This window comes from Magallana gigas, chromosome 1 (assembly GCF_963853765.1).
Source record: "Magallana gigas chromosome 1, xbMagGiga1.1, whole genome shotgun sequence".
NCBI lineage: Eukaryota > Metazoa > Mollusca > Bivalvia > Ostreida > Ostreidae > Magallana > Magallana gigas.
The window spans coordinates 59,272,699-59,344,787 of NC_088853.1; the positions used below are offsets into that span (position 1 = coordinate 59,272,699).

Below are 72,089 nucleotides of genomic sequence, written 5' to 3' on the forward strand. Positions count from 1 at the left end.
CCACAGGGAGCGTCGGTAACTTCGATCGACATCGATCTCAGCAAGGGGGAAAGTTTCTTCAAAGTGTTTAACGGTTAAAGACTGAACTTATCATTGAGATATATTGAAACTGGGATTATAAATCGGTAATAAATGCGTATATAGAGGGGCAATTACTACTTGTTTTAATATAATGTGCCTTCTTCGACACCTCCGCCATTATCGAATGTTAGGGATTTTCCAAGATCTAAAAATAGCACAATGTTCCCTCGATGGAGTTATACCTTGGTTGTGCTATGATTGAACTGTTTATTTGTCGTAAAATATTGGAAACTTGAGACCAAATGTACTCAAATAAGAAAACAATATACAGTTAAGCTTGATTGCAAGTCATATACGGAAGCGATGTCATATTACTATAACATAGAGACATCGTATAGTATGCCTCTGAAAATGACTGTGTACACATGTAATGTGAAGAGAGATTGACTGCAAAGTTATAGTGCAGTAATGAATTTTAATTAAATTTGGTGTCAAAACAAGTTTGCTGTAATTGAATAGTTCTGCCTGTTTCTTGCCCCCCCCCCCCCCCCCCCCCCCCCAGAGAGTTTATCTCTGTACAAAGGGGAAAAAAATAAAACAGAAGGTGTTAGAACTGCCTTGTGAATCTATATTTCTTATAAAAGCTTGTGAAGGTCAGCCTCTTAAAAAAGTAGAAAAAACCCAGAAAAATATGAATAAATATACATTTATGAAATACAAATAAAATTGAATAATACTTGTTGGTGTAGATTTCATGAGAATTCATTTATTATAGTACATAACATGCAGTACTTTTCATCATTTGGTTATATTATTTTTACGCGCAGTGATTTCGCGCTGGCTGTGGCGCTGTTACATCGCACCTTGCACCAACTCTCGCGCAAGTTCTTAGTGCGTAGGAATACAAGGTATACTTATATTTGAGAGCATGTTGGTTTTAAGTGTTTTTTGTGTCCTATATCGTTGTATGAATTTACAGGTAATGTACTTCAGTCGTTGGATAAAATCAAAGAAAGAAGCAAATTGTCTCATATTGGAGTTTGAGTCTGACATCATCATAATTATTTCATGCAGTCTATGATTTTCCTAAAAGCAATGGTGGTTTCAACTAATTGATAAAAGAGGTGTCTAGATTTCAATCCTGTCTTTTTCGGTCACTAAGGTTCGACCAATCAACAAATGGGGCATGTTGATATCGGTCCTGTTAGTTTCTATAGATCTATGAATTACATGTAGCTAGTTACTTTCTATAGAGCTATAAATAAACTAAAGTTTCTGTAAGAAATAGAGGGAATCATACTCAATCCATGTAAATATAGTCATATCAAACCCGTAAGCCATTATGGCCCTTCAGGCCTTTGATTATTAAAGCTTTAATTTACGATTTATCTCAATGATTTCTTGTGTATGTATGGATCTCTTTCTCCCTGTAAAAACTTCATTAGCCCAAACACGTTGTTTTGTCTTGCCATACTGTTGTTTATGAAATGAAGCTTAACGCTCTGTGTGTCCATTATTTATATTCTCGAGGCATGTACACAGTCAAAGGGTTAAAAAGTTGACTTCTTAATCTCTATTCATCTTGAGTTTGTGGCCTTAAATAAACTAATAGATATCCATCCGTGAAGAATACTAGTAGACATTAAATGAGGTTAATGTAATTGTCGACTCTAACACCGTCACTTGAGATTTATTAATAATGAGCATTGAGACTAATAGTACGATGTTGATTTGCTCGATCAAATACATTTTGAGTAATGTTAATTACACTGGTATTCCTATGATGAGCTTTGTGAGTAAACCAATCGACAACAGACTCGGTGGCATTGCCCCCCATCATATCGTCAAAAATTAACAAGTGACAAATACTGAAATCAGCCACTAATTTCTCGTCGTTTTCTGGAATATTGAGTATAAACTTGACTTAATCTTGTAAAGATTCGTAAGCGGGTTGCCATTCTCGGTAACACCATATGATTTTTTCGGGGGGAGGGGAAATCCAATGTGTATTTTCTACTAGCTTTTTAACAAAATGTGTTTTCCCCGATTTTGAAGGACCCGCCACCACCATGGTAAATTCATATTTCAATTTAAAAGGGTCTAGTGTTTCGTAAGAATACATCTTCACTTATGAAATAAAAACCTTAACCTTTTCTTTTTAAGTGTGTGTATGTAAGTGACCACTGGTGTTTTTGTTGTTGTTGATGTTGTACACACTTTTATTATCTATTTGCACGTAATAGAGATATCATTTCAAAAAATGTGGGGATGGCCCTGAAAAGGGCCGTTTGTTGGCAATCGCCACTACTGCTCTCCCAAGGACCGGCACAGGCGGCAGGGGTTGATATGCCGGTACACCCCGGGAATGCACTTGCAGCACACCTTCTGCTGGCTGCAGCTGCGGCATTTGATCTGGAAAAATGAAAAGCAAAACCATAAATACCTATCTTTTTCTTAAGTATTTTGTAATTATAAAGCATTTTATTATGAAATTATAACAAAAAAATTCATGTTTTATTTACCTGCAGGTGGGCTTCTTCTCGGAAGAAGATCACACACTCCCCCCGGCTCTCCTCTCCTCAGCCACCTTCACCACCCAGCTGGGGACGATGGTATCGTGGCGCCTTGGATCCTCTGGCGTCCTCGTATGGAAGTACAGGGGAAGGGTGGCCGCTCTCAAGATGGTCCTCAGCTGTGTCGAGGCGTCCCGGGTGGCCACTGTGTCCTGGCAAATCCCGAGGGCAGCTGAGGGGCAGGACGGTTAGGTGGGGCCGGTTGGCTGGGATATCTCCCCAAGGCCGCTGCTGGTGGTGGTGGCGCAGGCATCAGGGGACTCCCTGGCGGCGATGGTGCCGGTCTGTAGCCTGGGCCCACCGGAGAGTAACCACCCGGACTGGCAGGTGGGGAGGGGTCGGGACTCTACGATGAGTCCGGAATCACGATAGGCTCCCTGGTGGTCTAAAAAAACAAATAAAATATTATACAAAAAATCAATCATACTATCACTATAAATGTAAAATATATAAACAAATTACTGACGGTAATACCAGGTCCTGGAGGCCGCATGGCCGAAACTCTCCTAGGGGGGGGGCTCACAAAAGGCGATGGCGCCGCAGACCCGGGGGGCAAAGAAAACCGCACCCTCGGGCCACCCCACCGGTAGGGCATGGCCCTCCTAGCAACACTCCGGACCCGCCGGAAGAGTGCAACCGGTCGCCTGCTGACTCTAGGTGCTGGTGGTGGGGGAGGTGACGGCGTCGAGGGGGCTGACTGCTGCTGCCGCTGCTTCCTCTCCATCATGGCAACAACGTCCTCCAGTGAAGGAACGGGTCCTGGGGGAGGAGGCGGCGGTGGAGGCAAGTTGAAAACCCTCCCTTAATCCTCCTCTCCCTATACTATCTAGGGGATCCAAGGGGGCATCCCGGGCCTGAAAATTAGCCACCGGCTCCGAACATATCCTAAATACCTTCCCTGGTCTTCATCCCACCGGTATGTAACGACTTCAATGACTCTTCTGAGGTTGGGAATATCTGTAAAGAAATTCCTCAACCCATGGAATAATCCATTAGTATTCATCTTGGAGCGATTTACAAGAAATCAAGCAGACGAATGAGAGCTGGGCGGAAGTGCGCTGCTATTTATCACTAGATATGACGTCATTTTCATTTATGACGTCAGAATCTTGTACTTGAATCCGCGCCAAGTCTAAAGCAAGGCTCTACTAGCCATGCTACCATGACAACCGGGTTTAAAGCAATGCAAACTCCCTATAGAGTCTTATAGAGTGCAAAACATTTATTTTAAATGGTAGAAATAAGAAAAACTATGAAACAAAATGTGAAATTTTTATTATTTTTTAGCAAACAAATTAACATTTGAACAAACATTTATTCGTTATTTGAAATGGTAGAAATTAAAAAAAAACTATATGAAATAAAATGTGAAATTTTTATTTTTTTTTAGCAAACAAATTAAAAATTTGAACAAACATTTATTCGTTATTTTAAATGGTAGAAATTTAAAAAAACTATATGAAATAAAATTATTTTTATTATTTTCAAACAAACAAATTAAACATTGGAATAATTGTCTTTTTTTAAACACAAATTAATTATTTAACTTAACTTTATTTAATTATTTAATTTAACTTTATTAAACTATATTCTGTTGAATTCCCCTTTGAAAACGAAATCGGTCATTTGCCAAAGTCATCCATTCACTTGTCCTATCTTCGTATGGTATTTCCAACACTTGAATGTCCATATTAAAATTTACACTCTGTTTTCTTCGTCTATGGCTTGAGTTTTCAATTTCAGGTATAGAAATTCCAAAGTCACCATCTTCATATTGTCTATTTGTGAAATCACTCGACGACAAGCTCTCCCCTATTGGGTGAACATGCATCTCAGATACCCGAAGTTTTGATAATCCTTGTAAGAGACGCCTGTTAATTTCTCGAGTAATTGAATCTTGGCCCCCTCGCAAATCCAATAAATTGTGGCTAGTCTTCCGGGGAAAGGATTTTCTACTGCTAATATCAACAGTATGTTGGCAAGAAAATTCAAACTGGTATTGTTCCGAGCCAAAGCTAACATCCACAATATTTTTCTCTGTTTTTCCTCGTTCATATCTGCATTCCATTTTGTTACTAATTGATAAACTCAAAGGTAAGACTCAATAGTTAGCTCATCATCATTTTTTTTTGGCTTGATAGAATTATAAAAAATATTTAAAAAAGCAGTTTATTATATACCAATATTTCTCGCCCCATCGATACCTTCTGGGGCACGTGAGAAACTAAAAAAAACCAGTTTTCATCAAAAACCAAGGTCAAACTTAGCGCGTGACATTGTTTTTTTCCCCTCGCGTGAAAATTAAACTGGAAAAAAACAGCTAAGGGGGGGGGGGGGTGTTTCTACACCTGGAAATCACCGCCCGAGGTCTATAAAACAGGGCCTTGTGTACATTGCAAATCATGACTTCTAAAAACTTCCTCGATAGCCAAGATCCTATGTCAAGTGGAATTGGCTATTACGATCCATCACTAGTGACAGAGACCCAGGACCCAGTCAACTTAGAGATGGCTGCTTACAATTCAGTGATCAGTAAGGACGACTTTGGGATCATTACCACGACCCAAGAAGGGATTCTCAACAGTCTCCATTTGATGAGTGACGAAATAGGAAAACATACTAGCTTGATCTTAAACAAACTGGACGAAATGAACAAAATTACGCAGCCAAAAACAACGCAGGGGAAAAAACCCGGCTCATGCTACACCTGTGGAGAACCAGGTCACTATTCGCCGGATTGCCCTACAAAGGAAAACAACTGGGGCTCGACTTCCCAGCAGAGTTCTAACTACAGTAAACCTTCAAACAACAATTGTTTCATTTACAATAAGGAAGGCCACATATCCGTAGCTTTAAATATGCACACAAATGCGAAAACATGTCGTTCTTGTAGCCCAAGCGTCCGTAGCTGTCTTTCCAATCAGATGTATTCAAAAACAGTTTGACTAGTTTTATTGTCTTCGCAGGGTAAAATATTTTATTTATATAAATTTCATTTAGCGGAAATTTTAACACGATCAAACGGACGTCAATTCAAAAAAAAAATGAGCGCCCATGACGAAAATTCTGCACTCTTTGTTCATATTTTACTAGGTTAGGATATCTTTACTCTTTGTTCATATTTTACTTAAAGAGTATCAATGATAAAAATATTTATCATTTGAGTAAATATATCTTTGAATAAATATTTTATTTTTTTAAAATACGCTACAAGTACCTTTAGTGTATGATGAAAATTACCCCCTCCTCAACAAGAAAAAGACAGAGATTAATGTAGAGGACTCCATACTTACTACACTTCGGTAAATTATACATAAAAAGGATATACTCATGCTTTTACTTTCGTATATTCCCGCTTTGGGAAAGATAGATGTACCCAACGACAAATCGTTTGAGAGTACTGGAGAATTACTTACAATAAGTTTGCTGGTTTAATAATACAATAAATTTCGAAAAGGGCTTTGTGGTATTTTGTTAGTTTTGTGTCTCTGTTTGAGAGAATTTTGAAAAACTGATATGGAACCGCCTTATATCGATCTGTACAATATTGTTGACGCATATTCGCGCGTAAATCTTGTTGGACAGCGGGTATTTGTCCAAATGTAGACAGGTTATAGGGCGTCCCACTCCATAAATCACTGATACTGGCTTGTTGACTCACGAAAAGGGCAAATACAAAAGCTGAAAAATGTGACTGCTTGCGGTTTGTTGGTGTTTCTTTTCTTTAATCGTCTTAATTGAATTTGTTTCATCTCCCATATCCCTGAATCCTACTAGTAAGAGATTGTCACGTGATCTCACAATGTCAATGCTTTGTTGAATTGACATTTCATCAAGAGTTACGCCTTTTCAGCCCTCCTGTGGTATTTGTAGTGTGTCTGCCTCTACATACATCCAGTTAAAAACTGAAATCCTGGGTTTTGGTCGATTAAACTCTTGAACAAAATAAGCAGCTGTTGAAAAGGTAGAATGACCATACCTGAATTTGCCTTGAGGTGTTCTTGTGTACAGGTTAAGACAAGATAATGCATCCTTCCTATTGACGATTCGTTAGATATTACGTGTAATATTTGTTTGGTCAGTGAGAAATTTCTGTTTTGTTTCTGTAATTTACATGTAGTTAATACTCTTTATTGTCTGCATCAACATATTGAAATGCACTTATTTGACCAATTTACGATTTTGTTAGTTTAAATTCAGTGTTTAGGTTCAGTTCTGTTTGTTGCAGGTGTACATGTAGTAATATAGTTGGCACACTTTTCTTTGGTTTCGTTTCTTTAGAGGAAGTAAAGGGTAAGAAAAGTGAAACTACACAATCATTTCCTAGATTACAAATGAAGTGAGTCCACTGAATCAAGATTATTAGTTTGCAAGAATTATTGGCACGACTATTTACCTAACAATGCAAGACGATGTGTGCAGGGAACAAGATAGTGTGCACAACACTGAATTTGTTACCGAATCCATGTTCAAAAAATTCATGGTTGATCAAAATTCGGCTATGATGGCCATAAAGAAATCCTTTGACGCAATAAATAACTTGATTTAGGTGCAAGCAGAATCGGCAGATGACAGTGATTCTAAATTGGTTGGAAAACAAAAAACAACACGAAAGGCCGACAACGTTTCTAATAACGCGGCAAACAGGCCAAGATAAGACATGGGCGGACATGACGTAGAAGTAAACAAAATTGGCGGCTCGGATAAACATGAAGATTAACATTGTTAAGAAGAAAAACTTCCGATACCGTGACAATTAAATTGGAAGACTCAGTAAATAAGCAGTTTGTCAACAAAATAGAGGATTCGGAGTAAAATGACTTGTTTTATTGCCTGATGTTATGACGTCAGGCATATCTAAAGTTTAAAAGTTACCATCTCCTAAACAGTGCCGGCAACAAGATCAAGCAATATCAAGATTTTTCATTAAAAAATCGATGCAAGTTTAATGTGTCATTATTTACAGTACCGATCAGACCCAACTTAAGAGAAAGTTAACCCCAACGAAACCCTGGGTTTACCTCGGGTCTGCTACAGTGGACCCAGAGTAAACTCAGAGTGGACACAGAGAGTAAACCTAGTTAAAATTATACCCCTTAAAACAGATGCTAACTGTGTATTCGGAATACACAAGGCGCAAACAATACAGGCAGTAGAATGGTAAAATAAAAGACGGGTCTGCTTCACAATTCAGTGCATACTGTTGACCTCAAAAGCAATATCCAAGTAAACCCGGAGTAGACCAAAATTTTCTAAAAGTAAACGCAAAGTAAGCCAAAAAAGTAAACCTGGGGTTTACTCTGGTGTTCGGTTGGATCTGATCGGTACTGTACATTTACAATTGATTGAAATGTAACATGCGTTAAAATGAGCAATAGTGATCAAGTGTTTTCGGTAAAAGGGAGATTCCCTATGCAGGTGTGTAACCCTGATTTATTTAAAAGTAGACTGCCATATTTCAACTGTGGAAAGAAAGTGTGTGTGTGGGGGGGGGGGGGGGGGGGGGGGGTCATCGCAACAAGTTGTTACATATCGTTTTTTAAGGTACAATGTAAGTAATAATTGATGATGGATTATCATTATTAAAAACGAATCATCAGTATTGATCAGAACAGATATAGATTCACATTGATGGAATATTTACTGGAGGAACTAAATCGCCAAAGCGGGATGTGCCCCGTTTTTTTTTTATCAATTCGGCGATTTTAACCATCTTGTAAAGGGTACATAAATCCCATGTCGTACCGATTGAAAGAAAATAATGACAAAATAAAAAATGGAGATACTTTTGTTTCCCTCTATGAGAATGACTTGACTGATATTATTTCATCTCAGGCCTTGTCATCGCTTCATGAGAAGAAAAGTAACAAACCAATGCTTATACCACTTGCTGAGTATGTCAAAAAACTGAACATTTATTTGGACACAGAAGCAAAAAGGGTGTGCTTGGAAGTCAAAGACAATCCCCATCTCTATGCAGAGTTAGCCCAAATTTGCCTTGCTCAAGTAATACTGTTTAACAGAAGAAGAAGTGGGGAAGCAGAACGTATGACATTGTCAGCATTCTCAGAAGCTATCAAAACTGGCAGTGGGAAACCGGATAATGTTGTGTTAAGTACACTCAATGCATTTGAAAAGACTCTATGCCATTCACACCTCAGAGTGGAAAGAAAGGGTAAACGAGGGAGGACCGTGTCAATTAAACCGAAATGGCCTGGTCACAATGAAGTACATTACAGAGGCTATTTTTTATTATTTTGACATACAGACGAATATGAGAGAGAGCGTTAAAACTTTAATTGCACTTCATAATAAAAACGATAATAAATGATGTTAACAAATAAACAAAAACACAAAAAAATAATTCCACACGTTTAGGGTAACAGATAGCGACAAGGTCGAAACTAATGGAGTCATAGTTGAAATCTCTAACAAAGGAAAGGTTGACTAAGAATGTGATATGTATTGTGTAATTTAAATGGGCATGGTCACGATTTTGGTCAAATTTTATTTTTCTGGTTTTATTATTCGCAATACTTTTGGAATGCATTTCTAATGATAAAATGAAATTTGGGTGCCAGTCGTTGAGTTTTAAGCTAGATACAGGGCTCACAATTCTTCGTCATGTAAACAAGGCTCGTGTCCTGTTTTTGTTTACATAGGTTCAATATACCAGTACAATCTTTTTCAAGCTGGTTTGTCAATATTGTTATTCATTTAAAACATAATTGAACAGTTCCTAACAATTAATACATTCATTTTAGGTCTAAAACTGGAATTTTCATTTCAACATTCATAATGTAAACAATAGCTTTGTTTACATTGCAAAGAATTGTAAGCTCTGTAACTCGCTTATAACTCATCAACCGACACTCAAATTTTAGTTGCCTATTAATAATGCCTTACTGAAGCATTGTAAACATTAAAATAAAAAAAATAACTTTTGACAAAAAATCGTGACCATGCCCCTTAAAAAAATAAATACGACGGAGTAATGATATTCACCAAAAAACATCAGTAGCTCTGCAAACCACCTGCCCATTTAGTATATTTCGTAGCGTGCTTGATTCTGATAAAATCTTGCACAAAAAGTACAAAAGACATTATCAGTATTGCGTGTCAGGCAGGTGATATTCAGATCAAATAACCCAGAGCCGTGTATACGTAACCAAATAAAGTATGTGATCATTGTGTAATTGGTTGATTGTTAACGACCCCCCCCCCCCCCCCCCCCCCCGAAAAAAAGAACCGTACTAAATTAGAAAATGTTATTAATTGTAGTGTTTTGAGGTGTTCTTTTGTTGTCTTTGTTTTTTTTAATGTCGAAACAAACGATAATCTATTTTAAACATTATTTATTTGTAAAATAAACACCTGAGGAATCAAAAGTTTTCCCGTTTCGTGACCATGCCCCTTTAACATAACACTTGGCAACATTTTCCACTCGAATGTTTTCATCGATCAAGTGAGTAAGGTTATAAAACATCACAGACGTTCACACCAGGTAAACAATTTTTTAAGGAAAGGCCAATTAAGTTTTTGACATTGACTGAAGGTGTAGCGACTTCTACACTGCATACTGGCTATCAGACTAGCGATTTTCTGTCCGTCAATCCTTGTTTAGTTTCGCATATGAGATAAGAGCTGTGAAAATGAAAAGCATCTTAAACAAACACAAAAATTATATTTACTTAGCTGTGGAAAATGAAAATAACACTTATTTAAGATTGATTTTTGTCATAACTACTAAAACAATAAACAACAAAAATATTCCAGGTGAATGGTAACCACCTTTTCTAGTATTTTCATCATATATTTACATTCTACTGTGTTTTTCCATTAAATTCCGTGATGTTTAAATGCCTCTAAATGCAACACCTATTCACTGCGTATGAATTTACGAGTAATTTACATAAGTAGTTCTCAAACAGTGATTTCTATGTTATCGGTTAAAAATGCATTTCATGAATGTTGTCAAAACATCATGTTTTATAATTATTCAACAAAAAAGTTGACTTTATTATTAAAAGCAACATTTCAAAAGTTATTTATCATGGATTATATTTTCATGCTCGTCGATCTCATCTCAACAGTCTATATGAAAACCTGTTTAAACCGGTTTTACAAAACAGCTGTTTTTGCTGTTACTTATTCACTCCCTCTGTGATCTGCACTTTATATCGATTTATTTAAGTAAACAATTGATTTCTTCAGTAAGGGAATGTAAATATAAGCATTTAAGAGACAATGTCAGTAATCATTGAGCTTCGTCCATATTATAAGTGGAAAGTGTAAAAATTTATTTTTCCTTGATATTGTGGTGTTGATTAATATAGGTAAGCGGTATTTTAGAAGTGTGGTATTTTTGACCACATGGTCAGTGTTTCCATGGCAACAACCAAACATAGGACAAAAACACTAAAATACGAACAAATCATCAAATATGTAGAAATAACAATGCATATCAACACAAAATTTGTTTAAGTTTGAAAAAATTGATAACACTAAATTTTGCATTTATTTGGCAATCAGAATGTCAAAGTATTATTTTCCAAATTGCTTTATTAACATTATTCATTGTAAAATTTGAAGTATTTTTAAAAATTAATTTCTCTAAAAAGCAACCTGAATTTGTTTAGATTTTATATCAAATAAAAAATTCTTATATTGGTTTATAAGATTCATCAGTAAAATACGGTAGTCAATGTGTACAAAAGAAATAACATTAAAATCAAAGTAACAAAACTTTGATTTTGAATATGTCATATTACCCCCCTTTTGTGGAACTCTTCTGCGTCGGAGGTTCAATTAAACTAACAGGAAGTCGAAACCAAACATGTAGTCTGCTCAGTTGGTTGTAGTCTGCTTGAATTTGCAGAGGAATTACAGCAACTTGTAATGGTAGGTGATATTTTATAAATATATCTGATCAATGCCCAAAATATCTAATGTAAAGCATCCATAATGCTTCATAAATGGATTAAAAAAGTTGACTGTTTGATTGAATTTACAGGTTGCATGATGTTTGTTTGAAATTGCAGAGGATTGACATCTGATTCAACTTGTAAATGTAGGTTTTGTTCCGTCAACATATGCGATAAGTTTAAAATAATTTCAATTAAATTGTTAATTTGTAAAATAAAAATAGACTCTTTACCAATTTTCAACAGATTTTTTAGAAAGAATTGGAATTAGCCTTGCCAGAAATGACTCTGAAATTTGTCTTATTTTTGTCATCCGCTTGAAGTTGCAGAAAAATGACAGCATCTTTAGAAAGTAAGTGTTTTTTTGTCAGCATATTGGATGAATTTCAAAAAAGTTACCAGTGATAAAAAAGTAAAGCATTCATAAATTAATGCATATTTATAAGAAAAATACATAACACCCCCCCCCCCCCCAACTAAATATTCAAAAAGACAGAATGTTTATTATACAATTTATTTCAATGTAAAATTTCAATTTTCAATTTTTAATTCCAAATCAGGCCTTCATAATAAGATCAAAGGTTACAATATCATAGTTAACCTCTCAGATGTAGTACACATATGTTTGGTTTGGAGATACATGTATGCTCAATATCAGTTCATTAACAAGCTTTTATATTTATAAAATATCTTGATCTCTTTTAGGTGAAAATCAGTTTGTCTGTAGCTTTTTCACACCGAATGATACCTGTGGACATATTATATACAAAAAGACCTGGCCAAGACAGATTATTCCTCTGACGTGTTGTAATCTTTCCATAGATGCACACCTCCGACAGTTTTCAATAGGTCGGAATATAAAATCAGAATCAGAATTATTGAAAATAAGGGGAGGTTTCTTCAGTGAAGATGATGAAATACTTACCATCTGTCCAAAACACAGGTATGTGACAATGTTTTACAAATATATCATGTTTCACAATATGGTTATGAATATCAGACAATTAAATTAAATTCAAAGACTTGCAGAATTTAAATTAAACACCTTTATCAATAAGAACATGTGATTATTTTTGGAAGAGTTGTTTGTAAATCTTTGAATTAATAGAGAAAATGAACCATACTATAGAAATTACCTTTGCTTAACAGTGAATTCGATTTTTCTCTCTATTAATTTTCTCTCTCTATCTTAAAACATGTAATTTAATTGTACTGTAATTGTGCCTTTAGTTGACAGTTCAATGACATAAACTAGCTGGCAAATGACAAAGTCTTATGTTGATTGCTTTGTTTTTTTTTTTAATGTTTTGAATCAGGAAAAATAAGTATAAAAGGACTGAAGTGTACATTAATTAGGCCTAAAAAAAAGTTGTGTGTTTAGGGTAACCCGACCTAACCTACAAAAATGCCCCGATCCTACCATTTTTAGATGTCTGTTTTTATCTGATTATGAATTTTGTATTATTTCTATTGAAAAATCTGTTTTTAATTATGACACAAACAAACATTATTAGGATTCATGCAGAAAAAAATATGATAAAATCAAAAAAAAATCCCTTCCTACCTAACCTAATTTTTTCATCAGTGTTACCCTAAACACACAGATTTTTTTTATAGGCCTTATTACTTGTACTTGTGAATTTAACTATGGGCATGTCCTTATGTAATTGTCTTTCTGTCTTTCCTCATCTATCTTTTTCTACTTTATATTGATTTTGCAAGATATATCTGTATGTTACTGTGAATCAATCAATTAATACAATGCAGATGGAGGTAGATTCTTTTAGATCATCAAAAAGTTTGGCATTCACAAGAAACTTAATCTACCAGCTTTTGGTCTACAGATTGATACTAAGTCACAGAATGTGAAATGAGAAATTGCAAAGTTAATTTTAATATTTAACAATATTCTTTTTATATTGTGTGACAATTGTAAAACTGCCAGTGAAACAAAAATTAAGCATAAGTAGACATAACCCGGAATGTAGAATTGAAAAATATGCCTGCCAGATTGATTACTATTATATCAAAAGTATGTGTAAAAACTTTGGATTGCATCATAACTTGACCATGCAGTGGGCATTTGTGAGAAAAGTTGTTAAGTAATGATACACACATTTATAAATGAGTTTTAACATATTATTTAGATATGTTCTTGGTGTTGGATGGAGGTCAAGTAGGATGTGTTCCCTTGGATGGACATGTAATCATCAAAGCAAGAGCAATTCAAAAGGAACCATAACAAAAGAGCAGTCATTCTTCCTGAAGAAGTATTATGATTGTCTTATTAGAATTGGCTCAGGTTTGTCAAATATTTTGGTTATTATGGCATTGAGATAAAAAACACAGAATCTTTACTCCTATTTTCTATCTGTCCAATCAGTCTATCTTTTATCTATCTAATAACACCTCTCTCTCTCTCTCTCTCTCTCTCTCTCTCTCTCTCTCTCTCTGTTGATAAATAAAAATTTGGTACAATAAAATATACTTAAATTTATAAAAAAAATCCAGAATGTGACAGTCTTCAGGAAAACTTTTCAAACTAACTGGCCATAGGACCTGTTAAGTCTGTCAAAATATACTGGCTGGCAAAAAAATTTACTTGCCCCTATATATCCATATGTAACATTAAAAATTGATTACAAATTGTTTTAGACGTTTGACTTTTAAAATATTTACAAGTCCATCATACTTGTCAATTTTTTAATTTCACTGACATGACTAAAAAATTCTCTGGCTGCAGTCTTCGGACCACTGAGTTTTCATAATGACTGATGTGACAGTCCAAATTAAATGAATTCTTTAGTGTGAGCTCTTTCAGCCACATTAGCTCTTCAAACAGATATCATAAAATTAAACGTATTGATAATTTATTTGATTTTTATTATCTCACCTGAGCTGAAAGCTCAAGTGAGCGTATCTGATCTTATTACTTTTTGATTACATCCATCTGTCTGTCTTTTGTCTTTCCATCCATCTGAGTGTAAACTTTTTGCATTTTTGACTTCTTCCCCAGAACCACTGGGTCAGTTTAAACCAAGGATATTAAGGTAGAGAAAATCTTTTGAAAAGTCTTTTAAAAAAGGGATTGATGATTAACATAAGAATTTGTGCAGAAAATTTTAAAGATCTTCTTAAACAAGATATACTCTTAATTGTTATTTTAGATATTTTGTTCTGATACCATGAAGTTAATTTGATGAGCGATTGTTGTTCAGATTAGTGATGTGGCTTCTGGGCCTTTTGTTTGAATTTGTTGATATCTCCATTTACTGTAATAGTTTTTCAACTTTTACAGGAGTGTGTTCCAATTGTAGAAAAGATCTTGTAAAAAGGATGGAATCAGATAAGGAGAATACGCAAGGGGAAAATCATATGTCAATACCCTTACAGGTTGTTATAAATTTTGAATATTTGAAATAGACAGATAGTATGCGTTGTCATGCACCTTACATATCATTGATTGCATACAATGTCAATGACATCTTTAATATAGAAATTACAACTAAAACAGGAAAACTCTTATACTGTTGAATCATTAGATTTCGTGGTGGCTCAATTTTCGTTGAATTCGTGGCTTACCTCTCATCCACAAATATCAATGGTGTATCAAATGGTATGTAGGTCATGGGCCCTTGGGGTAGTCCTGACCCTCCTTGAACCCGAAGTGCCCAAATATCTTGAAAACGGTTGAGATCCCCACCCCTAACCCATATATGTTCTTGATCCTTGTGTTAAGGGGCATCAAATGGTATGTAAGTCATGGGCCTGAGGGCTGAATCCTGACCCCCCTCGAACAGGAAGTGCCCAAATATCTTGAAAACGGTTGAAATCCCCATCCTTAAACCATGTATATTCTTGTTCCTTAGGTTATGTCAGTTCACCAGCTGATATACAGTAAATTACCCCCAGGAACCTCATAAAATTTCACAAATAGAAATATTCAAGTACATGTATTAACTTTTTGTCTGTAAAGTTTTTACCCATGTTGGTCATCCCTATCCCCCAATGATGGCCTCGTTCGTTTGGGCAACTTTAGGAACGCCCCGATTATAATTGCATCTTGTTTTAAAAATTTCTGTATAATAATTGAATTTGAGCATTTTACATTTGCATTTTGGAATTTCATGCATTTTCAGTGAAATTTGTAATGGAAAATATTTGTTATATATTATGATAAAACAGGTTAAAATTTTGCCAGCGAGGGTCTTAGAATTACTTTTGTTATAGCCATCAATTTGTTATAGCAGTGTTCATTATATGCAGCAATGTTCCATATGTTTATATAAGAAATTTGCCGAGGCATGAATAAGAATTTGTTAAAGTCGTAAATTCACTATATTTATGTTTGTTATATTCGAGTTTTGCTGTATACATTATTATTGAACAGAAAGTCTCGGATCTAATTATAATAATTCTGTATGAAAATGTTTCAGAAGAAAGTGATTGAAGAATTGAAAGATGAATCTTTCGATGGAAGTGAAGAGCATTTTTCGAATAACCAGGGACAACTGATGGTAGGTTTCACAAAAGAAGATATATTAATTTATCAGAAACTAGAATAAAATTCAAAACTGATGACAAAATGATAACTGAAAAGAATTGGCCCTTATGCTACTTTCTGTGTCTATTCAAGTCTAAAAGATAGATGAAATGCCTTTTTGGGAGTTGATTTAAATCAACTCTCATATGCAGTTACTCTAACAAACAAAAAGTGAAACGGTGTTTGGACCTAAGTGCAAATCATCACCCCTGACAAGACTAAGTTCTTGAAAATAATAGAAAAAATTGGATGTAATGTTTGCTGAAGCATTGTTTTTCAAGGAAACTTTTCTATAACACTTTGAAAATAGTCAAATTTTATATACTACGAACAATTTAGATATTTTGTAGTCTCATGTATTCCTACGCCAGAGTTTAATATAGTCTCGTCCAACCAGACGCTCGGCTGTCTCCGTAAATCTTCGACAAGCAGAGAGGGGGCTCTCTTGCTTGTCTGATATTAACAGAAAGACAGCCGTAAGCGTCTAGTTAAACGAGACGAGAGTTCGATATCAAAAGTGCTTGGATCCATACAATTTTTAGAATTGTTTTGATAACTAATACATACTAGTAGTTGAAAACTATCTTTAAATATTACTCAACATGATTCATATGGGGTTTCTCGAAATTCTTGTCAGAAAAGTCTAAAAATTCATGTAAAAAAAGTGCGTAATTCAAATACAAACTAGAAACTAATTGCCATGCAAGATAAATTGATTTTACAATACATTTTATGATAATCGATAAAATCAACTCCTGTCAGTACTTCAGTACTTTGATTAACTCACTGTACCTGTACAAAATACATGTATACAAAATTTGCCTTATCATATGAAAATGATTTTTGAAAAGACTTTTATATTTAAGATTTACAGGCTTTTAAAAATATTTTTCAGGAAAAAGATATGAAACTTGAAGGATGTACAAGTGAAACTGAACCAGAATTTTTCAGCAAGGAGCAACTTTTGGTATGTATTAAATTGTATGTACTGGTACATTGTATTATCATCAACTGCAAAATAGAAGAATGAAGTGAACAATCATTATGTATTATTATATAGTTAATTTTGTTCCATTAGGAGATTTTCTTTCAGAAACAGATTGATTTAGAAAATTCAAACGATAATAGACCTTGATTTATAGATGTGCAGTATTGGTTGTAAAATGTCATCTGTGACTTTCTGTTATATGTTAAAGATTTAAAATGTTTAAATGGACTTAAAATGACTTCATATTGATTTCAAGCACTATATATATATTTGTTATGAGTTTGGAATTTTGTACTACATGTATATGTCAGATTCAATACTAATTTATTTATTCCTTTATTTCATTCGTTTATTTTCCCTTTCAGTCGTCACCGTATCAGTCCACTTCTGTGAGTGAAATAACAGAGGATTCATATACCAACTCACAGTCAAGCATTTGGACTCCCAGTTCTAGCCAGGATGAGTCAACAAAGAAAAGGAAGTATTTAGATAGCTTTGTTGAAGCATGTGGCCTGAGTCCTATCAAGAAGACACTTAGGTGTAACTGGGAGAATGCATCAGAAAGGACTAAGAGTGACTACATTGTAAAGGCTGAAAAAATATTCCATGATGTTCTTAGGGTGTTAGCCCCTGGCCAAGAAAATGAGGTTTTTCAGTCATTTCTTGAAAGAAAAACAGAATCGGTTGATATAGTTGATGTTGTTGCTTCAGCTTATAAGCATGCCAATGACTGGGGTACTCAGCGCCAGCTTCTTTCAATTATTGCTGATAAGTTTTCATTAGCTGACATCAGACAACACATTCCTGGGTTATCAAAATATAAATTTACAGCAGCTAGAAAGCATGCTCTTCGAATTGGACATGGGAAACAAACCGCAACTAACACTCAACGGAGGGAAAAGCTGTGCGAACAACAAATATCTCATTTTCTTGACTTTATAATGTCACCAGCTATTATGACTGATGCACCATATGGCATCAAGAATCTTAAGTTGTCTTGTGGAGAAAAGATTGAAGTCCCCAAAATAATCTTAAACAGTGTCAGGAGCCGTGTGGTAGATCAATATTTACAATATTGTTCTGAAGGTGGATTTTCAGAAAAAGCAAGCCATCGTTCCTACATGCGAATTTTAGAGTCAGTAGATCCAAATATACGTAAATGCATGAAGGGATTGGATAATTATGCAGCTGATGGAGCACAAGGATTTGAAGATCTTCAAACAGTCCTTGATGTTCTGTTTTCAAGGGGGATGGATAAAGAATGGGTGGAGGAAAAAAGGAAATCTTTAACCATTGCAAAGCAGTATCTTAAGCTAGAATACAAGGTAATTTGGACTATGAATCCCTCTTTAATTTTTTTTATAGCTTAATGACAATTTGCATTATTTCTGCAGCAGAAAATTGATTTCTGAATTTTTTTTATCTACATGTATTTATACTAGCTATTACAAAAATTAACATCCTAAAAACACACACACACATATATATATATATATATATGATAAAACATAGCATTTTCTTTCTCTGATTAGTTGCACTTGACCCAGTCATCAGAAGTTGCTGATCATTGTTGTAAGCATGCATTGAGTGCAGGTGATGTGGACTTTGCTTTTGAATGTGATCATCCCCATAATCAGGTTTGCCAAGCTTGTGAAAATGTAAAGGAGACGCTTTCATCCATAGAACATGCTGCAACTGTAACTGATTATGAATCCAAGGATCAGGAAGATGAAATCCTTTATACTGTGTCACAGGTATATTGCTATAATTTAGTCTTGCTTTTTTACTGCAGAAAGGTTCTAAATATTTTAGTCTGAGTTTTTTCACTGCAGATAACACCATAATACCAGTATTTTAAGGTGGTATGGGACATCTGTTGATATAAAGGTGGATTAAAGTACATCATAATTGAAATACTTCCACTGATTTAAAATTCTTTAAAATTTTACAAAATCCCCAGAGGGATTCAATCTCACGACTTACAGATTCGTTTTGAACCCTCTAACTTACTGCGCTACAATGTTAGGTGGCAATTTTGGGGAAGAAACTATTTATGAATTTACACTTGATTTTATTTTTTATTTCAATAAATAGTATGTCACAACATGGAGGTGCTCCAAAGTTTCCATTTCTAAATTACATTTTTTTTAGAGTAAAAAAGCAATAGAGGAGTGGAAGATGCATGTTTTGAGAACATATAATCAGGATTTAGCACGCTCCACTAAACTAGAGGATTTGCAGAGCCATGAAGTCTTTATTGAAAGAGACTGGGCAATGAAGTTCATTCCATTGGTGTACAGGTAAATGTGATTACATGCAAACACCTGATGGTATATGGGCATCCAACCTTTTCATGTAGATATAAACAAATACTATAGTAAAAAGAATAAGTTTGAAAAAAAAAATTAGGCTACAAATTTGCATTTTTATATGGATTATAAACAGTTATAACTCTTTGTATTTTAGAGAGTCACAATCGAAATGGTATGGAAAGAGAGGTTTGAATTGGCACATCACTGTTGCATCTTACAGAGCAACTGCTGTTGACACTGAAGTGGAAACTGCTATAGTATTTGACACTATCATCCATCTTTTTGATAATGCATCTCAAGATGCAAGGATTTCTAATGCCATCTTGGAGGATTCCTTAATGTTAATCAAGAAAAAGAACCCACAGATTACGGAAGCGTTCATACGATCAGACAATGCTGGGTGTTTCCATGGGCATCTCAGCATATCAGCAATAGCAGAAATGAACAAAAGAACTGGTATCCATGTTAGGCGCCTTGACTTTGCCGACCCTCAAGGAGGAAAATCAATATGCGATAGAAGAGCAGCACACATTAAATCTGCCATTCGAAAATATGTTAACGAGGGGAACAATGTGCGCACTGCCCAAGAATTTATGCTTGCTGTACAGAAGAGTAACATGTTAAATATTTCCCTTGTTCTGGCTGAAGCAGTTCCTGGCCAAAATCCTCCTGTCAAACAAAAGTTGAAAGACATAATGAGTATAAACAATTTTGAATATAGCAGTGATAGCTTCAAAGTATGGCGCCAGTATAGCATAGGAAATGGGAAGTCCTACCCTTTACACCAGTCGGATAGACCACATGCTTTAGAGAAAGCAATACAGGTTCTGTCTGTATTTGAAACTCGAAGTGAATGCTGTAGATGTGATGCACAACAAAATCCAACTCCTCTGACAAGCAATGATGACATCTCAGTTGGAGAAGAAGAGGAGACAGATGAAGATACTCATGTAATTCAGAATGGAGATAGTGCTCTATTTTCCTGTCCAGAAGGTCTTTGCTGTTCAACTTTTTCCAAATATGGAAATCTTTTAAAACATCTAGACATTGGTAAACACACTTACAATAAACAACAGGAATGTTTAAGTGATAGAACCAAACTGCTGTACAAGCATAAAATTCAGGATAAAATATGCACTCTCCCTTGTTTAGAAGGAGACAAATATCCAGTTGGTTCTGCTGAAGTTCTTCACAAGGGATGGGCTTTAAAGTCAAAACGCGAGTTTAAGCGATTCACTGAATCTCAAAAAGCTTTCTTGAAAGAGAAGTTTGATGTTGGAGAAAGTAGTGGTCATAAACTTGACCCAGAGGATGTAGCCTCCGAGATGAGAAGAGCGAGAAATGCAGAAGGAAATCGCATTTTCAGAATTGATGAGTTTCTTTCCGGAAATCAAGTTTCCAGCTATTTCTGCAGACTGGCCTTAAAAAGGAGGAAAGATTCCCGTTGTGATCAGATGGCTGGAGAAGAGGACCTAGAAGCTGAAAATGATGTAGACAATTTTAGAAGCTTGTCCACTTTAGCATCTTATTAGAACTTCTGATTCACTATTTTTAGGTCACCCGAGTCACTCAGGTAACCTATTGCTATCTGTTTTTGTCCGTCATCATTCGTCATACGTTAGTCGTAAACTTTTGAACATTTTTAGCTTCTTCTCCATATATAATTATGATGAGGAAGTGTGACTCTTCCAAAATCGGGAAGTTCATTGCCCTGAGTCAGGTGTTCTGGTGTTAGGGTGGGGCTCTAAATGCAGTAATTCTTTGAAAATCTCCTCCTCTGCTCTGGGGTATTAATCCGAAGAAGTAAGTACATAATTATGAATTTCATGGCCCTTGGATCAGGAGTTTTCTTGTTAGGGCAGGGCAACAATGATTATATAGGGTAGGGGGTGTAATTTTTGCCCAATTTTTTTGTTTTTTAAAGATTTGTTCAATTATATCACTGAATGTTATGCTACAACTTTTTAATTTTTTTTAGAATTTCAAAAGTTTATTGGATTAAATAATCCCGGAATATTAAAAATGATTTCATGATAGCCCCGTAATTATAATGCACATGAATATACATTGAAAATGCCACATTACTGGTACTCAGGTGACCGAGAAGAACCATGGGCCTCTTGTCAAAATGTAGTATTGTGTGTGTGCTAGGTGAACGCATCATGTATATTTACAACTGAAACTCATCATTTGAACTGATGAGGTTAGTCATTGTCGATGTCATAAACAGTGATGACAATTTTGTTAAAAAAATTCAAGAAAAACAAATTTAAGCAATGAAAAATTTTAAAAACATGTCGATGTACTTCTGTTAAATGCAAGAACTATTTAAATAACTTTTTATGTAACAAAAAGTAAAAACTTTACCTTAAACCAATTTGTATGGTTAAAATTGCATTGCTATTAGTAAGTTCCGAGTATATTCTGCTGTTAGTTTTGCTTAACAAGAAAACAAATCAAACAAATGGATAATTACAGCTATGTATAATGGTAATTTTATGTTTCAAACAGTGGTTACATTTATTAAAATTGTAAAGTTTGTATCTGTGTCAAAATATTTCTTTCTCTCTCTCTCTCTCTCTCTCTCTCTCTCTCTCTCTCTCTCTATATATATATATATATATAAACAGAACATTGTTGCCATACAAATCTTTTTCATAAAGTGTTTTTGATTATATTTGTATAGTTTTTAGGATTCTAAAATTTAAACATTTCATGATTGTAATGCATAAAGTGCTTATAAAACCTATCTCGAGTCTGATTTTTAAGGCAAAAATATGTTGCTAGGGATAACATAATGTTGCTATGGACATGATTTAGAAAAATTAAAGAGAATGGAAGTGTTCCGAAGGAATTAAATAATGATGTTTTTAAAATATAAAATAAAGATACATACAGTCATTAAAAACATATTCTAGGTCTGATTTCTGTGGCAAAAAATGTGTTGCTATGGAAAAAAATATGTTGCTATGGGAATACCTTAATTGGATTTAAAGAAAAATATAATAATAAAATGTTTTTCTCATAATATTTAAAAAAAATAATATAATAATAAACTACTTACATGCAGTTAAATAAACTAAAATAAATTAATGACTTGATGTGTCAAAAAGGTGTTGCTATGGTCAAAATTGTGTTGCTATGGACTTAAAACACAAAAATAAAAACATTGAAAAGTAAGAACATAACAATCAAGTCATATTGAATATTTATTGAATATTTACTTTTACTAATATATAATTTTTATAGGCTATGTAGAGGTTCAACTGAAAAAAAAATGGTGGAAAATAGCAAATTTTCATCATTCTGCAAAAAAAATTAGGAAAACCAACTACCCAAATTTATTGCTTATGTACATAATATTGACAACTGTCATTATGCTGATATAATTTATTTTTGCAGAGGTCGTTGCTTTTTTTAAAAAAAAGGTTTTAAAAAGTAATTGTTTTATGACAATACTGTATCTTGTAAAAACATATCTTATTTAGGTTGTCATAGCAACTATGATGTCATTTCATTGAATAATAATTCCATCCAAATTATATTAAATAAATGATTGTCTTTCTATGTAAACTATTGAAAAGGTATATTTTTAACTTTAAAGTGGCCCATATTGTATATTTAGATCCATATTTTTCAAGGATTTTGTAAACTAATAGACTATCTGGAACACGCACATTCGTTTTGTTGTCATGGAAACCAAGCAAAAAAAAATATCACTCAAATTTTGTCAAAAATATGCTATTTGCTTCTCCTTTGATGACTTAGTATGGTTTTCATTGATTTTAAAAATTTTCACTTTCCATGCGAAGCTCAATGCTTACTGACATTGTCTCTTAATGATTTATTTTTGACGTCGTTGTGTCAATAACTGCCGTCAGGTGAGCAGACAAATTATCATAACGCGCTAACGCGCGTTATTCAAACTGCCGTCAGGTGAGCAGACAAATTATCATAACGCGCTAACGCGCGTTATTCAATTTGTCTGCTCACCTGACGGCAGTTATTGACACGACGACGTCAAAAATAAATCATTAAATGCTATAATAAACTACATATATATTGACTTCTGAGACACAATATTAATGAAATAAAAATGTTGGCATCCTTTAATTGTGAAGGTTCAACATGTACAAATTATGAGTACACATGATAAGGTTAGTCCACAAAGAGTGTTGATTTTAAAACTGATAAACGTCTCCGAAAATGTATGAAATAGTTTATCTTTAGAGAGCTAATACTTTTCACATATGTGCAAAAAGCTGCAGGAAATAATATACCGGTGTTATATATAATTTTTATATCGCAATATATTTTCACCCCGCCCCTTTATAAAATAACGAGTCTTACATTAAAAAGTTACGGAACCTAACTTTGCTAAATATTAAATTTTAATGTTTTTAATTATTTAAAGTGTTTTAGGTCAGAGTAGTTCGCCTTTGTTGCTCAGGTGAGCGATGTGGCCCATAGACCTCTTGTCTTTTAGATAGGACACGGAGAGGACATGGTTATCATTTACCCAGAGAAGAGATTCTTATATAACCTTTGGATGGCGTCTTTAGATTAATAATCCATGAAGACGCGTTGAAGTAGTTGTCAAAACGAAAAATGTTTAACACATCTTCAACCAAATGTATACCATCTATAAATGTGTCATTTCCTGATCACTTACAGTTTTTAAGATCTCGAAATCTCGAAGATTTTTTTGGGGCCCAGGACATAGAACGGACAACAAAAAATGAATTTTTGAAAATATTTAAAAAAAAAAGCTTGGGGTATTATCAGTCTTTATCGTCCCCAAAATAGTGATATCTATTCTGCCATTTCTGAGAAATTCTGCCGACAAAAAGAGGGAAAATACTAACAAAAAAAAAGAAACAAGATACAATCTGGTTACGAGAAACAAGAAGGCTTTTCGTCCGTTTTTTAGAAATTGACTCGCGAAAACGCGTTTTCACCAGAATTATGTGGTAGTGTTTATCCCGGAAACGACCATTTGTAGAGTTTTACTATCATTACCGAACCAAATAGGTCCGGTTTTAAAAATTCCGGAAAGAAACACCCAAAATATTTTTTTCAAAGAAAAAAAAAATATTATCTTGATAAAAACAGATTGACTTAACACTGATCCAGAGTTTGTTGTATTCGGATAGAATGTACAGAAATAATATCAGTGCACTTCATACTACTATTACACATTTCTGTCATACAATGCATACGTGCGACAATTTCAGGAGTATAAACAGTTTTTTTTAAATTCAATATAAGACAAGAAAAACAAAGAATAGCACAACGAATAGGGGTCATAGTTCTCTAGTCACTGCTTAGGTCGTTTGCTTAAATGTTAATCAACGATTCCATACTTGTGAATTTCTATGGACCGATGTGACCATCCCCTTTCATCTGGTGACGTCAAATGACGAATAATCGGTTTCGTTTTCCTTCAACGTAGAAGCCGACGTCTAGCACCATGCTCGTCATCGTTTTCAACTATTTTGCCTTCTTCCCTTCTGAACCTTAAGAAGAGAATACGGCTGTTGGCGACGGCCGCGTATGGATCGACACAAACTTTGCGGTACATATTTTGCACATCGTCTACTGTATGCACTATGGCGCCGATAGCAGAGAGTAGTGCGTCAGCATTTGGGATAATTTGAACCCCCTCTTTGTAGGTAGAATCAAAATATCAAAATATTGCCCCGCATAAATCTACTAGGGAGATCCGTTATCCAATCATTTAATACTGCCATTCGTCGGTCCAGTCTAATAATAACGGTTTAAAGCAAATCCATCTCCCTTCTAAACTGTGTATTTTGTACAGGTAGGGATGGGGTTTTTTTCAAAGTTGCCCTGATTTTGCCTAAAGAGTGATTGTGATTGGGTATGAATACCCGTATTGATTCCCTATCATTCGTTTTCAATTGTTTTAACATAGGCCTACAAACCGTTAATAGAGTGCCTTGGTCTCGTTTGTTTATTGTCAAACGATATTCCGAGACTGGGCGCTTGTTACCTGTAGCAGCCGGTGTGTGTCCCGGTAAGCACTTATCATGAGTTTTTTTGTTTGCCCACTATCCCTGGTTTCCGGCATTTCTAACATCAAATATTCCGAATACAAACACGATTTTCACAATTTATCTCAGCATTTTCAACGTTTTTTAGCTCACCTGAGCTGAAAGCTCAAGTGAGCTATTCTGATCACATTTTGTCCGTCGTCCGTCTGTCCGTCCGTCTGTCTGTCCGTCTGTCCGTCTGTCCGTCTGTAAACTTTTTACATTTTGAACTTCTTCTCTAAAACCGCTTATCCAATTTCAACCAAATTTGGTACAAAGCATCCTTATGTGAGGGCGAATATAAATTGCAGAAATAAAAGTCCGATCTGTATTCAAAGCGGAGAAAACCTTGAAACTGTAGAAAAAGGGGGGTGCATTTTTAAAAATCTTCTTCTCAAGAACTAATTAGTTCAATTCAACGTAGTTTAGCATAAATTATCCTTATGGGAAGGAAAATATAAATTGCAAAAATTAAGTGCTAATTCTGATTCAAATCTGAGTTATTACGAAAATAATAATAAAGGAAATGCGTGTTTCAATCAGTTTAATAGCTTCGGGCTCGGCATACGGTAAGAATTACCTACGGTAAAATGGGTAGGCAAGACTTGGTCTGAGCAAAACAAAAGATTGGCAGGTATTAATCTGCCAATCTCATTAAAATTTCGGAATATTTGATGGACCAGTATATTTGTATTCGCTGTAAAAATTGCTGCAAAATAATGCGTATTTGGAATTGACGATTGCCGATCTGCCCCGGCTTTTATTTTGCCACGGCCTGGGTTTGCATACCCATTTTACCAAGACTCGTATTCCATACTTCTAAAACGAGGTTCTTTGTTTAAAGCAGCCATGACATCATACGAAAAAGGGTCGATCTGACTATGATGAATTTACTTGCTATGCAACCGTTCGCGTATGAAGGGAAATTTTTGAAACATGCAAAATATATTGGTGCCGATTTTGTGAAGTAAATTAAGGCTAAATATTTCAATGCGTTGACAGTTTTCACACATGACGTTGGTGTTAGCTTGTTCTGATTTTCGTTTCGTTTTCATTATTTATGCTTTGTAACCTGGGAACTATCGTCTGTATTTCGTGATTTTTACGTATCAAATAAAACAGAGACTTCGGTAAATCAAACAGTTAACAGTTTACCTGCGCAAATTAAGCAATATCTGATGTAGGGGTACTGAAGTACAATTCATTCTATCGGTAATTCGGCATTGTCTTTTGCGTAATGGTAGATTAATGCAATAGGTTTTGTTGAGATGCTCGGCATTTTCTCGAGTTTATTCAGTTTAAATAGAGTTTGATATCGCTGACGGAAATATGTAGGTATATACATGTATATATATGATTCATTTCGAAAAAATAAATTGTGTTCTTTATTTGTTATACATGTAGCTAGTGCATGTTTCTTGTGTTTAATTGTTACCCTACAATTTCTATTTACTAACCATATTTGAGTGTTAAGCTTCGAATTATAAGCAAGATACAGAGATTTGCTCACAATTCTATGTTTGTACACAGATCTTAAAAGCTACAGATTAAAAAAGTAAAAAAATTGTCAATATTTATTACGAAAATTTTCAAAGTCTGTTCTTCCAGAAACCAACTTATTGAATTGTAAACTTAGCCTTTTTAGCTCACCTGAGGGTGGGGCCACAATGGGGGGGGGGGGGGTCGAAGTTTAACAAATGAATATATAGAGTAAATCTTTAAAAATCGTCTTCTCCGAAACTAATCGGCCAGGAAAGCTGAAACTTGTGTGGAAGCATCCTCAGGTAGTGTAGATTCAAAGTTGTGAAAATCATGACCCCCGGGGGTAGGGTGGGGCCACAATGGGGGGTCGAAGTTTAACATATGAATATAAAAAGTAAATCTTTAAAAATCTTCTTCTCAGAAACTAATCGGCCAGGAAAGCTGAGACTTGTGTGGAAGCATCCTCAGGTAGTGTAGATTCAAATTTGTAAAAATCATGACCCCCGAGGGTAGGGTGGGGCCACAATGGGGGATCGAAGTTTTACATAGGAATATATACAGTAAATCTTTAAAAATCTTCTTCTCAGAAACTAATCCGCCGGCAAAGCTGGAACTTGTGTGGAAGCATCCTCAGGTAGTGTAGATTCAAAGTTGTGAAAATAATAACCCCTTGGGGTAGGTTGGGGCCACAATGGGGGGTCGAAGTTTAACATATGATTATATAGAGTAAATCTTTAAAAATCTTCTTCTCAGAAACCAGCCAGGAAAACTGAAACTTGTGTGGAAGCATCCTCAGGTAGTGTAGATTCAAATTTGTGAAAATCATGACCCCTGGGGGTAGGTTTGGGCCACAATGGGAGGTCGATGTTTTACATAGGAATAAACAGAGTAAATCTTTAAAAATCTTGTTCTCAGAAACTAATCAGCCAGGAAAGCTGAAACTTGTGTGAAAGCATCCTCAGGTAGTGTAGATTCAGAGCTGTGAAAATAATGATCCCCAGGGGTAGGGTGGGGCCACAATGGGGGGGGGGATCAAAGTTTAACAAAGGAATATATAGGGTAAATCTTTAAAAATCTTCTCAGAAACTAATCAGCCAGATGATTCTTTATAATTGTTAAGACTTTGGCCCCAGGACAATTCTTTGGCCTCATGAGAAGGTTCAGAGTTTGATGTACGTTTATATCCCGTATATAAACTATTGTTAGGGATCTTTTTGAGAACTGCAATACTCAACATATGATATGACTATAAAATCATCCTATTAGAAAAGGGACTAATGATTATAAACATAAGAATATCCAGGGGAAAATGGATTTTATTTATACAGGATCTACATGTATTATTGTACATTGTCCAGATAGTTTGTATTATGACTCCATTGAGCTGATTTTATCATAACTATTGTTCCTCAGGTGAGCGATGTGGCCCATGGGCCTCTTGTTTCATTTCTCAGGCACTGCACATGTTCTTAGTATTGTTTTTCCAAACTTGTTCATAACATTCCTGTTTCTTTACACTTCTGTTGACGTTCAATATATTCTTTTGCAGAGTTTACCACACGCCACATATTAAAGAGAGACATAGCATCCTTTGCATCGTTCGGAACCACTTCCTCATAATAATTCGACACAGGTATGATATGAAGTAAATCTACACCAAAAGCCGCAGATACAGTTTCACAGTACCTACGGACAGTTGGATATTGGTATGCATTTTTCATGTTGTCATTAGGGACTCCTAGTCTGTCAATGAATGTAACAACAACAAACTGTCTAACTCCATCTACAAAAAATGAAATTAAAACGTAAAATCTGATTTTAGAATAATAATAGTTGAATATAAACGCATATTTTGGTTCGTTAGAACCAAAAGTAAAATATCTAATGCATTAGGCTAACATTGTGCGTAAAAAGTCAATTAAAAATCTTTCTTCAGTTCTACGAGTACTTAAACAAACTATATTTAAAATTTGACTTAACTTAGCTTGTTTCATGCAATATGTCAAATATACCTATACTTTTGGGCTTAAGTTCTGAAATTATAAAACTTTTTGGACAAGACTATTATAGATTGAAAAAGAAATTAATCTTTTAAATAATTTCATTGCAAGTTGAATCTATATTGACTAAAATATCGTTTTATTCGTGAAAAAAGAGGTCAAAATATTTATTAGGTAAAGAAATTGTGAAAATTTCTAATGATTATTTTAATTTAATTTAAAGTTTTTTTAAGAATAAATTTGTGTTAGATGCAATGCTTCATTCTGATAAGAAATTAAAAAGGGTAAAATAGATTTATGTGCACGTTGCACTTTAGTGCAGAAAGGTCACATGAAATACATGTACACCCTAGCGCCGAAAAAACATAAAGACTCCAATTTCTAAATTGTAAATTGCTATACCATTCTCTCTCCAGAGGTCGTTCATTGCAAACGAATAAGTATCAAACTAACATCGCACATTCAAGAAACGCATAGGCTCATTTTAATATTTTAACAATTGGCAAATATTAAAGTATCTCACGCCTCACGTTTTGATCTGATCGTACACATGTTAATTATACTTGAATGACTATGATTATATCAATATAATCGACACAGAAATGTTCATAATTATACAACATTCTTACAGAAAACCCAATTAAATTCAATAAACAAACAAGTTTTTTGGAAGAACTATTTTTTTGTGCGGAAGGATTTTTAGACAAAAATGACAGAAATCAATCAATATTAAGACATTTTAATATACTTGTATTTTTATTATACTTTATTCATAACGCAAGTTATGATAGGTTTGAAACATATTCCACTGGTTCTGTTCGTAATGTATGTTCTAAATTTATAAAGAGTTATTGTTCTTGAACATGAGCTTTCCTGTAAATGAAGATGAATAAAATCAGTTGTTAACCACACTACATGTTGTCAGAAGCGATTAATATTTCCATTTTTTAACGCCATCTGCAGTTGTACAGAAGAAGATCCAAGGATCGTGATGGATACAATGAATTCAGATGCCACACCGAAATTTAACTGGGAGGTCCCGGATATCGTTGCGGAATGATGCAAGTTTATACAACACATGTAAATCTTGTTAAAAGGCCAACTGAGCAAACAAAAACGGAAAAGGAAGGTTTTAATTACCTGATGATTCGATAGGCGACACGGGGATAAATATATATTGAGTGTGGAGGATAGTAAGAAATTTACGGTGAAAAGCAGAACTTTAAAAAAACAGGTAAAACCAAAGTAGAACCGTGTTTATTCGAGGAAGAAATTCCTCAGTAGGACACAGAAGGAAGTAGAAACGTTGAAAATTCTCTCACCGATCTCAGACTTTAAGCGAAAGAGTGTGGATATCAGGATCACGACGATATGATAAGATATGCTGTCGTATTCGGTACCCAGGATCATAAGATACGTGAGAAATGCATCGGGGAAAAGTTCAAACTTGACCTCATAGAAAGCTTATATCATTGCGCGTACATGCGAATTTTCTAAGCAGCAAATACAGTCTTTGGAAGACAAATTGTTACATGGAATCTCTAAAGTAAGGACACCCTCAGCGGGAAGTAAGAAATCTTTAGTAAAAGACTGTAAATACTGTAGCCAAACTCATGAGTTTAAACGATGTCCATCGTTGTGAAAAATATAGAAAGTTTTGAAATCGAAACCACTTTTCAGTTAAGTGTCATACAGGAAACAAGCGTGCAGTTGCTAGTTAAAAGAAAAACTTTAGATCAAAGTATCTGCATGCCGAAGACACATCAGATGAAATTTTTTTTTATTTGTTTCGGGAATATAAATAGTGACAATCATGATGCAGAATGCTATGAAACAGTAAAGGTGAAGAACACTAATATTCACTTCCAACTTGACACCAGAGCAAAGTGTTCTGTTCTGTCATTAGCTGATTTGATGAAAATAAACATAAACCTGAAAGTTGTTCCACATTTTTCACCACTGAAGTCATTCTCTGACCACTATATTCGTCGTGCTGGTACTGTTATTCTACCCTGTGTATGTAAAATTCCTTTATTTCTAAGAATTATTTAGAATCTAAATGGGCATATAGTGTTACCTTGTTCCGTTCGTCTGTCATCATTCACTTTCGAACATTTTCTCAACAACCGTTGCACACGTTCAACTCAAATTTAAAATTGGTGTACCTTATAGATACATGTATACAGGTTGTATTCGAATTTGGTTCTGGTCCAGTGAATTTCGACATAGTTATGCCTCTTGAACTTAAGAACAAATGGAAAAATTGTAATGTTTGCTCTCGAACATTTCTGATGCACAGGTAAGGTTGATTGTTCATATACTATTAATTTAATAGAAAATATAGGTAAAGTTTAAACTTGGTTCCAGTCCGGGGATTTTTGGCAGAGTTATGCCTCTTGAACTTAAAAGAAAATGAGTAATTTTTAGGGATTTATAACTTATTTTGCTATCCAACATATGTTATACGTTTGGTATTTGAAATTTACGACACATTTAGTTTTTAAAACCTCTTGCCGCCTCAATTGAGCTAATCATACTTAAGTCTTTGGCTTTATGCTTAGTTTAAAATAACGGAAAAAGATGACGCTTTGGTGGCCATTTTAGATTGTACTCAATCAAATTCATAAATCAAAATTTCACAACTATTAAACGTCACAAAAATGTTAATTTTGTATGGAAACTTAATTCAGAAGAAAGTTATAACTCTGCACCTACAGCTATATGGAAATGTAAAAAAATATTCAAATTCATGCGCACTCGAACTGTACTCGGCCTCTTTAAGTCGACATTATTTATTAATTTGAGTGTTACTTTTTCTTAATGCTGGTGATATTGTTTTTGTTTGTAAAGAAATGATCGTGTGGTAAGGGATCTGTTTTCAATCAGCGTTTATATATTTAGCATTTTAAATCATAATGGGACTTTGTAGAGTTTATTTATTTTTTAAAAAGCATTTTTACTAAATTATTAAATTTTTATCGCTTTTATCAAATTTAACTAATACTTAGTAAATGTTTTACGACTCAATTTAATGGTGTTTGAACGAACTTAAAACATCCATCAAATTTACTTGAATACATTTACAATTTTATCCCTTTAAAGAGGTAAATTTATGGCATTTTTGACCTGGGAGTATAATATTGGACTAAGTACGAGGTCGACACAAATTTACTCTCATCAGAAGGTTGTGATTGGTTCATTATGACCATGCTACAAATTATGTAACAAACCTAGGTTAAACCAGAAACAATTTAAACAGCAATATACTGAAAATATATTTTGAATCCAACACTCTCATTTTAGCATTTGCGACATTGAAATCACATGACCGAATTTAACGTCCTGAGCTTACTAACCAAATATATAACTTATACTCTTAAAGAGAATAAATTTTTTATTTGATTAAACAATTATAGTCTGTCCCAGGATATTAATGCAATACGTTTGGACGATTTTTAAAAATAACACACATACCTGTGAAAGAAGTGCAATTGAAATGGATGAAAGGGAGATTTTCTGATATAGATAAAGATAATTTTATACCTCGCGCAATGTTGTTATCATCCGGGCTTGCTGCAGCACAAAACCCCCGTAGACATAACATTTTTAGCCATGCATTGAAACCTGATAAGCTATAGGGGGTGTTTCAACTGAGAAAACTTGAAAAATTGTCATGCTTTGTAATGAACATCGTTTGAACCCTGGTATATACTTAAACCTCGGTCGATATACTTTCTTCTGGTTTTTAAAAAGAATTATTGGCCTCATGAAAGAGCCATGATTATATAATAAAGAGTATGCTAAAGACCTCCAAGAATACCTTCGGTAGTTGGAGTTGCGTGATTTATTCACATCATGAGTGATATTGACTAAAGGAAATAAACATACAAATAGGTATTGCTAGAGAGATTAACGCGTACAATGTCAAAAGTTCATTGAAAATAAGATACATTTTTACCGAATTTACAAAATACAAAAAAGACTACCTTCTTGGTTTTTTCTCCGTTGAAGGGTTGTCATTATTTTAGTGCTTGGAGACAAATCATCTAGGCTTGTTCCAGTATATAGAAAGTAAAGAATGCAGTGGACGTCATTTTGTGGACTCGAATGTCTTTCCATACCAATATCAGATTCTGTTGAAACCTACAAAAACTGAATCCAATTAATTCGAACACATTACTTATACCGTCTTGATTGCCACAAGCAACCGTTTGTGATATGTTGCGGCTAATGATCAATAAATATTGTCTTTTTTCACCCTGAAATGTGCTACTTCACCTTTTATTCATTCGATCATTCATTCATTCATTCTTCATCATTCTTTCTTCTTCATATGGAAATTGTTTTAGAAGCATAAATATTCAATAAGATGGTAAGTTGACAAAACAGCGAGAATCCTCGCTATTTATTTAAAATGATCTTCAGGAATGAAAATAAGCGTGTTGAGAAGATCCTCTTTAAGGGGTATCGCAGTTTATGCGATAAAGAAGTAACACTGCGCGGATATCTATTTCTGATTTTATAGATATAACGTTGAAGACACTTTCAAATATCAGATCTCGTTTTGGTAGGAAAACTGCAACTTCGCAAACGAAATGTTTTAAGAACATTAAGGCGTTGGTAATCGTTGGCAGATATATTGTTCTTTAGTTTGCAACCGTATAGGACCTTTTCGAGTTGTAATAATTTTATCTAAAAGCTGACTTTTCTTGTTAATAATTATGTCTAGGTGATAATAGTTTTCAGCACATGGAATTATTCTATCACCAAGTTTCCATATTCAATCAAAACCCAGTTAGGAACATTTAAAGCAGACTTGTTAAATAGACGATTTGTGGGCAATGACGAAAAGTCACTTCCTGGAATAATCGTATAATCACCGTTCTTAAAACGAACCGAACTATATACAGATTGAACGGTTCCGTGTTAGAAACGTAACGTACTGTTCACAAAACGAAATTGCAAAAAGTCTGCATTGATAATTTATGAAGGCCAGCCTAAAAAGGGCGTACTTAACAGTTTAATAAGCGGGCGAACTCCATCATACACGGCTGAATTGTCGTTCCATGAAGACGCTGATCACGTAATTCAATATTGTACTTGAATTTTTTTAATAAAGACTGGGTCAATTTATGTACTCTATATTTCTTCGTTTTGATCATCTTATTAAATTGCATAGAGAAATTGTTTAATTTTTTCGTTTAATAATTCTTTGATAATTGATGAATTTATCATGGCCGAATTATTACCTACAATCAAAATTATAATGAATGAAACAAATATGTGTTAAAAAATTCAATTACAATTCATCATTGTAAATTGAAATGCACCTATCATGTTAAAATTTTTGCGTGTATTTTTTTTTCTATCATTAATATTTTTACGCGATATTTGATCGGTCGCACTCCGTCGTGTTTTTATTAACCATTTGACGATTGGGGTGTTTTAGATAAACTGATTTCAAACATTTTAAAAAACGTAACGATGCATGTTAAAAAAAGAAATATCGGAAGAAATTCAAAACAATTCTTTTCTTCTAAATATTATACTTTGATTGATTCTAGATGCATAAGATATATCTAAATATTGAACTTTGGTCGGTTTTTAGCTTTAAATGCGTTGACATTTTCACTCGTGACCGTGTTTTTACAGTTTTGAATTTCGTTTATGCTTCATGGAAACATCGCCAGTATTTTGGAATTTATACGCATCGAATCAAATATAGACTTCGTTAAATCAGACAGTTAATTGTTTACTTGCGCAAAATGAGCAAAATCTGATGCACTAACAACATATTTTATAAATACTATACATTCTATTGGTAATTCGGTACGGTCTCTACGTTATAGTTGATTATAATGAAACGTGTTTTGTTATTATGCTCTGTATTTTCAGTCTAAACGGAGATTGTTTTTGCTACAATAAATATATAGGTATAAATATATTTTGAAAAATAAATTGTGCTCTTTCTTTGTTTTTAATTTAGTGCATGTTTCTTTTGTTTTAATTGTTTACCATTTTTCTTACTCAACATATTCAGCTGTGTCAAGGTTAGAATTATAAGCAATATACAGAGCTTTGCTCACAGAGCTGAGGCCATGCTTTTGTTCATTCTGAATAGGAGATACCAAGTTATGTATATTGGTTATAATTCTACGATTGACGGTGAAATTTTGATTGATAAATAGAAATGTCTTGCCAAAAGGATGAAATGTTGTTACTACTCTCTGGTGCACCTTCTTAAACATGAATTGCATAAAATATACACAAAGAAGATGGGTGTATAAGGCGTGCAAAATGCCCATATGAGGAATGATTAGATACTGCAAAATTAAAATATCATTAAATCTAATAATTATTAGATCAGTATAAATAATTAAAAGCAATGTATATGTATCGTAATACCGATTTGTAACCCTTGAGTATTTTAAATACTTGTAAAAGGCTCATTCAATTTGGCGTACGTGTCTCAAACTGGCGTATGTGTCTCAAAACCTCCAAATAATGTCATTTTTATAACTTCAATGCCTTTTCTTTTATAGAGTGGGTCTAAGCTCCATATTTTGGGTATATCTAAATGCGGTTGTATGAAATTTAAACCGATTTTAATCAACAAAAATGTCGAGAGATGACCCACTATACTTTAAAAATGTCATTTTGTAGCCAAACAATTGAACGTTTAAGAAAAATAATACAAGTCCGTAAATTCGTGACCAACGTTTCATAAAGCATTTAAACAACACACTTTGTTGTGAATAAAATGGCTCAGTGGTTAGAGCACCAGACATTAGGTAACTTTATAGAACATAGGTTTTTAGGTTGTAGGTTCGATACCACCAAAACTTTAGGATTTATTATTTTTTTCTTATCATTTTTTGAAAAATTTCAAACTGAATATAGTTAGAAATTACCCTTTTGTAAACTTGTATTATAACATATCAAATATATTTAATTGAAAAAAAAAAGAGTTATATTTGAAGTTGTATTTTACGACTAAACCAAATGCGCAGTTGTACCATCTTTTTCCCCTATCATCTTTTTGATAGTTTTTCGACCACAATTATATGAAAACGACGCCTTTTAAACAGTTTCCATAGTCCTGACACATTATTATCATGAGAATAAAAGCATTATCGCTGTTCTTAAAAAAAATTATTGCAACGGAAAATACAATGATTTGAATTATAGCTCTTTAACATATGTGACAACATTTTTCATTTGAGTTTATTCTTCAGTCAAGTGTGTAAGGATATGAAACGTCATACGAAACAAATTCTGAATTCATGCCTGGTAAATGACATTCGTTTGTAATGGAAAAGGTCAATTAAAATGTTCAATGTTTTTAATTTGAGGAATTAAGCGCATTTATTCTAGTGAATTGAGATACACTTTTCTTCTTTTACATATAGGATTTTTAAAAATGAAATACAATAACTAGTAAGTAGTGGAGGGAGAAAATGTACCTTTATGCGCTATTGTATTTAAATCTATTTATAAAGTGATGACCGGGGGGGGGGGGCGCTAAAATAAAACGAACTGGGAGGTAACCGTGAACACCAACTGAACATTTAGTTATTTATATTGCATATAATCTTATTTTCGGTAAAAATGGTATTCCATAGAGGTAAATGTGTCAAAGATTAAGTATATGATAAAATGAAAGTAAACTTCGGGTATTCATTTTTGGTTAATCTACCGTAGGGCCACATGACACAATATCCTTTGAACGACCATATGAAGCCAGTGTTGCTCAGATGAGCGATGTGGCCCATTGGGCCTCTTGTTATACCCCCCGCAAACGAAGTTTGGGGGGGGGGGGTATATAGGAATCACCTTGTCCGTCCGTCTGTCCGTCCGTCCGTCCGTCTGTCTGTTCGATTCGTGTCCGATCCATATCTTTCTTATGGAGAAACATTAGAAGTTCTTACTTCACACAAAGATTGCTTATGACCTAAGGGTGTGTCATGACCTTGAACCAAGGTCATTCGGGCAAGGTCAAGGTCACTGGCAGAAAAAGTGCAAAATTCGTGTCCGGTCCATATCTTTCTTATGGAGAAACATTAGAAGTTCTTACTTCACACAAAGAATGCCAATGACCTAAGGGTGTGTCATGACCTTGAACCAAGGTCATTCGGGCAAGGTCAAGGTCACCAAAAGAAAAAGTGCAAAATTCGTGTCCGCTTCATATCTTTCTTATGGAGAAACATTGGAAGTTTTAACTTCACACAAAGATTGCTAATGACCTATGGGTGTGTCATGACCTTAACCCAAGGTCATTTGGGCAAGGTCAAGGTCACTGAAAAAAATTGCTAAATTCGTGTCCGGTCCATATCTTTTTAATGGAGAAATATTGGAAGTTCTTACTTCACACAAAGATTGCTTATGACCTAAGGGTGTGTCATGACCTTGACCCAAGGTCATTTGGACAAGGTCATGTTCAATGGCAGAAAAAAGTGCAAAATTCTTGTCCGGTCCATATCTTTCTTATTGAGAAACATTGGAAGTTCTCAGTTCACACAAAGATTGCTTATAAGCTAGGGGTTTGTCATGACCTTGACCCAAGGTCATTTGGGCAAGGTCAAGGTCACTTGCAGAAAAGTATAAAACTTGTGTCCAGTCCATATCTTTCTAATGGACAAATATTGGAAGTTCTTAATTCACATCTAGAATGCTTATAACCTGAGAGTATGTCATGACCTTGACCAAAGGTCAATTGAGGAAGTTCAAGGTCATTGTTAAAAAAACTCGGGCTCAGTATACCAATAATTCAAAATGTTTATATTAACTGGCTGCTTGACATGTGGAATTTCGTTTGATTCGAGTCATGTTTGTTAACATACTTGCATTAACAGTTAACTTGAACTAAAATGGAATTTAAAGACATTAACAGTTTTCAAAAATAGAGCAGTTGTTATTTATAGAAAATGGACGATGAAATAGATTCATCCAATATTTTCTATAATAGAAAAAATACATGAGTTATGATTTTTCTTAGCGGGGGGTATCAATTGTGAGCTTGCTCACAGTACCTCTAGTTTAAAGTGTAATTTTAATCTTTATTGAAGATAAAAGTTCTACCGGTTTTACAGACTTACAGAGATTCTTTGAGATTTACGTGTAAACAACTGAATTTGAGATGATTTGTATGCATGTAAAAACAATTTGGCGCAGGGTGTATATTTAAATATTTTAACAAAGTATTTGTCTTAGAAATATTCATGATCTAATGTCATTATTTACATGTATCGATGCATTTAGACCATTCGCAAAGTTCTTTTGATCAAACTATTTCTATACTGATTCAACCATTAACGTTTTTCAGCCGTATTTTAGTTCCAGAGTTTATGCATAGGATTTCCCACCAAGAAAACGGGCCCAGAGAAAATGTTCCCCCTAAAAGACAATACCATCTCAGCATATTATTTTCCACTAAAATGGAAATCAGTATAGTGTTTTGCCACATGCGGAAAATGCGCTTCCGTATAGGTTCGCCCCTCCTGCTACCGGATTGCATTAGAACATATTATGTTACTGTGTTGTTTTGATATTTTTCCAATTGTATCCGGTTTGAGATTGTTTGGGTTTATTTAATATCTGGAAGGGTATTGTTATAACGAGAGACTTCGCGCGACACAACAGGGTTTTCTGTTTACCAACTAAACACGGCTTGGATGTTTATAAACTGTAAGTGTCATGTCTTTGCATTGATTATAGTGTTGAAAAATTACATTACATTTTAAGTGCATCGGTATTTTTTACATCTTATATCATATTTACAACAGATATAGAGATTTGTGTATTGGCAGGACGTTAGCATTAAGTAAAACATAGGTTGGACTATCTCATTATTTTTTTGACGTGATTTTATTCTATATATTTTATAATTTGCTGTATCGATAACTTACCAGAACTCTTTCGTAGTAAGTTTGACATGTTATGATTGTGAGGTTTTACAGCTTACTTTAGGTACATGAGTCACGCTCGAATTTTCTAAGTTTGGCATAATGTGAAATGTGGATTGTCATGCTAAGGTCTGTACATGTACTTAAAAATGTTGTAACTTTTGTAGTTTCTCACCCTCTCCGAGGAGGCAATAAAACATCTCAAGACTGAAGCTTGTTACTGCACATTAACTCAGTTGTCAGTGTATTAAAGAAAAACTAATATCTGAGCTGATAAAAATTGCACTGTTGCGTATACTGACAAAGATTTGAGAACTTATGCGCCATAATATGTACATTTACAATGATTACATGTCTAAATATATATAAAATCGTTCGCCACTATATCTCTTAAAAACTAAGGCCATATTGCCAACATGAAATTATATAATATACAAAGATAAGATTGGAAATAATATCAAAGCAATTTACAGATTTTGCCATGAAGGAAACCCCAAAAAACATTAAAGTATTTGCTTTGAATTTGTTCAAAGTTTATTGAAAATGACATGCGTTAATTAAGTGTGTGATATGTCCAAAAATAAATAAACAATTTCATTGGAGAAGTTGGGTTTACGCGCAAGAATATACTGCTTAACACTTGACAATATTTCACGTTCTCTGCTTTTAATATGTTTTTCGCTTTATGGATTTTTGAGATAGTTGACAATTTTGTGAATTTCCTTTTTTTTCATTCAAAGACTTTAACTTAAGTCACTATTACAAATATTTTTCTATAACAGGTCCACTTCAAATGAAAAAAAGTAACCACATCATTCATCTGAAAAATAAAATGATAAATGCACAATAGAATGTAGACATTTCTGTAATTTAAAAATCGGGCATTGGCTAGGAATTGTCAATGCCTGACTATTTTTCAAATAATAGACAGTTTCATATAAATGATGCAATAACATAAAAGTTTTCTCTGATGTATTTTGAGTTATAATTTTATGATTGAATTCATTTCATTCTTTAGAATATAAAGTCAGAACTATTTAGATGTTCAATATCCTTCATCAATTTTTTTTTGAAAAAAATAAAACAAAAGAAAAGAAAGCGTTTAAAAAAAGAATTGTTATACAATAACCAGGCATATGCATATAGTTAAAATGTAAAAGAAGGGGCGGTGGGAAGGAGCATACTGAATTTATATTTGTATAGTTTTTCCTTGGGAGATTAGGCCCGGGATAGGTCTTTTAGGGAGGGATTCTAAACCAGGCCCATCTTTTTAAATGCCGTTATTTATACTATTATCAAACGGAAAATGCGATTTCATGAACTAGATTTGGCAATATGAACAATATTCTACAACATATGGAGAAATCACGTACACTTTATTCATGAGCTAAATGCCACGTGACACTGTTCTCATTAATATTTATGTCTTCAAATTGTCTCCCTTACGAATGAAAATTACATACCTTTTATGTATGAGATTTGTGTGATTACGTCAAAACTTTCATTTTTTGAATGAGAACATGTGTTTAGGCAATGCATAGATTATCCGTGTATGTTTTTGTCACCACAATCAGTGATTCACACTTAAAATTCACTTTAAATACCTCTCTATCCAACCATAGATAATTTAAAAATATGACTTTACCGGCTAAAATGAGTAAGTAGATTAACAGCTAAAAATATCAGCTAGAAACAGAATAAATTTATAAAATGAAAAAATTCATATCAATTTTTAACGTTAATTCTTAATCAAAAATATGCAATATGCCTAATGATTCAATATAAAGACTATATAAATGCCTAGTTGCAAGTCCGATGGCTTACTGAGAAAGTCTTGAAAATGCTAAATTGGAAGTAAAAAGGAACAGACAAGACTTTTTAATTTGAGTCAAAATTTCTGACACAACTAGTTTGCAATGTAAACTTTGTAAATGTATGAGGAACTACTTTACCTATGAATGGCAAGTATTTTAAAAATAATTCCAAAATCCCTTCATGACGCCTTTCATCACTAAAACACACTTTATTCCTACAACGCCCCGCTTCGATATTTCAGATTCAAAAGGAACCGCCATCTCAATATCTAATGTAAACAAAACAAGCACATTCCAATCCCGGATGATGTAAATGACAGAACCAAATGAGGAGAAAATATTTCCGAAATACTTATTTTTTATAATTTGTGATTTTTCTCATTCCTTTCTATATATTTTATTGTAATGAAAATCGCCATTGTGATAACAATATGGCCGCTATGCAAATTAGTAAAATGTACACCATTTCTCCATATGAAACAATCCCATTCCTATTGTATTTACTTTAAATATGATAACATGCCCCTAGATTTTGAAGCAGAATTTGAATTAAAAACACTGGTGATCACTTAAGAACTTTCTGAGGTACTTGCATTACAATCAGGCTTCATTATTATGTCTATAATCTCTTCGATGTCCTCTACTTTGGTTTGCCAAGTTATGCCTGGTACATCATACAGTTTGCATGGTAGTTGTTTTTCATTATCCATGTACATAGTTTGTATCTGCATCTGTAATGGCATTAATAAAATAAAGTTTTGCAAATCAATGGCGTCCAAAGCTAATTGGCTATTATTTTGCAACAAACGGGGGGCGTAAGCCCCTACCCCTCCCAGGTTCCAACACCTATGCCTTTTCCCCCATGGGCCCACATCGAGGAATTGCATTTAATTTACTGTATTCCAAAATGCTCTGTCTGTATCCGCAATAGACTCACATGCTTTCAGAGAGCGAATTTTTTAACAATTATTTTTTTTCTTATATGTAAATTAAGGGAATATTCATAATAACAAAAGATTGTAGTATTCATAAACATTAGCTAAAGTTTAAAATACAAGGTATTTTAGTTAAATTTATATAAAGGAAAGGAAAAACAGCTCTTGCTAGCTGGAAGGATACCATGATTTATGTGCATTTGTTTGCCCTACTATGAGTTCATTATGTGTTACGCCTAAGACTTTATGACGATATTTATCATAACATAAACCACTATTGGACAGATATATGTTTTTTTCCCTAAAATTGGTGGATTTAAAACATATCCTGAATTTACATTTGAAAGGAATTACTATTATAGCGTATCATTTATTCCGTTAACAAATATAATCTTTTCAATCTTTAAGAGTTAAAAAAAATAAAAAGTTCATTACTGTCTAAACGTTTACTTTTAATGCAATAGGTTTAATGCAGGGGGGTCTGCAAGGGTGAACATGGCGTTATGAATAGCAACTGCTCTGCTGTCAGCAGACCAATTGATATTCATTTAGACATTGAGAATACAACATACCCCTTTTCCATATCACAGTCAGGTATCAGCCTGATACTTCAATTTCAGCTAGCCCGAAAGATAATATTGTTCGAGGGCTAATACAGTCTGTGATATGGGAAAAGGGGATGTATTATTATATTTTTGGCATTCTTAATAATAAAATGAAGAATTTTTTTTTTAACAAAATGATTTTAAATATGATTTGAAAGTAATATGTACATATATTATATACCTAGTAGTGTATCAGGTCTGGTACACGTGTTTTGAACTAGGTGAGACAGAAACGGAAGATAGGGCTGTATCGCCCTCGGGGCTGATATTTGTCTGCCTTAGCCTGTCGCCACGGGGGTGTATTGACCTCAGATTTAAAATTGCTAATTTCGAATAAAATCTGCTTTAAGATGGAAGTTCTCTCTTTCTCGATAACTTGTATTCTACATGTAGAAGATATTGCTTCATCTCAGACGACAGCCTCTTTCTGCATTTCAAACGACAATGGTTAGTCAACAAAGTTCGACAACTCTTAAAGTTATTAACACATATTAAAAGGAATAAAAACAAACACGTTTTGTAAATCAGAAAAAAATATAGCTTCTTTATGATACATTATATTCTTTATTTGAAATTTTAATTTTAATAAAAGTCTTTGATTTTAGATATATGATATCGGGTTTCGGCCGATACCAACCGCTAGGGCTGATACCAGGCCGGTATCAAAACAACACTGTGATATTTTCATTATTCTGTATGTATTAAATAAATATATGAGATTTTATTGTTTTACCAAACATGTTGCTACGGAACCCAAGTTTCCTCAGCTTGAAAAATTAACTGCTTCAAAACATTTATTAGTTTTGAAGTTTTCAACTGCATTTAAAAATGTCGACTGTAACAAATGTTTTATTCTTTCGTCTGTAAACATGCAAAAATGCCGAAACGATAATGGCAGATAAATTCCGCAAGGGGCGTAATAACCTGTATCAGCCCCAAAAGCCATTACGAGTTTTGTGATGTCATCTGTATCACATATGCAAAAAGCATGTTTATGACTAAGTATGTAATAAAGTCCCATAACTGAAGAAGACTTATATCACTGTGCATGATAATAATGCCAGTGCAAAGGTGGCATTTTTGCACCCGCCTAAGGTGCATTTCCCAAAAATTCCATTTATGTCAATAGATAAACCATAGTCTAGAGATTATATATAACCATATTTGACTTAGATGTATCTCACCTACGGATTGCTAAAATATTTAAAACAATGTTGAGGGAAAAAAACCAGCCACTTTAATGCGAGTTTAACTTATTGTAGAAACAATGCAGACACCCAATATCTCAATGGCTCTGACTGTTTTCTTAGTTATCAGTTTGGCCATGTTAAGTATGTTTTTTAAATTATCACCCTAGACTTATACCAATCACAAAAATCGCCTATCATATTAAGCACGTGCAGAAAAATACCAATTAAATGTATTGACGTTTAGTCACTGTTAATCACTGTAAATAATTTCATTCGTTGTCTTACATGTTATGTGTGGTTTAAAAATTAATTAAAGATATGTCGTTTACCAAATTTTGAAATTTTCACTTTATTTCATATCCTATTTTCAAATCATTCTATCAATAACAGTGGTTACTTATAAATTTATGCTTATTCATAGTATAAATGTTTTGTCCCTAGTAACTAATGTAGTTGGTATAATGAATGATATCTTATAACAATATGTATAATATTCGTACATGGTTCCAACATGAATAAATTAGCTTTTTTTGCTGTGTGTAAGTAGTAGTTACCCCACATAATATTGTTGGTTATGTGCAGATACCCGATGGGCGTGGTCACAATGACACGAGGGAGCGTAGCTCCCGAGTGTCGTTATGACCACGCCCATCGGGTATCTTAACATAATCAACAATATAATACGGGGTAAGTTACTTGTACCATAGTGTACGATTACTCATAATATCTTAATATTATAGTAATATCGAAATGACTTTCTATCCCCGACAAAGATGAAATATTCTTCATTTTTTTTTTAAATTCATAGTTATAATGAATAGATCGACTTCTCATATTTTATATTTTATATTGTATATTCATTAATTTTCTGACCTATAGTATCGATATTTGCTTAAAAGAATTAAATTTATTAACACAATTTCATATGTACGAACCCTAAACTGTGCAATGCTTCTGTTTAAACAACTGAAATTAAATTTAAATTGATGAAGGTAATTAGTTTTTCAAAATCTTATTTGATACTCTGTATCAATGAATGTTTTTTTTTAAAGTGGCCGAAAAATCGTGTACATATATATTTTGAATAAATTCAATCAATTAGCAAAAAACAAATATTATTTGAGAAATGCATTTCGCGAAACCGTGAATGGTTAATGTCAAATTCGATTGGCTACCGCTATTCACCCTGTCCACAAAACAAGTTTTCTATTCAAATGCTTTCCTATCACGTGATTGACTTTCTAGAAAACTTTTAATCAGGATACCCCTATTTCATTTAACACGCGTTTCTCTACTTGTCCGAACAAATGGAGAGGAATATTAAATTAGAATCTTTCTGACAAAGCCATTGCCAATATTGTTTTGTCTCGAGCTAAAAATGAGATTTATTCGACGAACTAAGTTAGTAGAGCCATTTATCCGTGTTGAGTTTTATGTCAATTTTGATCTGGAGGAACCTCTTACTATGGAGTATCATGGACGCGCTAAAAAACAACTTTGTTGATGTTGTTTTTACTCGAGATAGTGGGCGGAGTTTTTAAAAAAGTGTGGGGTATGTACATATAACTCACACATTTAACAATAGAAAACTCGCGAAGCTATGGTACAATATGATTTATTACAGCTTTAACAGGCATGGGACATCTTAAACACAATGGTAAACAATGCAGGAGAGGCAGAAGAAACAGAGAATGTTGAGGTTGGAAACTATTATGATTATGGTGGAATAACACATCGTCATAAAATGGCTGACCTCTGATCGAATCGACATTTTGTTTTATTAAAAAGATTTTATTGACTAGAACATCTATAACTTTCCTCATAGCCAAGTGGATAAAGTGTCAGGCTTGTGATGTACATACCAAGTTCGAATCCCGCAGGGGCTTTTGTTGTTACTCACTTAATTAATTTTTTAGGTATTCATTCTTTATCCCCAAAATGCAAATTTTTCGCTTATTTGACAAATGTATATTTTATTATCCGCTGGCGCAACTTGTTGCGAAGGGGATATAGCATCGCTACCGTGCGTGTGTGTGTTCGTATGTGTGTGTGTGTATGTATGTGTGTGTGTGTGCATGTGTGTGTGTGTGCACTCCATTTCAATTTTCTAGTAAATTAATAAAAAAAACCTTCCAATAGAATTTCCTCAACCTTTGCACAAATATGCCTCATTGTAAAAGATTAAAACAAATGCAATCTCATATTAATTGGTCAATTTTTATGCCAAATCTTAGATAAAATTACACCATTGTAAGGGAGGGGGGGGGGGGGCATACAATATGACAAAATTCGTTCAAAACTAAAAAAATATTTATCATTGATTGCACACTTCTGTAAATAACAAATAAAAAATGCATATGACTTTCCAAATCATTAATACTATTACAAATTATTTTTTCATTAAATCAAAGTCTGATCAATTTTGTATACGAGTTTCAATCGAAATTTCTGAGTAAGAGTTACCAATCTTCCGCTTCACTTCTTTGAAACCAAAATGAAAGTAAGCAGTTCAAATTAACAACTTGATATTTTTTGGATTTAGATCTAGTACGGGTAAAGAAAATGTAGTTTTTGCAGTAATGGAGGGTAAGTATGATTGTGGTTCTCTCATTAACATAACTATATATTGCTAAATAATGCATCCCTACACACAATAACTCATGTTGCGAGGGGATGCTCCGCTTAGCGATGCCCTTGTTTATGATTATATCTTTCATAATCAAATAATTTACAGTTAATTTGAGTGACCTTTTCCAGGTGTGTTATTCCACCTTTAATTTGATTCCTAAATAATATTATTAATTCCCTTGTGGTAAAATTTAAATAAATTATGAAATAAATCGTTTATATGAATGTGACAATAATAAATCAGTGTTCTTTTTTTAGGTATCTTTTAACAAAGGGGATGAAGTGGATGTATTTTATTCGCCCAAGAAGAGGTATCATAGGACGAAGATCCTAGGCAAAAGGAAAAGACCAGAAGGTGAAAAATGCATGTGAATTTATATAGAAAAAAAAAGTTTTAAAACTCATTCTTATTGCAAAACAGTTTTAATCATAACAAGGGAATCAAGTAAAAAAAGGAGAAAATATTGATATAAGAAATTTTATGTCAGCATGCTCTAATTTAACAATCTTTCCTTGGTTTTAAAGTTTTTCACGGCAGATTTTATTGCATATCACATCCATGGAGTAACCTTGGATATTTTTTTTTACAGGTTATAAAGTGAAGTATGTCGAAGATGGAATTGTGAAGGTGATAAAGAAGACCTACTGTGGAATCATTAATTTTCGTGGGGGCCAATTTTCGTGGATTGCTAAAGTTTTACAGGTTCGTGGGGACGTAATTTCGAGCATTCTCTTAAACCTACAGAAGAAATATGACTTTATTACTCTAATTTATTAATTCGTGGAGGATGTTAATTCGTGGATGAAAGGTACCCACGAATTCCACGAAAATTGAGCTACCACGAAATCTAATGATTCCACAGTATGTGCGGCCTTTGCCAACTGCAACAGCCAGTGCTCCTTACCTTGCATTGAAAGAAACTGTTTTATATGTGTTTCTACCATTGTCATTAAAAACTCTGTTTGAAAATATGTGTATTTTTCTTTGGTATATTTGTACGTTTCTGTTCTGGCAATGAAAGACTGATTATGTGTATTTCTAACCTTGCAAGAACTGTTTGATTTATCATACATGATGTGTGATCCTTTCCTTAAAAATGCTGTACTGTATTAAATCATATATATATATATATATATATATATATATATATATATATATATATATATATATAATATGATGAAAAAACTTAATTGCATTTTAAGTCATTGCGTTTATTTATGCAAAGTTTGTTGTTTAAATGAATGTACAAAGTGATATCATATCACTATTTTAATAACAAATAAGTCAATCGTTATGGTGAAAAATGAATACAGCAGCTTTTGTGGTTTCTTACCTCTAATGGAATGGTTAAATTATAAATACTTTTGAAATCGCATAATTTTTTCCGAAGTTCACCGTATATTTTAACAATTGAGACAATTTGTTTCAGTTATCTTTGTAGCTAGGGATAAACGTAACATTATTTGGAATATTAGCATTGCAGGATGTAGACTCAGTGAAACACGAGGAAATATCAAGGGATACGGACAATATGCAGCCTTTTCACAAAATTAGAATTTTAAGCTAAGGTTTCTGGAACCTTGACACTTAAAACGGAGTAAAAAAATTGTTTAATAATATTTTCATCAAAGGTGTGTAAATATTAAATTCACTTTACTTAAAATTTATAATTATATACTTTTTGAAAAACAATGATTACAATCGCAAAATGAAATTCGGAAATGATATTTTCGTTAAAGATTTTTGCGAATTATAGAGAGATGGTTATATGCTGTAGAGTAAAACGACATGTTAGAGCAAGAAGTAAAGATGAATCAATCCATCAGTAGAGTCTACAGAGAAATTAATCAATATTTTTTTCAATTATCTAGTATTTAAATCAACAACAAGTATGTACAAGGTACATACTTTTTTTTACATATCAACTATACATTAGTTGGATAATAATTGTAATCAAATATTAAAATAATATACAACCAAGTCCGGGAAATTCACAGCACCTGCAACTTATATGTAATAAGTGACCCATTAAAAAATATTATAAATCTACTATATGTAAATGTGCATACATATATATTATGTATGTATATAGTGATCATATAAATGACCAATTATGACTCAATCACTTGTAAAATTAAAAGTTTTCGGATGTTTTAATCTAAACCATGAAAAAATAATAAAATAAATTATATAAAAGGTCATAAATTAGTGTTTATAAAAAATCCCATGGGATTTTTTTTCCTATCAGAATAAAAAATTGAAGTTGTGGAAGTTACAGGAATTCAATGACCACAACTTCATTTTTTCTATATTATATTATTTATATTGTAAATCTACAGGAATTAGTAGAGAAAAAATCCTGGAGGAAATATTAATTGAGAATATTTCCCTACAAGAAATTATAATATCCATTAGGATTTCTTTTTCCCATGGAATGTTTTTTTTTATTCTATATGAATCTTTCTTTCAATAGAAAATAAAAATATCCCATTAAAAGAAAATTTCCTACAGGGTAACTTTTAAATCCTGTAGGAAATGTCTTCATCCTATAGAATTGTGTGAAATTCCCACAGGAATGTGATTTTTTCTTGGGGCTTTTTTTTCCTATGGGATATTTATGTTTAAAGGTAAATATCTCACCTGTCAAGTGAGATACATCTTAGTCAAAGGTGGCTATATACTCTCTAGACCTTTGTCTATCATTTGACTTAAATGGATTTTAGAGAAATGCGCCTTAAGCGGGTGCAAAAATGCCACCTTGGCACTGGCATAATTATCCGGCACAGTGTTTTATACTGGGAAAAGAAAATACAATAAATAGAGAATTTAATGTAATCGGATACACACTGATGTTAAATAATCAGTGAGATATGATTGTTTGATATGTATACGAGCATTTAACTATACTATTGATACTATTCAAATAATAGAACATAAAAATAAATATAAAGTACCTTTGTTGTCACAATTTCCTCTTTACTCGTTAATGGAGCAATTCTATTTACATCTTTGATATATGTGCTGTTTGCCAAGGCCGTAGTAAACGTCCTAAGAAAAGAAGATTTTCCTGATCCAGCTTCTCCTATCATTACAATATTTATATATGGTACTTGTTGCGTCAGTGGAAACGGCAATGACTTGAACTTATTTCTATACTCCTCAACAATCTACAAAATTAATTAGTTTTATATGCATATAGTAAACATTTTGTGTGTGAATGGACGCGTACGTGCGCAAAATATAATACTACATAAGGATTAATCTATTCACAATTAACTTATTGAATAATGTAAAATTTAATTAGAAAAGCTAAAAAGTTGGGGAATATCACCCTTTTGACACCCTTTTTAAAATGAAAAACTACAACAAATGATAACTTGATATTCTATCTGCCATTGAAATAGTTTTCGTGCTGTTTCTATGCTGAATTATCATCGAGTTTATTCACCGGTGGTAAGATTTTCCTATTTTTTATACTCAGAACACCTTTGATGTAATCCAAGCCGTTACGCGAAAATTTAAAACCAATAACTCTAGTTTGTTTTCCATAAAAAATCGACATCGCCGACAAAAAAAAAGTTTTATTCAATGTAATAAGATACCTATAAACTGACTATTAGAACGATTAAAAGTCATTGTCTACCTCAAAAGCAAATATTTACCGCGGCAAGACTTATAGAGAGTAATTCTTACATCAGCAACATTCAGTATTAATTTTCAGAGCGATTTCTTATTTTACACTCTATCGTTTAATCAGAATCAATTTAATCTAGTACAAAACAGATTAGGTAAAATTTCCTATCGATCATTTTTTTTTCTAAAATTTTATGTAATTCACAATTAAAACTATTTTTGTATAAATGACGTCATCTTATTTGACCTTTGATTTGACCTTGAAATTTAGTAGGCATAAATTCTGAACACTGGTAAATTTTTTTTCGAATATCAGGTTATTACCATATACAACACACAAGTTACAAAATTCTGAATAATGAAAGGCAACATTCCGCAAACATCAAATGAACAGCATTCAAATGTTGGCATAAAGGTTATCAAAATATACTATGTCTCATTTTTTCTGCCTGGGGTACATAAAAAAACATGAAATTAATGGGTACCATTAATTTCAATTACTTAAGATAATCGATCAAAGCTAACTTTTACATAAAAAAAGTTATAACTTGTAAATTTGTAAATTGTTGTAAAGTTGTAAATTGCTAGGGAAACGATTCTGATATGCTGTTTAAAACAGAGTGAAGATTGTTAAAAGCAAAGATAAAAATACTTTGTCATCCAAGATTCCGGGATAGCCTCCCCAACCTTCTCCAGGAATATCTGAAATAATAGAATTTCAGAAACACGTGATCATAATTATAACGTAATTTGATCAAGAAATTTTTGGTCAAAACGACAGGTAAGTATAACAAAAGTTATACACTTTCTAGAATTATACAGTTTAATCTTAAAAAATTGAACATAAATTCTAAATAATATATTTACAGACCGGATCGGTCAGTAAACGCTTAGTTCAACCTTGAAATAAGCATAAGCACGTGATGTGACAAACTAACTTTAAGCAGTAGACTTAACGTGTTCGGAGAGAAAAGAAAAAACAAATGCTTGACAGAGAACGTTATAGAAGGAAAAACTAGAGTGGAGACGACTTTTAGCGGTGGACACGTGTTTATCTATGAGCTTGTCCGTTTCTTGCTATAGTACGATATTGATTGTCTGAATATAATAAAAATTGTATAGTAAACACACGATTACTTAAAAATTTTAAATTGTGTATGTTTTAAGTCGAAAGATCCCAAAAGGGATAATTGTTACGTTCTATTTTATAATCATATGAGTTGTCAAAGGTAAGAAAAAAATGGTCATTTGAAAAAAGAGCTCTCATCAATTGTCATCGACATCGATATGCAACTATCTTCATTAAATGCATTTGACAATATATACAAGTAATATTTTTTCTGTTAAAATCACACAGTTATATTTATATGATGTCAAACAACTGTAAACAAACCTGTCTTTTTAATTTAGTCTGCATGCTGCTTTTCTGAATTTCTACTCCCGTACACATGCGGAAATGCACATCAGACGTTAATTGTTTATGAATATGTATGGGTAAATAGCGATAATTATTTTCAAATTATGGCTAATATTTATCAAAAAATTTCAAATATTTCTTGAAACTTCCTTTTGGTATATCTATTCATGCTGACAAAATTTGGGTCTGGTTTTTCACATTGAAAATTGCCTTTAAAACCGGCATATATACTGTTAAGAATCAATGTTATGTTAATTAAAGATACAAGATTATTCTTGTAATGTTTTTTTATTTTTAAACGCATCATAAACGTTATTAAATAATTGTATTTATTTGTTACCGTAAAGATTTTGTTTAAGCTCTTCTAATTCCTTTTCACGCTCTTCTAATGACTTCAGTTCATCGATCCGCCTCCGTAGTTTCAATATTTCATTGCTAATGTTACTGAGAAAATAATATGTATTAGGTTACAAATAAGACAACATACTTGTTTAAAGTATATCTGTTTTAAAACATGCAATGAATATCATAATTATTTTGAAAGCGAGAGAGAGAGAGAGAGAGTTTGGAAATTTAGTTTAGGGATAAAGAAATATTCTCGGATTGAATGATTTACATGTATACATGTCAATTATTTAGATGGTCACGTCAGTAAAATATTATTATATGTTTTAGAGTTGATTCTAAGTTAGTCTAAGAGTTGAAGAGAAAAGAGAGTTATAGTTGATAGTTAAAGGTTAAGAGTCAAGGTACCAGTCGTCCGTCTAATCCGTTACGTTTTCCCTCACTGTCATATGTAGGTTAACATTAAGTTAGAATTATTAATAAGCGAGTTTCCACTTTTTATTGTGTACGGAGTGGTGAGTAACTGTTTGTATAATTGTGTTATTAACTGGAATAAATGTGGAAAATACAGCGAGTGTTGAGCTAATTCCCGAGTAATCGTCCGGTACGGAAAATATATCTTGATGACTGTTTTATCATCTGGAACGAGAGCGACGCCAATTTAACAGTCTTTTTAGACATTATAAATAATCTAGATCCAAACATCAACTTTACGCTTGATAAGAGTGCGATCTGTATTCCATTTTTGGATGTGCTCATCTCTAAATGCGGGGAAAATATAACCACCTACATGTATTATAAACAAACAGATACCCATTAGTACCTTCATTTCAGTTCTTGCCAGCCGGGCCATACTAAACGCGCAATTCCATACAATTTAGCAAGGCGTGTATGTACCATAGTTAGCGACAACGAAAAAAGAAATGAACGTTTACATGAATTGAAAGCAAGCCTGATACAACAGTGTTATCCAGTAGGGATCATAGACGATGGTATCAAAAAGGCATTAGCACTGAACAGGGAAAACCTCATAAAACTTCCTGAAAATAACACCTCTGATTTAAAGATATTACCACTTGTAACTACGCATAATCCGAATAATATTAATATTATTCCAGCCGTACGTCAACTTAACAACATTCTACAAACTGATGAAAAAATGTCCGAAGTGCTGAAAAAATACTTCATCAACAGTTAAAGACCACCCATTAATCTCCAAAGGATACTTTGCAAGTCTTCTTTTCAACCTCAATCTTATTATGTCAGCAAGTGGAACGATCCCCGCTGTGGACCTTGCCAATATATTTAAGTCGGGAATTCGTTAAAGTTCGGGAACAAGGACTTTATTGTTAATGCGAACATGTATTGTGCCTCAAAAAATGTTATATACAACATTACGTGTAGCGGATGCAACGAATTTTATATAGGAGAAACTGGAACAACCCTACGCACCCGTATTCGTGTACACAAACAACACGTCAATCAACCCGAGTACAGAAAAATTAAACTTAGTGAACATCTTGATATTTGTGGCCACGGACAATTTTCAGTTTTTCAGTTTTATAAACTTTATACTGACAATGCAATTGAACGAAGGGAAAAAGAAAAACATTTTATAAAGTAGCTAAAACCTTCGTTAAGGTGGAATGCCCCTCTGATAAGAGAGATAACTTCTGTAGAAAATAATATCACTTTGTTTCTGTTAACTCACAATTATTAATGCATGTAACAACAAGGGAGGTGGTGCATGGTCCCAATTTATGTTGGAAGGCGATACACTTATTTGAATTCAAAGACAGAAAAAGAAAATTAGAACTGAACCCCATGGCTCTTTTGAAGCGGGGGGGGGGGGCAAAAAAGTAAAGAAAACTTTTACAAAATATCACAAGAAATGTATCATAATGATAAAGAATTTATGAGGCAATATCTACATGACTATTCCCCCCCTCCCCCTCCCCCTCCCGATGGATTTATTCTTTTTTAAATATAACTAAATTGTATGTACTTGTTCAGTACATGTACGGTACATGTTTGATGTTTTGGTTTTGTTTAGAGAATATTTGGATTGAATATTTTTATTTCTCTATTTATAGCTCGTTCACAGAGCTTATTGAATTATAATTGGGAAAAATGTGACCAAGACAATTACAAATTTTAGACTTCGTTGAAATCGTTTAATTAAAACTTATTACATTTCAAATGTTTAAAATTGAATAAAGCTTTTCTATTCTGAGGGAGCAGATATGGGAAAACAAATTCGAGAAAAAAACCTAATATCTCAGCTCATTTGATTCAAGACAGAATATCCCTGTATTGATATCATACCAATTACTAATGGAAGATTATTCACTTGATCCCCTTTTTGTGTTACATAACAAAATGCTCTTGTTTACATTTTTAGGATTTCTTAAATAGATATATCCATTTACTATTATCTTATCCAAATTTAAAAAAGAAAACCTTTTCTGAAATTTAAGAAACTGTGGCAATTTTTCTTGCACTGTATGTAAAACTTCAATAGTCTATGATAAAGAAAGATAACTCTTGCTGATTGAAGCAATTTTTGTTGCAAACCTATACAACAAAGTGCTTTTCTGAACTAAAATGCAGCGCTTCAATATGTTTTGTAATATGAATTGAAAATGTATATATATAGGTTCTCTCATGATTTGCGATGGTATATGATTTTTATCCAACGAGTTGTGTGTTTTCTATCCCCGAGCCTTGGCGAGGGGATAGAAAACACACAACGAGTTGGATAAAAATCATATACCATCGCAAATCATGAGAGATTCTTTTTATCACATGTTTTACGAAGTATTTTGTTAATCCCAACTTTTTCTGTAAAAATTGTGATTGTGAGCCGCACAACACATTATTTACAGCACGTCAACAACGTTACGCATGGAAACAAAGTTCCTTGAAGTATAACAAACATACATTCATTTTCGAAAAATTTTTTATGAATTCATGACAAATAACTGAAACAACATTAAATGTTTAAAATTTATATCTCAACACCCCTCAACTGAATTAATTATTTACTTTTTCATTCTACGTCAATCAACCGTCTAAACCTACGTAATGATTAACTATGACGTCACGTGGCGTAAGAACACACAGTGGAATATCAAAAATTTATCCCATGAGTGATATCCACCGTATATTGGGATAAACATGTGATAAAACTATATATTATTTTCATATACATTTTGGATTTTAAATTTTATGCTGCAATGGTAAAATTTTGTTTTTTCTAATCACTAGTCTAGTTTTCTTCATATCATGATTAGACATTTTATCAATTTTTGAAAAATCTAGCAGCGCTTCATCACTTAAAATTTGTTTCATATGAATCGATTGATATTGACTTTGATGAAAATCAATATGAATTTTTTAAAAAAAATTATGGCAAAATTAATAGCAAAGGGATATTACACCTTAAATAGTTTGATATAGACTGTTTCATCGTCTTTGATTTTGTTTTACTGTAGATTACGCTATATAACTTTATTCTATGATTGTTTCCTTCAATAAGCATTATGACGTCATAGTATTATTATTGACGTTATCACTAGGTAACGTAATTACGTCATAGTTTTAACGACTGTAAAACGTCTAAAGATTTTTAACAATGAAAGCGCTTATGTTTTGCAGTTAGTGTTGCTTTTTTTCTTTTATTGTATATATATATATATATATATATAATTACTTGATATGTTTTACGGTGCGACCGTTGGGGCGAGCGCAGCATGTGATCAAATAATGAACTATGATAAATCAATAAAAATAAAAGTAGCGACGTAAAGTAAATGAAATTGAATGCAATATAAAATAAACATACCTATTTTTTCCTGGAAATTTTCGGTATTGATAATTTATAAGATTTTTAATTTATTTATTTATAAATAGAATTTATCTCAGATACAATGTTGTTGAAAAATAAAGAGTTTAACATAATTTTTATTTTCTCTTTTCTTGCAGCAGACATTTTTCTTAAACTTGAATATCAAAAAAGTTTTGAAATAAAAAAGATATATTTTTTAAATGTATAATAAAAATTTGCTGATCATTTAAGGAAAATGGGTTTGCCCTTCTCCCCCCTCCTCCCCCCCGGAAGCATGTAATAAATGGAAGTGAAAATAATGATACCATTGAGCAGCTAAAGAGCTACAGGCATATTACGCACTCCCCATTCCTCACCTGGATTAATATTTTCCTGATTTTGAGCATTCCTTTTTGCTTGTGAAGATTTTTTTAATGACGCACGCCCCTTTTTAAAACCGTTCCTGGAAATTACCGTAAATATAGTGAATAAAATAAATGTGAGCATTCATCCAAATGAGAACAATTTAAGTTACAACTGTTTCCTATCTCTGAAGAAATGTCCCCATTCGTTAGCTCTGCAAGATTTTGAGAAGATTTTGGTATTATATTTCAGCAGATTTACAATAACAACTTAGAGTGATTTCCCCTTATTGTGACGTCAAAGGTCACGTCGGTCAAGTGTCGTCTGTCTCTTTGAAAACACCCTGGAAAAAAAAACTACGCGAAATATACTGTTTTGTTTGCTTAAAAAGCATGTTGTTCTTGAAATTACACAATTTATCTGTTTCTCAAAAGTTTAACTTTGATTCTCGCGAGAAGGTATCCAGTCTAGTGAGACATTGATGAATTGCTTTGTGGGTCGAAATTTACTGACGCCGAAAAAAACTGTCGGATCAATGTGCAAGAAATCCATTGTGACGTCACTCGAAAGGACGATAACTCCGAAAGTTCATGTAATGGAATTACGTTGTGTGAGCATACAATTCATGTACATAGTCTTTTATCTTGTTCTCGTGAGAGTGTGAAATGGGAAACCATATTTACATGGAACTTCTGGGACGGTTAAAACAAGGCATTACTGGTCCGATTTACTGACGCCAAAAAAATCCGTTGAATGAATGTGCAACTAGTCCGAATTTTCAATTCACATACGCCTTGCCGGTAGAGCTCGCTTCGGACCAGCGCTGCGCGCCGGCGAGCTGCGCTCACTATTAGGTTAATTACTGACTCACTACGGAAATATATTGGGTTGATCAATCTCATAGATGGCGAGGCGAAGCCGAGCCGTCTATGAGATTGATCAACCCAATATATTTCCGTAGTGAGTCAGTAACTAACCTAATAAGTGTTTTGTTTTCCCGAGGACTATCAAGCGACATATTTATTCACAAATAGCGATGATCTACGTAAAGCCATGTACAAGGTGCCTAACATCTCTTCCAATTTAACTCCTTTAAACTCTTCAAAATTTTCAATCGCACCTTTCAAATATTCTTTAAAAATCCTTGTTCACCCATGTTTTGTTGCTATTTAATTTTAAATGTTTTTCCTCTGCAGAGATTTGAGCAAATTTCGACGCTGCCATTTTGTTCTGCTCCAGACAAAACAATGTGACGTCAATATTATAAGGGCAACTACTCTAATTTTAAAGAGTTTCAAATGGCAACTACTCCAAATACTTTAAGAACTTACGGCATGCGGTTTATGTATTAAACACTATTAAACACTAGTCCGAATTTTCAATTCACATACGCCTTGCCGGTAGAGCTCGCTTCTTAGGGAAACAATACCAGCTTTTGAACTTAGTCACTTTTTAAAAACATTGAATATAGGGTACACCATTTCACTGGATATGGGTTGACATGGATTATGGATACAGTTCACATAAAAGAAAACCCGGTTTGCTGTCATATTGACAGCTTTTCACTTGGCTAACTTTCAAATGATACATATGTGATTTTATGTGTTTTTTCCAAGCTTTTGTGATACCAGAATATGTATGATAATAGTTACTGAATATCGTTGCACACATTTTTTTTTTGCTTAAAGATTCAATTTGATTTTCTTGTGTGTATTGATTTTTATGTCTGTTTTCATGCAGGGATTGTAGGTACTAAAAGGGGAAACAACTCAGGCTCTAAATCATAATTAGAGCTCTTGGATCTATGTTTTTTTAACTGGGTTTTCCATCGGAAAAATCCGGTTATTAAAATGGTGAAAATAGCGGGCGGGCGGGCGGGCGGGGGGCGGGCGGCTGCCAAAAGGGTACCCTCATTGTACGGATAACTCCTCCTACAGTTCTCAAGATAGGAAGTTGTTCTTTTGCAGATCAATTGTACACATATTAGAGGTGTGCATTTTGCTAGAATTTTGATTTCTGATAATTTATCGAAAAAATACCAGCTTTTGAACTTAGTCAGTTTTTGGCAAAATATTGCATATAGGGTAACCTCATTGTACAGATAACTCCTCCTACAGTTCTCAAGATAGGAACTTGTTCTTTTGCAGATTAGTTGTACATATATTAGAGGTGTGCATATTGCTAGGATTTTGATTTCTGATAATTTATCGAAAAAATACCAGCTTTTGAACTTAGTCGTTTTTTGGCAAAATTTTGCAAATAGGGTACTCCATTTCACTGGATACGGGTTGACATAGATTATGGATACAGTTCACATAAAAGAAAACCCGGTTTGCTGTCACATTGACAGCTTTTCACTTGTTTAGTGATTAACGTCAATTTTCTACTACTATTTGACTCCTTGGATGAAATTAAAATTTTCAAAACCTCATTGCACATCTATAGGACAGCCCAAATTATATCCCAAGAGATGACACAGTTACTCCTAAAGTTGTAAAAGGAGTTCTGGGAAACATACTTTTTTTTGGAAAAAAAGTCATTTTTTGTTGCCCACTGATCCCCTTGAAAGAAAAAAAAATTATGGAACCTGATCACACTTCAGTATGATACCCCCAATTATATTCTAAAAGATCATTTGGCTACTGCCAAAAAAATGACGTTTTTGAAACCAGTTTTTTGTTTTAAAAAAAACCAAAAAAAAACAAACAAAACACGTTATTTTCAGCCATTTAAAGACCCCCAGGACAAAATTGAAAATTCCGAAACCTTATTGCGCATCTATATGATACCCTGAAACATATTCCAAGAGATGATTTGTCTACTGTTAAAAATGTAGGAGGAGTTCGAGGTAGAAGGTTTTTTGTAAAAAAAAAAACAAAAAAAAACGTCATTTTAACCAATTATTTAACACCCAGGACTAAAAGAGAATTTTTGATACCTTTTTACAAAACAACATGATACCCCAAATCAAACTCCAAGAGCACATTTTGCTGGTTTATAAGATGTAAGAGTAGTTTGAGAAAGTAAAATGTGATAGACAGACCGACGGACGGAACAGGGTAACAACAATCTACCCGAACATTCTATAGAAAGTGCGGGTATAAAAATCACAATATGATATAGTTATTGTAAATTTTATATTTACACCCACCAAGAGAATTTACAATGAACCCTTCGAACGTTTCAGTTTTCTGGGTAAGTGTAAAACCAAAATTAAACAATATGTTTTTTTTATTTTTCAAATTATATATATTTGTACAAATCCAGCAAATTTTTAAAAAGATTTTTTAAAAATGGACTGAATAGTTTATCATGTAATTATGTATACACTTATTCTTATTATAAAAAGATATAAAAACGAAATTGTACGCAAAAAGTTTATTGTGAATAAAATACTTAACATATTTCAAAAAACAAAACTAGTACAATTGAACGTAAATTCAAAAAATAAATAAATCATATTGTGAATAAAATAGTTATAACATATTTCAAATACAAAACTAGTACATTTGTACGTAATTTAAAAAAAATAGATAAATCATTCAAAACTCTCATTTTTAGTCCGCCTCTGGATACATTAAAACATGTAAATGTTAAGAATTATTATGTAAAAACTGTTAAGTTTTAGTTAAGTTTTAGTTCATTAATTAAACCCAAGTTATGATTATTAATTTGTTAATTTGTGCTTTTTTGCTTTTGAATGTTGCACCGGTTTCATGATCAACTTTTCACGACGCTGAATGAATATTCCTCGTTACACCGGCAGTGTTCAGCTATCCTAATTGTTGTATTTAGTAGTATATTCTAACTTTATAACTTTATCTAGACAAATAGTCAAAAATTGTAATATTAATCCATCCGAAAAATATTATTAGACTAGAGGTACTGTGAGCAAGCTCACAATTGATACCCCCCGCTAAGAAAATCATAACTCATGTATTTTTTTTATTATAGAAAACATTGGATGAATCTATTTCACTGTCCATTTTCTATATATACATAACAACTGCTCTATTTTTTAATAAAACTGTTAATGCTAATATGAGTACACAAACCAATTTCTATTCTTTAAATTCCATTTTAGTTCAAGTTAACTGTTAATGCATGAGGACATTTGCATCCTTATGTTAACAAACATGACTCGAATCATGTCAAGCAGCCATTTAATATAAACATTTTGAATTATAAGTATACTGAGCCCGATTTTTTATAAAACAATGACCTTGAACTTCCTCATTTTACCTTGGGTCAAGGTCATGACACACCTTCAGACTATAAGCAATCTTGATGTGAATTAAGAACTTCCAATATTTGTCCATTAATAAGATATGGACTGGACATGAATTTTGTACTTTTTCTGCCAGTGACCTTGGCCTTGCCCAAATGACCTTGGGTCAAGGACATGACACACCCTTAGGTCATAAGCAATCTTTGTGTGAAGTAAGAACTTCCAATGTTTCTCCATAAGAAAGATATGGACCGGACACGAATTTTGATTTTTTCTGCCAGTGACCTTGACTTTGCCCAAATGACCTTGGGTCAAGGTCACGACACACCCGCACATCATAAGCAATCTTTGTGTGAAGTAAGAACCTTCCAATGTTTCTCCATTAAAAAGATATGGACCGGACACTAATTTTGAACTTTTTTCTGCCAGTGACCTTGACCTTGCCCGAATGACCTTGGATCAAGGTCATGACACACCCTTAGGTCATAAACAATATTTGTGTGAAGTAAGAACTTCCAATGTTTCTCCATTAAAAAGATATGGACCGGACACGAATTTTGAACTTTTTCAGCCAGTGACCTTGACCTTGCCGAATGACCTTGGGTCAAGGTCATGACACACCCTTACGTCATAAGCAATATTTGTGTGAAGTAAGAACTTCCAATGTTTCTCCATAAGAAAGATATGGACCGGACACGAATTGAACAGACAGACGGACAGACGGACGGACGGACAGACGGACGGACGGACAAGGTGATTCCTATATACCCCCCCCCCCAAACTTCGTTTGCGGGGGGTATAATAAATATACTGTTTGAAATTTTGACCAGTTAGGTTTAATTTCATGAGAACATTCCCTTTATTTCATTTAACCGCTTCTGATTTGTTTATTAGTCCCCTACCGGTTTCACCGGAGGGATCTATAGCTTTCCTCTGCGTCCGTCAGTCCGTCTGTCCGTCCGTCCGTCTGTCTGTCCGTCCGTCAGTCTGTCCCACTTCAGTTTTCCACACTTTTTTTCTTTATGCATTAGAGGAATAATATGAAACTTGCTGAACAGCTTCAAAATGTCAAACTACAGATCAAGTTTACACTTTTGTAGCGTCTGATTGACATATTTTTGAGAAAATTAATTTTTTATATTCCAATTTTTTAATGTTCGGGTTCGTTATCAAGTTCGATGTGTACCTGAATTAACGAGGTCAGTATGTAGTCAGTAATAATATCGTGCGTTACTTGTACCATTCCTTTTCCTGTACCATTCCTTTTATCATTTCTAACAAACAAATAAATTCTATAAAATAGTGTCAAGCATTGTGTTGTAAATTTAATAGGCAGGGTTTTTTTGTAGTATTATTACAATCGGATTCGTTGTCGGGTTGGGCTGTTTAACTGTTTCGCTTGATTCGGGGTACAGAAGACGGTAAGAAAGGATATTGTGCATAACAGTGCATTGTTTTCACAAATTTTTACCAGCGAATACAGAATAGACTTGGCGAAATTACAGGAGATGAAATAAAGAGTATTATTTTACCTATTTCCTATTTAATTTCTATATCAACTATATAGTTTTAATTTCCTCTGTTCTTTTATCTCTGATTAAAGCATGACATCTCGTTTACAATAGCTCTGAAATAGTTGTGTGCTTGGAACCTTTCATAGAATAATACAAACCGGTAGGGGACGTGTATTGCTTATGCAATACTCTCAGAATGCTTGTTCTATACTGGATAACGTAAACAAATCTTCACGACTAGAATGCAAGGTGACGTCAAGGCAAGTAAACAAAGAAAGAACGCTCTTTACGGCGGTTTGGTATCATTGAAGGCATAACGATAAGCGAATTATTGTGAAGAAAATCACTTAAAACAAGTGTATTTAAAGAATAAATCTATATAACAAAAAATTTGACCTATAAAGCAGAAATTGGTTTCTGTCTTAACATAAAGATAACGATTTCTGTTTCACATTTTGATATAAGGCCACACACAATAAACTCTTAGGTTCTACTTCTCATTAGGTAATGTAATTGAAAAAAGTTCCAAGGTCATTTTCTGAACAGTATGAATTAGGGACACTTTTTCAGTTGATCTTTAAATTCTATTTACAGTTTACTTTCTTTAATACGATACATGTACTTTACATGCGTTTATTTACAACTGAGGACATATTAGTAACTATCGAGAGTCTCGCGTGACGCAATTTCAATGGTCGTTATATGCATCAATTTACTTTTACGCTATTGAAAATATTAAAACAATGTCCTTTCAATAATAGAGAATGTGTTTTTTAAAACTCTTTTTTCATATAGGATTATTATCATGAGGATTAAACTCTCAAATATGCCGTGTCCACAATGACATTAAATGGGTAAAATTTTTTTATATCTAATTTTGTTTTGAACATTATTCAACATTTATGAGACAGATCTGTATCAACATTCATTAGCTTTAATCAGAAGCAACGATTTGTTTAACTTATTTATTTTACAACAATTTACGAACAAGTTTTTTGAATCTGATAAATATAGCTAGTATATCATAATAATAAGTCACATATTTTTGCCAGTGCCTTTCAAACTCTGAGAATCTCCAATTTTTAAGCAAAATAGATTTCTTTACGGATATTCTGTTCTTCATTATATTTTCGAGTGCACCAAAATTCAGCTTTGGAACTTCTTTATATCTACTTACAAATATGTATTGTTTTATTATTAGAATTGAAAGAGTATGTACTTTATACATTTCTCTCTTTATATTTTCCAAATAAAATTGAGTTTTTGTCAAATGTCACTTGCATTTCCAATTTCCTTAAAATACACTCCTCAAATAGTTCCCAAAGTTATTTTACACAATAGCAATCAACAAATAAGTGTTCAATAGTTTCATTAAAGGAAGTGAACATGAAAAATTATCAAGGGCTCAAATTTGTCTGTTTGATGTGTATAATGATATCTGAAAACCGTTTAGACAGAGCTTTCCTCAGTAAAAAGATATACCACTTAGAATAACTAATTCTTGCAATCCATGAGCGCTGCCATATTGTTAAAATCATTACCTCCCTGCTGGGTTATCTCTAAGCATCTAAGAGAGGGCAGCACTGATGCTGCCGTCAGTGAGACACATTGCATTTTTACACATGTGTAGTAACAGGGATAACATGCCATCATCAAAATGTGAATGGAAACTTGAAAGGAATGTAAAGAGTTGTCATTTTAAACAGTGTTTATGGAGGAAGATTTTGGATCTCAGAATGATGCATTCCCACCAGCAGTTAATGTGACATGTAACTAGAATGGAATGTCCGTGGATCAGTGTTATTGTGACCTATTTTTTTTTGCACTCGGGAATTTCTTGTTTATGAGTTTGAACATTATGTGTGCTACATAAATGAGCACACAAGGTGCATTGCACAGCATCCTGACTTTTAAAAAGTGTCTTAGTCCTGTTATTCTTCTGACAGCATAAACAGAACCGGCGTACATATCATCAAGATCTTATGAATAAAAAGAAAACAAATCAGAAAAATTTCCAGGGTATTTAAATAAAAAGTAACGGTAAGAAACCCCACATGGAAAATGGAATTACAATTTTATATTAATTTAAATTGAAATCTAAAAACAGCATTTTATATATGTAACACTGACTGCCACATGCATCTCCGTACAAACATCTGGAATGTGATGGTCTTACATTTCACAAATTAATTTATCTATATTCATTTTTTGTACAAATCATAAATAGTTATCTGAGGTTCATTTATAGAAATGTACTAAATCCTTGTCTTCTCATGACAGTACACAAAATTTTTCTTCACATCAAGGCATAATTTTTCTCCTCAACTTTTATCAACTCTGTACATAAACACTGGCCTAGTTCCAACATTAAACCAGTCACCAGCAGCAATGTGGCTCATCTACGTCAGAGAACAGATGCATGCTGGGGAATAATGGATTACCTCCATAAACCTTTCACTGAGAGTGTTAAATTGATAAAATCTCTTGATAGAAATAAACAAATAGGTAACAGACCTCATTTTTAAGTTTCAAAAGGCTTTTATAATTTATTAAGCAACAATTATTTTTTTCATGTTCACTTCCTTTAACTCTTTTACAAAAGGAGCAGACTGGGGATTCTTTAACCTTAATCTTGTGAAGATAATCATTTGTTGGTATTATTCTGTGTAAAATTTGAAATTGTCGCCATTGTAGTTTTGACTCTTTAGTAGTTTTAAACGGAATTTCAAATATTTTGTTCCAGTCTTTGTTGTTAAAAATGAAGCCCCTTTTTAGCCATTTATTTACAGATGCAATTGGCTCTTTTTTCTCCTTAATAAGTTTGGTATTCATGTCTTTGCAACCTTTTTTATTGGTGAAGAAGATATTTTTGTGACTGGGTATACTTGGGTCAGACTTGTATGTGATTTCATTGATATTGTTTTTATCTAATCTTTTAGATATTGCTCTCTTTAGGCTTATCTTTCAGATATTGCTCTCTTTTGGCTTGCATATTCAATAAAATTTGTTTTTATATTTTGGTTTTCTATTGTTTCAAGACTAAGAAAAACACCCTCAGATCTTGTATATGTATAAAACCAGAATTAAAATAGTGTTTTAGGAAAAAGGAACTGTTATTAACTTTTATTTTTGGGTTGAGCCAGATGTTTCAAAATGGAACATTCATAACTTGTTGTCTAGTTGCTTTTACGATTAAAAGCAAGCTGTTAAAAACTTCTTTCCAAATTTTTTTTAATATTTTAACATAAATTAGATGTAAAGTCCATACCTTTAACCCATTGGTGTTTAATTTTTGTTTGCAATTCTGCCTCTAAGAGATTTATCCATTTTGTGTCTGAGAAAATCATTCTTCTTATCAAACTAGACTTTAGGGCAGAGCTAAAATCTGTAGAATCTATCATTGTTAAACCACCATATCCATATTCCTGTATAATAGTGGTTTTTTTACTTTGTGAATATTGCTTCCCCATAAAAATTGGTAAATTTCCTTGTTTTTGTAAAATCAGAGTTTGGTTTAGGTAAAGAGAGCACCAGATGATTTTATTTGGGCAGAATCAATGTTTTTATTGCTGAGATTTTACCAATTGGGGTAAGTTTTCTTAATTTTCATTGATTTAAAATCCTTTTAATTTCTGACAGTTTAGGCTCATAATTAAGGCTAGACATCTCATCTAGAGTTATAGAAAATTTTATTTCTAATAAATCAAAGGTTGAGTTATTCCAATTTAGTTTCCATCTTGTATGGTGAAATACATCTCTTGAAAATTTCTTACTCCCAATCCAAACCATTTTAGTTTTTGTGTAATTAATTTTAAGTCCTGAAAGGTCTGCAAAATAATCTAAAACTCTTAAAATACCATCCATAGACTGAGGTGAACCATCAAAAATAAGAAAGGTGTCATCAGCATATTGAGAAAGCTTATATTCTATCCCATCTATAACAATTCCTCTAATATCCCTATTATTTCTAATTAAAATCCCCAAGATCTCCGCGCATAATAAAAAAAGACATGGAGAAATGGGGTCACCTTGTCTACAACCCTTTTGAAGATAAATATAGTCAGAAGTGAATCCATTTTCAAAACACACAATTTGGTGCCATTGTAAAAGGTTTTTATCCATTTTTTTAGATGGTCCAAATTAAAAAAAATCCAGTGTTTCAAAAATAAATTTCCAAGATATAGTATCAAATGCTTTTTCGAAGTCAAAAAGCATTAATAAACCTGGTATTCTATGTAGTTCAGTATAATTCATTAAATCATATATTCCCCAATAAACCTTTTTTTTAATAAAACCAGTTTGGTCTTTATTTATTAATTTGCCTAAAAGTGACTTAATCCTATTAGCAATGTTTCCTGATCCTATTTTGTAAACAACATTTAGAAGACTTATTGGGCGCCGATTTTTTAGGAACTGTTTTTGTTTTCCAGCTTTCGGCAAGCAGGTTATGATTCTTAACTTATTTGGTTCTGTAAAATGCAGTAATTCGTCTGAGTTATTAATTGCTCTCGTATTAAAAGATCCAATATTGTTCCAACAAAAATTTGAAAAATTCACTAGTGTATCCTTCAGGTCCTGGACTTTTATCATTTTCATGTTTTTTTTTAAAATTGAAAACTTTTGTGTTTGTAATAGGACCTTCGATATTTTCTGATTCCTCTTGATTTAGTTTAGCTATATTTAAGTCTTTCAGTTTTTCATGTATATTTTCTGTTTCTATTATGTCCTTTCTTGTATAAAGGTTCTCATAGAATTTCTTTGTTTCACTTAAAATTTCTTGTTGATTTCTTATTATCGATCCATCCTCCTTCTCAATTACCAATATTTGTTTATTAATATAGTTTCTTGATTCTAAATTAGCAAAATATTTTGTTGGTTTTTCTCCCTGGTCTATCCAATTTGCTTTTGATCGTATACATTGACCTTTTAATCTAATATTCCTAATTTCTTCCAATTCATTGTGTTTTTCCTCTAGTTGTTGATCCTGAGTCAAATTCTGTTCTAGATTTAAAATTTCCTATTTAAGCATATCTTCTCTTTCAAGAGTACGAGATAGTGTTTCCTCTTTTTTCCATGAGCAGGGTATCTAAAAACAATTGTTCGCCTATAGTGAACTGTATATTATCACCCGGTACAGATGATACATTGTCTTTATCGTACACAAAACAGGAGCATTGTTTTTTAATATCTATAAGTATTTGTTTTACTATTTTGATATTTTCTTTATCAGTTAATAGGGAGTTATTGAATTTCCATATTCCTTTACCTTTTTTTTTATACATAACACAACTGGGGAATGTTCTGACCTATAGCTATTTTCTATTTTAATCATTGGAGACATATTGTATAATGTATCTGAATTAGAATCAAAGTACTGAAGTACTGACGGGAGTTGATTTGATCGATTATCATTTATTTTAAAATCAACTTATCTTGCCTGGCAATTAGTTTCTAGTCTGTATTTAAATTACGCACTTTTTTATAATATGAATTTTAATTAGACTTTTTAGACAAGAATGTAGAGAAACCCCATATAAATCATGTTGTGTAATATTTTAAGATAGATTTCAAACTATGTATTAGTGATCGAAACAATTCTAAAATTGTATGGATCCAAGCACTTTTGATATTGAACTCCAGTCTCGTTCAACGAGACGCTCAGCTTTCTCCGTTAATCTTCGACAAGCAAGAGAGCCTCTCTGTTTGTCGGAGATTTACGGAGACAGTCGAGCTTTAGTTAAACGAGACTATATTAAACTCCGGCGTAGGAATACATGAGACTACATAAATATCTAAATTGTTCGTATTATATAAAATCTTACTGTGTTTATATATAAGTTTCCTTGAAAAACAATGCTTCAGCATACATTACATCGAATTTTCAATTATATTCAAGAACTAGGACTTGTCAGCGGTGATGATTTGTGCTTAGGTCCAAACACTGTTTCACTTTCGCTTTGCCAGAGTGACTGCATAGGAGAGTTGATTAAAATCAACTCCCAAAAAAATCCAGCCTGGCTTGTTTTACTGGGGTTTTCCTTCTCCAGGTATACTTTTTCAGATTTGGATTGTTTTCACGGAAAAAGTCTTTAAGGTTTAAAATTTCAATTAGTCTTAGTAATTAAGGTCTTGATTTGGGATTATTCAAGCTTTTGTAATTTATTGAATCTAATTCTTTATCAAAAATTAAATTTAAGTCACCACCAAGAACAATATGTTGGTTCGTAAAAAAATTCTCAATACGCTTTAATAAGTTTGCATAAAATGTAGGTGTATCTAAATTGGGGGCATATACGTTTACCAATAGAACATGTAAATCATCAACAGAAACATCAAGAATAAGAAAGTTGCCATGCACTATCATCTTTAAATGTTTTGTGAACATCTAATTCACAATTGTTAAAAAGAATAGCTACACCCCTGGAGTTTGACTTAAAAGAACTAAAAAAAAGCTTTATAACCCCATTGTGATTTAATCATGCTTTCTTCTTTATCTGTAAAATAGGTATCCTGTAAAAAGTATATATGATACTTTTTGTTTCTAAGGGTTTGAAAAACGTATTTCCTCTTGTTTCCATCACCGAAGCCCTGACAGTTTACTGGTAAAATTTTAAGGAGGTTTTCTTGGTGTTTGTTTATTTATTCCACCATGATATAAAGAAGTGGAAAAGAATACTGCACCCCCTCATTGTGTTGATGGAGAAAGAAGTGTAAAAAATAAGTCATGAATCCAGGATGCACATACGGGTGAACCAAAAACACCATTTAGATATCAATTTTGCACAGAGAAGATTAACCAAAATTCAGTATGGATCTAATATTTAAGAGAATAATGTGTATGTAATAAAAACATTAATAACAATCGGCGTTAAGAAAACACTGAATGTAGAGTAACTCTTCGTAAAAGAAAATAAATATAGTAATACGAGAAGGTTGTAATTTGGCTAGGTAGCATCAATAAATATATACAAGTCGTCACTGTTAACGTCTCATGAGAAAAAACAACCTTAACTTGAGTTACATACTTTTTTGAACGTAAGTAATGAACATGACATATATAATGTTCAATCAACGTGGTGTGAATTGTGAATGACAAAAAGAAAAAAAGGAACAAAACTAAATGCAGGAAAAACTTACAATCAATGAATCATATTGCACCTCAAACAGGAAATAATAAAGTAGAACCTAACACCGGAGTCAAGACGGTTGGAACACATTATTTCCAGCATCGGGGTCAATAAAAAAAATCCAGTGCTTTATAAAATTTTGACACATCTATGTAGTTCTTTTGATCCCACATAAAAAGTAAAAAAAAAATATTTGTTTTCTATACAAAAAATATGAACGAGAAAAAACCCAGTGGTGCCTCATATCAACTAAGGGCTGAAACGAAGGGGGGGGGGGGTTAAACTAGAATTACGAATCACGAAATAATAGATAAACAGTGAAGAGCTTCTAATAATTAATAACTTTTCAAACATTCAGCCCTTCCGTTAATACATTTTAACATATAATATTCATTAATATAATAATACACTTTTTTGCGTTTCATATATATATAATAGAATGGCTTGAGTAATTTACGAGGCCAGTATTTTACACAGACACGGGTAGTTTTTTTTTTTTTTGCGGCACTGAGACCGGTCTCGTTGATATGTGCGAAACGTCTTGGTCCAATCTTGCTCCCATACCATCGCGACACTACCATGAGCGCGTTTTTCACTTCATTATCTGTCAGGGTCCTGAGTAGCTGTCGCCCCGCGCCATATTCCCCGTCGTCATCGAAACCTTCATGAATAGTCCCGTCTGAGCTTACAAAACGGTACGCATACATGTAGCCATTATGTGTGGCACTCGAAAAACTGTCGATACGCATGATTTCGATTATTGATCTCATGACCTGCTTATAGGAATCTACGGCCGTGGAATGTGCGACGAACCTGTTACCGTTGTCCTCCATTGACTTTCCCTAGAACATTCTTTTGTCACGTCGTCGCAGGTGATGACTTCATCAGCTGTTGGTCTTCACCCCACATTGTCTCTGTAGATTGGGTTGATCTGCGTGAAGATCAGCTTATCTCCTTTAAATTTGGTCTCAATATCTCGGTCTGCATACTGCTTCTGTACCTGGAACAGTTTTTTTCTCTTTTCCCGTATCTCGTCTGGCTGTTGCTGAGCTATCCTAATGGAGGATCTTTTATTTTTTAGTATTTTAACTCTGCTCATGATCAAGTCTTTGTTGGTCTTGTCATAGAACTGCACGCATACTGAGCGTGGATATTTTTTCCGAGGGTCAAAGTTTCCCATGCGGAATAGTTTGTTAATCTGCAGATTGTCAGCATCCCCATCCTTCATTTCCAATTCTGTAATAAACAAATTCCTGATGACATTGGGTAGATTTTCCGAGACTCGTCTTTCCGTCACTTTTTCCTCTTGTCCACTTATAATTTTGTTGTTATCCATTGACCTAGACTTAAGGTCGATAATTTGGGCACTGTGTGTGTTCGATTTGGACTCTAGGCGGATTACATAATCCCGAAGCCTCCGAATTTCTCTCTTCATTTTCTTCTGATTGTTTTCAAGTTCTGTTACATTGTACAGTGTATCATTGGCCTGCTCTTGTACATGTTCTAATCGTTCCTGTATACCATGTTTGCCGCTTATTTCTTTAGTAAGTTCGTATATGTGCTTGCCCTGGCCGTCAAGGCAGATCATAAAGTTTGCTAATGTTGTTTGAATGCTTGTGATTCCTTGCATTCTATCTCTTAATTGAAAGTTCACCATGATATTCAAAAGAGCTCTCACCTGAGTCCGACCTATTCAGCTCATCTAATCCGCGTTTTTTTGCGTTTTCTGAGGACATATTCAATTGGGTCAAAAACATACACAATAAGTTCTGCGACACAGACATCTACACTGAAGTCACAACACAGGTAAACACACAGTAACAGTATAGAATCACAACACAGGTAGCAGGTAACGGTACAAGAATCACAAACACAGACACGTAGAAAAACGACATCGAGTGAGTTCTTCTCAGGATGATGAGCTTGTTCATACAAAATTAGCAAATCTTATATACTAATGACAATTTTTGTAATATGACAACCACATACGCACCTTATTAACTTTCTGCAAACATTTTCAAAAACATTTTTCTTCCAATGTCTTTATAATTCTCATTTTTCGGTTAATTTCTTTGTGCGTGAAAAGAAAAGCGTCCTACATATTGAGCATGCGCAGTACCCCTCCTACATGTTGAGCAAGTTTTTATATTAATGTTATCGTTGGTACGGATGTTTACGCGATGTGGTCCTTAGTGTTAGAGGATACACGTAACGCAAGATTTACGAATTTTTCAACTCGTACATGATATTTTCGGAAGTAAATGTAAACATGGTGGTACAGAAGTTGCTCATCCCAATAGTGCATATCCGTTTTTTGCATTACTTCTCCCAAAATTGAACCATTTCCTATAGATGATCTGGAAAAGCAAACGCAACTTATTTTGCCCACAGAGTAAATTATTATTGTCCTCAAGCAAAGCGTGCTTGAATTAAGGTAGAGTACCGGTTGATTGATTTAACCTGTGGTGAAGTATATATCTTTCCCATCGATAACTTTAATTAAAAGAGCAAATATGCTTTTAACGAAGATTATCGATTTTTAAAAAATAAAACAGGGCATAAACACATCATGTGTGAGATAGCCAGCGGTTTAACCTTTTGAGCTATCAGGTACTTACACTTTTCGATGTAAATATAGACCACTATGATAGAAATCAGTTTCCGATTTTTTCCGGGTTTTCTGGGCAAAGTTCAACCCCAGGGCCAGGGTGCCCCTAAAATTATTACAAATCTACAGTGTATACACATTTCAAATGGGAATTAGGGCAACATTGATCATACATGTATAAGCCACCTTTGGACGAATATAATACTCCGCGTCGGGCAATATTTCGTCCCTCAGGGGCTTATTAAATTAACGTTGTCCTCAATCCCATTCCAAATTTGTATAAAAAAAATATCTAATATTATTGAATTGTATCGTATTTTTATAATTGTATTGAGTATTATAGTTATAATAGATAGAAGTATGCACTACAAAATGAAGTTGTTCGAAAAAACACAATTACTATTGTATCATGATACATGTATGATCTAAAAGTTATGTAGTTTGTTACAATGTTTACATAAAATGATACAAGTAGTCTCATAAAACTGATGGCCCACCTTGTTAAGCTTTATACTTTATGATTACGTATGTGGTTTTATTTTATTCCCATGCACATTGTGTATCAGTTCAAATTATGCCATGGTGTTGTTATCATATCATATATTTATTTCACTTGATCAATGTATTCTCGAATGAATTTTTATTGTGTGTAACAAGGTGATATCTTATTCAAAAATTTGAATGGTGAATTTTTTCTTTACTTATATGGCGCTTTGTGTTATTTGTTTTTACTTTGTTTTAAAGGGTCACAGTTTTGGTCAAAAATCATTTTTTTTCGATTTAAATGTTTATAATGCTTTGGTAAGGCATTTGTTATAGGCAACCAAAACTTTAGTGTCGTTTGCTGAATTATAAGTGAGTTGGAAAGCTTACAATTCTTCGCTATGTAAACAAAACTTTTGTTTCCATTTTGAATGTTGAGGCGAAAATTCTAGTTGTAGACTTAGAATGAGTTTGTTTATCGTAAGGAACTGTTTATTTATGCTTAAAATAAATAAGAAGATAAACAAATAAGCTTGAAAATTTTTTTTTACCGGTTTATTGAACCAATGTAAAC

At 33.3% G+C, this 72,089-nt stretch overlaps 1 protein-coding gene and 2 long non-coding RNA genes across 3 annotated transcripts; 2 read left to right on the top strand and 1 right to left on the bottom strand.

Moving 5' to 3' along the window:
* Positions 1-11,314: 11,314 nt before the first annotated feature.
* LOC136269717 (uncharacterized) lies at positions 11,315-21,986 on the top strand. The gene is made up of 11 exons (XM_066077011.1): positions 11,315-11,495; positions 11,608-11,870; positions 12,224-12,461; positions 13,666-13,820; positions 14,817-14,911; positions 15,955-16,035; positions 16,957-17,028; positions 17,415-18,374; positions 18,582-18,803; positions 19,201-19,349; positions 19,516-21,986. Exons 2-11 carry the CDS (start codon positions 11,852-11,854, stop codon positions 20,891-20,893), a joined length of 3,369 nt encoding a protein of 1,122 aa, XP_065933083.1. The 5' UTR covers positions 11,315-11,495; positions 11,608-11,851; the 3' UTR covers positions 20,894-21,986.
* A 19,222-nt stretch (positions 21,987-41,208) lies between these two features.
* LOC136274004 (uncharacterized) lies at positions 41,209-51,467 on the bottom strand. Its single transcript, XR_010712257.1, has 4 exons — positions 51,362-51,467; positions 50,257-50,306; positions 48,926-49,138; positions 41,209-41,343 (listed from the first exon to the last, which is right to left on the bottom strand). It is a non-coding gene; the product is annotated as an uncharacterized lncRNA (long non-coding RNA).
* On the top strand, positions 45,843-46,832 carry LOC136274002 (uncharacterized). The gene is made up of 3 exons (XR_010712255.1): positions 45,843-45,928; positions 46,229-46,325; positions 46,561-46,832. It is a non-coding gene; the product is annotated as an uncharacterized lncRNA (long non-coding RNA).
* Positions 51,468-72,089: the final 20,622 nt, after the last annotated feature.

What these genes read in the sequence shown, in the direction of transcription:
- LOC136269717 (XM_066077011.1), top strand. An exon ending in ACCATCTGTCCAAAACACAG is followed by an intron (nt 12,462 to 13,665) that starts GTATGTGACAAT and finishes CATATTATTTAG; the next exon opens with ATATGTTCTTGGTGTTGGAT. An exon ending in TCTTATTAGAATTGGCTCAG is followed by an intron (nt 13,821 to 14,816) that starts GTTTGTCAAATA and finishes CAACTTTTACAG; the next exon opens with GAGTGTGTTCCAATTGTAGA.